Source organism: Simochromis diagramma, unplaced genomic scaffold, assembly GCF_900408965.1.
Source record: "Simochromis diagramma unplaced genomic scaffold, fSimDia1.1 OVJJ01000091.1, whole genome shotgun sequence".
Taxonomy (NCBI): Eukaryota; Metazoa; Chordata; class Actinopteri; order Cichliformes; family Cichlidae; genus Simochromis; species Simochromis diagramma.
In genome coordinates, this window is record NW_024386901.1 from 340,763 (window position 1) to 412,851 (window position 72,089).

A 72,089-nucleotide genomic window follows, 5' to 3' on the forward strand; every position below is an offset into this window, starting at 1 on the left:
GCGGTATTGATGTTTGTGAAGGAGATGCTCTCATGACTCATCGAGTGACGCCACAGATGAACTAATTTGTCCGGATCTGTGGCTGCAGAAAGTGTGACGTGGTGACAGGACCCATATGAAGGAGAATAGGAACTACTTAGCAAAAAGCAAACTGTTTATTTAGGCTGAACATGAAGGTACAAAAACAAATAAAAACAAATAACCTAAACTGGGAAAATACTAAGGGACATGGAACCTGAGAGACACAAAAAGAGAGGAACATGGGAACAGGTAAGAGAGACAAAACACAGAGATATGAGTAAGACATCGAGCGAGAGAAATAAAGAGACACGGAGCGAGAGGGAGAGCAATGGACAGAGAGCGAGAGAAAGAGAGCGAGGAGCACACAGAGAGGGAAGAGAAAGGGAGCACAAGGGACACACAGAGGGAGAGCGAGGGGCACACAGAGTGGTGCAGGGAGGTACATGACAATGGAGACAAGACACTGAGGAAAAGTTAGAAAGGGAAACACTGAAGGAAACTAAATATCCTAAAATAAACCTGAATCAACATCTTCTGTCAACCTATTTAAAGGTGCAGTCGGCCATCCGATGGTGCTGGATCACTGAGTGTTACTCGGTAGTACAGTCATCAAACGAGTTTTGTGTAACGGTTTACTCTTACCTACTCATCTTATTGTGTTTTTGCCTCCATGAATTGGAAGGAGGAATCGGAGGAAGCACTGTGTGGAAGTCGTGTACAGAGCTGTTGTTGTTTGTTCCACTGTAAATAAATTCACTGTCTCATCTCAAAAGTAGATCTGCGCTTGAGTCCGTTCCTTCCATCCACCTCCTCTCTCTGGCTCAGAGAAAAGGCGCCACGCCAACGGCAGTATACACTTTTATGAGTCAAAGAAACTGAATGCTAACATGATTGGTCAAAAGAGTTGAGAGTGGCCTTAGGCCTGATACCAGCTCACGTTTCTTCTTCTGCAGCTCTCTAGGCATCTCTTTATTTGGAGACGCCATTTTGCAGGCAACACTATTGTTACCATGACCACCTCTTGTCCGCTGGTCTTACACTGTGCAAGTTAAGACGAATAAAACACACACACACAAATATGCGATGCCAATTGTGAGGCATTAGCCCTAAAGAAAAGAAACATTTGATATGTTTCTCATGTTCTATTGTGAGTAAAATATGGGTTTATGAGAGGCAGATTATTACATTGGGCTTTTATTTCCATTTTACACAATGTCCCCAGTTTTTGTAATTGGGATTGTACTTTTCAAGATTGTTTTTCAACATACATCTGTTTGATCTATAACTCACAGAGAACAATAATATGTAACAAAAGATGAAGATGCACGGCCTTAAGCAACAGTTATAAAGTGTTAGAAATATCCTGTCTCAGAGTGATGCTGAAAAACTAGTTCATGCTTTTATTACTTCTAGGCTGGACTACTGTAATTCATTATTATCAGGATGTCCAAAAAACTCGCTGAAAAGCCTTCAGCTAATCCAAAATGCTGCAGCAAGAGTGCTGACAGGGACTAGAAAGAGAGAGCATATTTCTCCTGTTTTGGCTTCCCTTCATCCTGTTAAATCCAGAATTGAATTCAAAATCCTGCTCCTCACATACAAGGTCTTAAATAATCAGGCCCCATCTTATCTTAATGACCTTGTAGTACCATATCACCCTATTAGAGCACTTCGCTCTCGCACTGCAGACCTACTTGTTGTTCCTAGAGTATTTAAAAGTAGAATGGGAGGGAGAGCCTTCAGTTTTCAGGCCCCTCTTCTGTGGAACCAGCTTCCAGTTTGGATTCGGGAGACAGACACTATCTCTACTTTTAACTTTCCTTTTTGCTAAAGCATATAGTTAGGGCTGGACCAGGTGACCCTGAATCCTCCCTTAGTTATGCTGCAATAGACGTAGGCTGCCGGGGATTCCCATGATGCATTGAGTTTTTCCTTTCCAGTCACCTTTCTCACTCACTATGAGTTAATAGGCCTCTCTGCGTTGAATCATACCTGTTATTAACCTCTGTCTCTCTTCCACAGCATGTCTTTATCCTGTCTTCCTTCTCTCACCCCAACCGGTCGCAGCAGATGGCCGCCCCTCCCTGAGCCTGGTTCTGCCGGAGATTTCTTCCTGTTAAAAGGGAGTTTTTCCTTCCCACTGTTGCCAAAGTGCTTGCTCATAGGGGGTCATATGATTGTTGGGTTTTTCTCTGTATCTATGAAGCGCCTTGAGGCGACTTTTGTTGTGATTTGGCGCTATATAAATAAAATTGAATTGAATTGAACTACTTATTCCATCTATGTCGCACTTGTAGCATTTTGCAAATAACAATGGCCTGCATTTGTATTTGTATAGCGCTTTTCTAGTCCATAGGACCCCAAAGCGCTTTACACTACATTCAGTCATTCACCCATTCACACACACATTCACACACTGGCGATAGCAAGCTATATTGTAGCCACAGCTGCCCTGGGGCGCACTGACAGAGGCGAGGCTGCCGAACACAGGCGCCACCGGGCCCTCTGACCGAAATCAGTAATAAAGTAAAAATGAAAAAATATAAAAAGTTAAAAAACAATTATCTGAAAATGGATCAGGTTACTTATGGTGGAGCTGATACATTTATGTTAAGATAATTCCATACATTTTGTTTTAAATGCTTCATTAAAACTTTTAGTTTGGAACTTACCAAAACTCTCCAGCTCTGAAACTGTAGGCATTACATCCTATTTACATAAGTATTGTACTCAGCACAATAATATACAACTTAAAAAAAAATGAAAAAGAATTGTGTGGAAAACAGCAGTGAAAAAATGGCTACATCAATGTGATTTATTTAATATAATAATTTAATATGTATTCTTTGGTAAGGCAGATTACCCTGTTATGGCTGTAATTATTAGAACCTACAGAAAAAACAATGAAAGTCAACTTTCATTGTGGAGCAGTATAACTACAACATAAATGTTTCATTTAGAGTTAATACATTAAATGATTCTGGCTTGACAAAATAATCTTTTTAGCTGTTTAGAAATTTCCTTCATTTTGAGCCCATAAATGAATGGATTAAACAATGGATGATAGAGCAATATTTGTAATGTCATTAGTAATTGAGCAATTTTTGGAAAATCTGATTCCACTTGAGCTATGCTTACATCGTAGACACTTAGACATGAAATACTGATTAAAACTAACAGATGGGGTAAACAGGTCTCTGCAGCTTTCTTCCTAATTTCTTTACAACTTTGATATGAGATGATAAAAATGTTTGCATAAGTGAAAACTATGAAGAGCAGAGGAACTATTGTAAGATCTATTAAAGCAACCACTCCAAATACAATAATTAATCTTGACCTTACACACTGAAGAGTATAAACTGCATTATTACAAAATATTCATTGTGCAAGCTTGTACATTACAAATATCCAACTTGTCATAAGTTTTTTTTTTATATATTTATAGTCTAAATGACCTAAAAAGGCTCTTGGTTGTATGTTCAGATTATAGCAAGAACAGAATTTAAATAAGTCCAGAGGCCTGAAATTATACCAGTGTTTTACTTCTTGATGTTCCAAGATAAACAATCTTATTATTCACAATATTGAAAAGTCTTGTTATTTTTATGCCATTTTTCATCTGTCTTATGTTTTAGGAGTGATGCTAGTCAAAGAGTCATAAACACTTACCTTCGGCCAATGTGATGTGGATGACAGTAAAAAGAGAATTACTGTGGAGAGCTTGTGCTTTTAGTGCTTCTAGTGTGATTCCCAGCAGTGGGAAGTAATAAAGTACAAATTAAGTTCTTTACTTGAGCATTTTTTTTTGGACAATTAATCTGTATTTTCTACAGGATTATTACTTTTGATTTGAGACGTGACATGTTGGTATATTAGTCACCAGAGGTTATCGTAAAGAAATGAAAGAGGCAAAGTAATATAATTTATGCATTACTTACAGTGACATGGTCAGGGGTAATGTGGGCTGATGTTTATTGGTACAACACCTGGGGTCCGTTCTTCGTACCTCGCTAAGTAAGTTAGCTGGATTTGATTGTTGACGATTTCGCGTGATCTTGGATCGTTCGGTTCTCCGAAGCTCATCCGGGACTTGCTGTCATAGCAACAGATCCGTAAGCGTAAACCTGCTCGGGAGCAGGCTTACTTTATGTAAACAAGATTAGATCGCGGCCACTCAGGTATGTCCGCTTCATTTATACGAAAGCAACAGCGATATTTTACCACTGTGTTACCATAAATAAATATTATCAGTGTAACTAAAGATAATGCAGCACTTGATCCTTTTATTGATTTCATACAGATACATACAGGTCATTTCCTAAAAAAAGGGAAATGTACTATTAATCATTCTATTTCATGTATTTGATTATGTCAGATGTAATTCATATTTTAGAGTAGTAATTGTAAATTACTTCGTGTAATCAAGATGAGAGACCACGGCTATAAAAGCGAAGGTGGATTTGGGAAGTCTGTCGCAGCCATGTCCTGTCCGTATACGCGAGCCACCCATTGCGGAAGGTGCAAGATTGATAAGGAGAGTTTTCAGAACTCGCAAGCGTATATTGCGGGATAGACAGGATCCTTTAGCTCAGCGCGACAGTGTGCTCATAGAGAGATATCGATTTTCCCGTGAGGGTATTATTTACTTAACCAACTTGTTGACGAGGGGGTGCAGGACCACCACCTGTCTTTTTGTGCTCTGCCCTTTTCTTGGTTGCTGTTATAAACAAACAAACAGATTATTTCAGGGTCTCTTTCCAAGAGACTAAAAGCAATATAAGTGATAAATATTACCATTCTGTAGAGTATTCTTATATTTCAATTTTACTTGTTCCCATGTTCTAGTGGGTCCTGTCGTGGCTCTAATGTGAAAGAGGATATAATGTAATATACTATAATATAATATAACATAATATAATATAATATAATATAGTGTAATATAATAAATTTATCCTACCGCCTACTGGTGTTGGCCAGAGGGGCCGATGGCGCGATATGGCAGCCTGGCTTCTGTCAGTCTGCCCCAGGGCAGCTGTGGCTACAACTGTAGCTTGCCTCCACCAGTGTGTGAATGTGAGAGTGAATGAATAGTGGTATTGTAAAGCGCTTTGGGTGCCTTGAAAAGCGCTATATAAATCCAATCCATTATTATTATTATTATTAGTAAATTACTTACGAGTTTAATTTGTCAGCAACTTTCTGCCAGCCCTCTCTCCTTGCTTTTGCAGCCTTTGCAGTGTTCCCTTGCGTTTTAATTAAACTCTGAAACTCCTGAAATCCCTCAATCACGAGTTCTTGCTCTGCTGCCGAAAAATACCGAGCGCGCTCCTTCGACATTTTCGCCGACCAATCAAAGGGTTGCCGATCAATGTTTCTACTATCGATGCGTAGCCCCTGTTAAGCCACCCAGTGATCTCACATTACTTCATCCAGCTATACTAATCGTCAACAACAGGTGTGTTCGGAGAACCGGAATAGCGAGCTCAAAGTTAGCGCAATGATTTGATCTTGGATGTGTCATTTGATCTTGGATGTAGTAAGCGAGGTACGAAGAACGGACCCCTGAACTAGTGCAGATGTCCGTGAGCTGTGGTTGCAGTGCATCATTCTATCAGTTCAACAAATCTCAGCAAATACACAAACTGTTTGTGTTCAGTTAGTGCCTGGTCTAAGAGACAATTCTTCTCAGGGAATATGAAGATCTGACTCCTGTCAAGCAAGCTGAATGTTCACCTGCTCTTGTGCAGGCAGGAATGGGAGTTTACTTTGATGAACACAGCGGGCAGACCCCTGAAAGACAGCAAGTGTAGTGGTACGGGCCAGGTACAAAGAGTAACACAGAGATGGAGAAATGAGTGACATTTGTGGTCTCCATCATCACTGACACTACTGGTGGCATTTCAAAGATGCTAGAGATGACAAAACTAAGTGCAGTCAATAATAATTCTGCACAGATTACTAAGAAGCTGGAGTAGACCTTCCCCTCGCTCCTCCAGCTGCCATCCACTGACCCTATAAAAGTATCCTGTTGTGAGCCAAGTACTTCTGCTTTAGCACCTACTATCTTGTGAAAAACTCCAAGTATACCACAGACTTCTGCAGCTCAATCCAAAATAAGCACATTTCTTCTAAAACAAATGACCACAGCCAAATAAATAAGTGTTGATGAGGAGCTGGCTAAAACGATAGATAGTGACATTTAAACATTTCGACTGTGAGTACAAAACATTTCAAACTTTTGTCAAAACCTGTGTATATTCTCTCCAGCAGTAGAAAATGCATGAAAACAAGATTTTTATGGAAATACCGAATAAAAAAATGAAGTTAATACTGAATGTATAACCATTTGGAAGCTGTAAGAGCCAGTTCTTAAGGGAGCTTAGCCAAAAGAACCAAATCTTTAACAGAAGCTGTATTTCCTATTATTATTTGCTTCACTTGTGGGGCAAATGCTGCAAGGTAAGTGAGCAGAGCAATTCTGTAGTATAGTAGGAGTATAGAAACGAAAAATCTGCAGCATTGAACATGGGACAGCACCAGACTGTGACACGGTTCACGCCTACTAGCTGAAAAAGCTGACTGCACTCCACAAGCATCTGGCAGCACACATGAACCAGCTTCTAGTTGATTAGAGACACCCAGAATGGCTAACCGAAGGCTGGACAGTCCTGATCCTCAAGGATCTCCAGAAGGGACCGGTCCAATCCAAATACCAACCAATAGCCTGCCTCAGTACCACATGGAAGGTCCTGTCAGGCATCATAAACGCTAAGATGACTAGGCACATGCCTCAATACATGAGTGGGGCACAGAAAGGAATTGCCAAGAATACCAGAGGTGCAAAACACTAGCTACTGGTAGACCAAGCAATCACCCGAGACTGCAAGACTAGGTTGACCAACCTGTGCACTGCGTGGATTGATTACAAGAAGGCCTATGACTCGATGCCCCACACCTGGGTTCTGGAATGCCTGGAACTATTCAAGATCAACAGGTCCCTAATCATGATGATGTGGCGTACAACACTAGAGGCCAACTTCAAGCCAATAGCACAAGTCACTATCAAGTGCAGGATCTACCAAGGAGATGCGCTGTCCACACTGCTTTTCTGCATAGGCCTGAACCCCCTCAGTGAAATCATTAACCCTTTAGAACCGGTAGGAGCGGACATGCTCCATTTTGCGTAACTATTTTTAAATCCCGGTAGCACTGCAACCACGTGAGCTAGCGCAATAATTTTTTTTGCATATGAAACCGGAGGAATTGTACTTACATCTTATGCCATCAGCTTGTCCTCGGTCACAGTTTCCTTCCACATATAGCTTTGCAAAAACTGCATAAAAAGCGCTTGTAGCAACAAAAACATAATATTCCAGAAACACGCTTTGCCGATCCGATCAGCTGTTTGTAACACTTCCTACGTCCATCAACGCGAACTATCACATGACCACATGACCTGCCCGAAACCGGAAGTGACGTCATTTTGCGGAAATGTAGTTTTTTTACCATCGTGGCCTCATGAGCTTATACTTGTGTTTTTAAAAGTTATGTTTGACCTCATGACTTTCTGTGTCGTTTCTGGGATGCTTAGGACTCATATTGCACTGCTGGAAATAGTTTATTTTGATGCATATGCTGTTATTTTGCAAATTTGCACTATAATATATTTTTTTGTTTTTCCTGTACTATATAAAAATTGGTGTATCTCAAAAATAAAACTATGAAAACACTCAAAATAAATTTCCTTTGGTGGGAAACTAGTTTGTGCAACTTTTTTGTATTTACAGTTTTGAGGGATAAGCCTCTTAAATTTCTCTAACTAGAAATATATGTTAAAAAAACAAAAACGATTTTAAATTTTTTTGTAGTTTATTGCACTTTTTTGCAATTTATGTAATTACTATGCACTTAATGCAGACATATTATTAAAATTTGGGCTATAATGGTTGTATTGATGTATAGCAACTTGAAATGCTCCCAAAATGGCTCCACAGCATGTAAAAATATAATATAAGCTCTGGCGGACTTGGTTCTATGGTAGGTCTTAAAGGGTTAACAAAACTGGTTACGAAAACCGACTACAGAATGGAGCAGTTGACAGGTGCCTCCTCTGCATGGATGACATCAAGCTGTATGCCAAGATTGAACGAGACATCAATTCACTGATTCACACCACCAGGATGTACAGCAATGACATTGGAATATAGTTCAGACTGGAGAAGTGTAGCAGTCCCCCGGACCAAGGAAGAAATAGAGAGAGCCTCGACGGGTGCAGTAATTTTTACTTTGAGATTCATTCAGAATCTAACAGTGCGCCAGGTGCGCCAATGCACCGTGAAAACTAAACAGAAACACAAAATACATTTTCTTAGACGCTTATTACAAATATGAACTCAAATAAAGCAGAAAATACAACAAAATATCAATTAAGCAAACAAATACAACTTAAAACATGTACCTCGCTCCGCATTCCAAGGGCTGCAAATTGTTTGTTTCGCTAGAGTCCGGTATCACGCTGCTTCACGCTTCATTGAGAGCTGCCTACTGGGACATGTGCGCCACAAAACCGGTCTGAGCTGGAAGTGCAGCTTACCGCTAACTAAACAACAGAGCCCTCTACTGGACACTACGCGTAGCTGTTCAGGCTTAGATCAATAAACAAAACTGGACCTTTACACTCCCACCAAATCATGTATAACAAACAACGTTCTTTACATGATTTCCAGCTGTAACATATGGACATTACTACAAGAACGAACACAATTTCAAATACATCATCAATAAACTTTCGCAAAAATACGCCTGATGTGACAGTATTGATTGAAACATCAATTAGTTATTTTCTAATAGAACTACAAGCTTTTGAATAGGTCGCTCAACTACGTGAGGTTTGTGTGCTGTTCCCTGCTTCTTTATTAAGCCTCGATCGCCAACTTGAAGCTTGACTCTGCGGACCAAACCGTCATCTTCTTCTGGTGCTTCAACCACTCGAGCCAGTTGCCACTGATTTCTGGGAAGCATGTCTTCTTTGATAATGACTATGTCATTGACTTTAAGATTTCGGCGTGGTACGTGCCATTTCTGTCTCGTAGATATGTTCAGAAGGTACTCTCTTTTCCATCTACTCCAAAACTGCTCAGTGAGATACTGGACTCTGCGCCAATGTCTCGTTCCTTTGGAAGTTCAGACATGCGTTGTTCTTCTGGTGAACGTCTTAGTTTTCGACATTGAACACATTTACTTATTAGTTTTGCAACTTCCTTGCTCCCACCAATCACCCAAAATCCGTTCGATCTGATTTCCATGAGAGTTTGGCTTCTACCTTGATGACAAATCTGTGCATGAAAATGAGCAATGATCAACTTTGTAATGTGATGGTCTTTTGGGAGGATGATGGGGTGTTTAAGTCCCTGACAGAGTGTTGACTTCTTCAGTCTTCCTCCAACACGGATAAGTCCTTGATCTAGTACTGGATCTACTCTAAAGAGGGGACTTGAACTCGGAAGGTTATCTCCCACCTTCAACACTTCCATCTCTTGAGAAAAGGCCTGCTGCTGAAGGAGCTTTATTATTGTGTCAGCAGCTGTTCTCCGTTCATCTACTGTTACAAAGTTTCCATACTGGGCTTTGCTGGATCTCAATCTTTTTATCCTTGCAACCACTTTAAGGAGCATTGACCAGCTTGAAAACCTTGACAAACGGCTGAGGATATTGTCTTGTTCACTTGTTTGAGTTGTGAGAGCTTTGACTGCTTTGACTTCTGGATCCCCTACTAACAACACAGCTGAGGGGCTGGGTGCATATGAAATGTCATGTTCCCACAGAAACTTTGGACCAGACAACCAACATGTTGACATGATTTCTGATGCACTGAGCCCTCTAGAGGCGTAATCTGCAGGATTCTGAGCTGTGTCAATGTAGTGCCACTGTTTGGGATCTGTAGTTTGCCTAATTAACTGAACACGGTTGGCAACGAAGACGTGGAACCGTCGTGCCTCATTGTTAATATAAGCTAAGACTACTTGGGAGTCAGTCCAAAAGAACCCTTCATTAATGCACATCTGAAGCTCTGCTTTTAGCATGCTGCTCATTCTGGCTGATGTGACTGCGGCTGAGAGTTCTAATCGTGGGATACTTGTCACCTTGGTAGGTGCGACTCTTGCCTTAGCCATAACAAGACTACAGTGGACCTTCTCGTTGCTGAGGTACCTAATATAGGAGCATGCACCATATCCTAAATCACTAGCATCACAAAAGTGGTGCAGTTCCACCTTTACAATGTCTGTTAGTTCTGGTGGGTGGTAACATCTAGGCACTGCAACCGATTTTAGTCTTTCCAACCCATCTTTCCAGTCCTCCCACCGTGAACGTAAGTTGTCAGGAAGGGGGTCATCCCATTCAATGCCTCTGCGACACAGTTCCTGTAGGATACCTTTGCCTCTTAAGGTGAAGGGAGCTACGAACCCTAGTGGGTCGTACAGGGATGAGATCACTGACAGTATGCTCCGGCGAGTAGGAGGTTGGTCCTTAGTGTTTATTTTGAAACTGAAAGTGTCATTTTTGATTGACCACTGGATGCCGAGCACATGGCCTTCAGCTGTTGTGTCAGGTTTGAGATCAAGCGGTTCTGTGGTGTCTGCTCTGTCTGAGGGTTCCAGCTGGGAAAGCGCATCATTTTGGTTTGAGTTGAACTTGTGCAGATGTAGACCGCCAAGTCTACAAAGTGCTTGTGTTTCGGTGATGAGTTCTTGTGCCTCTTTAACTGATGGGACACTAGTTAGACCATCGTCTACATAAAAGTTCTGTTCAACAAACTCTGAGGCCTTAGGATAGTCTGCTCTGTACTGTTGTGCCAAATATTTCAGGCCGAAATTAGCACATCCAGGGGATGAACTGGCACCGAATAGATGTACAGCCATTCTGTACTCTCTGGGTTCTTTGTCTAATTGTCCATCCTGCCACCACAGAAATCTCAGATAGTTGCGCATGTCTGGACAAACAGAGAACTGGTGGAACATTCTCTCGATATCACAGATTATGGCTACATTTTCCTTTCTGAAACGACAGAGTACCCCCACCAATGAGTTGATCATATCTGGACCTGTGAGAAGAGTGTCGTTTAATGAGACACCGAGAAATTTTGCTGAACAGTCAAAGACGACTCTTAGCTTGGCTGGTTTTTTCGGGTGATATACCCCATGGCGTGGGATGTACCATGCAGTCTTGCCTTCAGACAAAGGAGGGGCTAATTCTGCATCACCACTGCTGATAATGTCTCTCATAAAGGAACAGTAATGTTCATGATACTGTTTATCAGCCTTTAGCCTTTTCTTCAGGTGTTGCAGTCGGACTGTGGCTAGCTTCTTATTGTTGGGAAGCGCTGGTGGATCATTGCCCTTGAAGGGAAGCGGCATCTCATAGTGCCCATCTGGTCTTTGTTTTATTGTATCACTGAGGATTTGTATGAAGCGAACATCATCCTGTGATACATACTTATCCTCATAGTTTCTCTCATTAAAGTCAGTCTCTAGGACTTTGAGTACTTCTGTAGCTGATGGTATGGGCATTTCTTTGACTGTGATCCTGTGCACATAACTCTGGTTACCTTCTCTGTCTAGGTGAGGATTACCAGAACCAATAATACTCCATCCTAGTAGGGTTCTTTGTGCGAAAGGTTCGTTTATTTTGCCTGTGACGATCTCTAGGGGGGCTAGTGCTGATGGGCAGTCATAACCAATCAATAGACCTACTTCACAGTTCTGCAATGGCTGTAACTTGTTAGCTAAGCCTTCAAGGTGTGGCCACTGAAGTGCAGTTTCCTTGGTAGGGATATGAGACTTGTCAACTGGGATAAAGTCACGAGAGTAGACTTGTTCTATTCGGACACGAGTCTCAGAATCAAACCCACGCACCTGTAAGTTGTTGGCAAGTTTACTTGCAACGACTGTGTCGACGGAAGTCATGGTGCTAAGCTTTAACTGCACTGGTTGGGCGTCTACATTTAGTTCTAAGGCCAAATCCTCTAAAATAAAGGATGAGTCACTCTGGGTGTCAAGCAGGGCATATGTAAGTATTTCTTTCTCAGGCTCAGATGCAACTGACACAAATACTGGTACTATGCTGGATGTGGAAGATGGTTTCCTTGTTAGTACATGAGTCATAACATTATGCACTTCCTTGTTTGCACCTTCATCTGGGGATTTAGAATCCTCAGTTTTCCTTTCTTTAGGTTCATTCACTCTTTCTGTGTGTAGACAGGTGGGGTGACGCCGACCACACTTACTACAGGAGTGACGTCCTCTGCATTCTTTGGTTACATGACCCCTCCTCAAACACCCAAAGCAGAGACGATTTTCTTGAATGAAAACTTTCTTGTCATCACTAGTTTTCGCTGCAAAAGCAGGACACTTAGCTATGCCGTGCGATTCTTCTTTGCAAAACAAACATGGGGGTTTAGGTCTAGAAGTAGATACTGGGATTGGTGGAGACTTTGGTTGGATGGTAGTACTGAGTGCCTTCGCTCTTTTAACGTGCCGCTCTTCTGATGCCCTTTCGTTTATTAGGAATGGTGAGGCAACAGGATTGCAAACTACTTTAGCTTCATTTTGTATGAACTTTGTAAAGCGAGCGAAGTTGGGGTAGTCTTGGCTTTTGTCTAGCTCCTCCACCACAATGCGGCTCCATCTCTGCACTATCCACTCAGGCAGTTTTCTTAGAAGCTTGTGATTTTCCTCACAATCATTAAGGATCTCTAGGCCTTTGACTTGAGGGATAGCCTCTGCACAGCTTTGGAGAAAATCTGCAAACTCCCTCAGTGCTTTAGGATCATTGGCAGCTATTTTAGGCCATTTTGTGAGTTTAGCCCTAAAGGCTCTTTGAATAACAAATGGGCTGCCATACCTTTCCTCTAAAACGCTCCAAATGCCTGCGTATGCCTGCTCACTGTTGCGGAAGAAATATCCCTCTACTGCCTTTCGTGCTTCACCTGCAAGATAGCTCTTTAGATACAACATTTTCTCACACACAGGTAAAGGTTTGTCACCAATTAGTGCCATAAAGGATACCTTCCAATCCATAAACTTTAGGGGGTCGCCACTAAAGATCGTGGGCTCAGGTACAGGAAGCCTGTTTAGGGTAAGAGAGCTGGCAAGGGCTTGAACTAAGCTAAGTTCTTCACGTTCTGGAGTAGTATTGTGAGGTCTAAATGTTGGTGCTTGTGGATTTAAAGAGAGCCGTGGTGCGCTGTTGGGGAGATTTGCGGAATTTTCTAAGTTGTAGCAGGACACTTGATCATGGCTTTCAATGTCATTTTGAGCGCTAAGGGCTCTTACTCGTGCAGCTGCTACTTTCACTTCGCTGTCTGCCTTTAACTGTTGAAGTTTAGTCTTTTCCTCCTCCAACTTTGCCTTTGTTTCCACTTCCTTTATTTTCCACTCATTTTCCATTTGGCTGATCTTGGTTTCCTGTGCCAATATTTCTTGTGTGGCCTTTGCTTGTTCCACTTTGGCTGCAAGTTCAGCTTCTGCTTCCACCTCACGACTGCCAGTAGAATCTGCCTTTGAGCGTGCAACTGAACCCTCTGGGAACGACGTTTCAGTTTTTGTATCACCAAACACAGAACCATAGTCCCTTTTGTTTAACATCACTCGTACTCTTTCCTTTTCAAGGCGATCGTTAAAGAGCTGATCGATATTTTCCTGTCGTTTAGCAACAACTTCACAAATGTCAGTTGTAAGCACTGCACAAGCATCCATTCGCTTAACAATGTCGGGCGTCATGGATTGGCTGCGGCGAATGGGTTCATAATGCTGTTGTACTACAGCGTGCTTGTCTCTTATGTCATGACTGGCATTGTTTAGCTCTTCAGGTGAGCAGAAAGTTTTCAGCTTTGTTCTGATTTCTTTAGCGGCCTTCTTCCAAGTGTCATAAGCTTTGTTAAATGCCTTCTCATTTTTCTTTGCCTCATATTCCTGCATTTCTTTACCCTTTTCAGTTAAATGCCTTTCACGATTGCTGGATCTTACTCCTTGTTGCTCTAAGTCGTCGGCTTCTTCAGCAGCGTTCAACATTTTGTTACTGCAATGTGTATGTTGCTCTATGCGATAACGTCTGGACTTAAACTTACGTGAGTGTTACTTTTGGAAACAATGCTCACATCAGACGTTTACATCACATAAATAAACGGATTAGCACCCACATATTAGACAAAATGTAACTGTAAATACCGCTGATATACGTTACTTTCAAGAAGAATAAACCCATACAATTTAAAGATTGTAATTACTCAGTGCAATGCAGTATACCTTTAGGGCTGTAACCACAAAAATATTTAAGGCAAGTAATTCTGAATTAGTGTGCAGACATTTTAACTTTGTTATCAGCAAAGTCCTTAATGGGCATAATACCTGCACCTTCGTAAAGTGACCATCAGAGTTCAAAGGGGAGGTAGGCGACGAAGCAAAGATGATCTTGACTGGTGTAGAAATCTCTCACAGCTGACACACGGACCCACCTCGTGGCACGGGCTGCACTCATCTGGCATGGGAGCTAGCAAGTAGCCTTCACTCAGCGACCGAGTTTTCACTGTAGCAGTCCCCCGGACCAAGGAAGAAATAGAGAGAGCCTCGACGGGTGCAATAATTTTTACTTTGAGATTCATTCAGAATCTAACAGTGCGCCAGGTGCGCCAATGCACCGTGAAAACTAAACAGAAACACAAAATACATTTTCTTAGACGCTTATTACAAATATGAACTCAAATAAAGCAGAAAATACAACAAAATATCAATTAAGCAAACAAATACAACTTAAAACATGTACCTCGCTCCGCATTCCAAGGGCTGCAAATTGTTTGTTTCGCTAGAGTCCGGTATCACGCTGCTTCACGCTTCATTGAGAGCTGCCTACTGGGACATGTGCGCCACAAAACCGGTCTGAGCTGGAAGTGCAGCTTACCGCTAACTAAACAACAGAGCCCTCTACTGGACACTACGCGTAGCTGTTCAGGCTTAGATCAATAAACAAAACTGGACCTTTACAAGAAGTGTAGTCGGATGATAACAAGAGAGGTAAGGTGAGACAAACCAGCACATAACAGCAGGGTGCAAGATGCTATCAGGTAGGGCATACATGGCATGCTATCACCAAGTGGCTGGCATAGCATAAAGAAATACCTTTGTTAAATATGGCGTGGAGGTGGTGGAGAATGACCGAGCTAAGATCCTGTGGGATTTCCAGATACAGACAGAAAAAATGGTGGTGGCTAACGAACCGGACATAGTGCTGGTAGACAAACAGAAGAAGACAGCTGTAGTGATAGATGTAGCGGTTCGGAATGTTTAAAGCTGTTCTGCAGCAATGGCAGTTGATCAAGCCTTGAAAGCTGGTGCTATGAATTTTTACAGGTGTTCCAACTTTTTTCTGGATTGCTTACACTAATGCTGTCAGCATTAATCTCACTAAAATGACTTTAACGGCATAGCCGCGTTATCTCCGTTAGCAAGTTAGCGCAGATCGCCCCATGTGTGGGGCTAATTTATGGATTCATATATAAAACAGTAGTCCCAACTGCCAAAAAGTAGGGTTTTCTCTGAAATGCTAAAAGTCATGCCATAGTAATGGTATTATAACAAAGTCTAAGTGATTACAAATGACAGCAACTGTCAAGAAAACTGCATAGAGTTTAATAGAATGGGTTTCCATGACCCAGCAGGTGCATCCAAGCATCATCAGGCTCAATGCAAAGAATCAGACGCAGTAGTGTAGTACCTTGTGTGCTTTTTCTGTTGCTGCTGCATAGTACTTGTAACATTACACAAGTTAATGTCATGCTATTCATAAATCACTGACTTTGCCCACTTTCTAAAGCACGGACTTTGCCCACTTTCTTGAGTAGGTCTACCTACAAGATAATGGTGAAAAGTCTTTGCTTAAAATAAGCCTCATTATTGTCTTTTCTGGGTTATTACCTGAAAACTGTGCACAGATAATATTGTATGACATTATATGACCAATGATGATCAATATTGACTTGATTAATTAAACTTTCAGTACATGTTTTAATGAGCCACATAGTACCCATAATAATATCTGTTTACTTTGACTACTTTTCGTTGTTGTTGAAGGGTCCTCTTTAACCTCCTAGGACTTGGCGTCCACATATTTGGACATCACATTTTGGGTTATTTAGACCAAAATACTAAATTTTGCTCTACATGGGCCTGATATCCACTTACGAGGACATTATACTGCTACTGTTCTATCAAAAATTTAAACAAATATCCTCATATGTGGCTCTTATTTTTCTTAAAAACAAAAATAAGGTAAAAAAAAAAAAATCCGGTAATTCTTTGTTTTTGCATTCATCGGGCCCCAATATGCCCAAATATCAAAGAGAAATTAAAAATGCTGGGGAAGAGTTCGGGTCTTAGGAGGTTAAAGGGCATGCCTATTAATACCAAGCTGAAGTTTAATTGCTCTCTAGGGCCAAAGACATACTAACCTGTTGACCACCTTATCATTTTGACAGTTAGATCTCGTAACTTAGCAACTAATTATGGCGGAAAATGAAGGAAACATTCTCTGGTCTTAAGACCCAAAGGTATACTGGATGTTTATTGTGATTAAATATGATCAACCTATCTCTAATAATCGGCTATGTACCACAGGCCTTCAAGCTGGCTGTAGTTAAACCTTTACTCAAAAAGCCATCTCTAGACCCAGCAGTCTTAGCTAATTATAGGCCAATCTCCAACCTTCCTTTCATATCAAAAATCATTGAAAGAGTAGTTGTCAAACAGCTAACAGATCATCTGCAGAGGATTGGTTTATTTGAAGAGTTTCAGTCAGGTTTCAGAGCTCATCACAGCACAGAAACAGCTTTAGTGAAGGTTACAAATGATCTTCTTATGGCCTCTGACAGTGGACTCATCTCTGTGCTTGTCCTGCTAGACCTCAGTGCAGCGTTCGATACTGTCGACCATAATATCCTATTAGAGCGATTAGAACATGCTGTAGGTATTACAGGTACTGCACTACAGTGGTTTGTATCATATCTATCTAATAGACTCCAATTTGTGCATGTAAATGGAGAGTCCTCTTCACACACTGAGGTTAATTATGGAGTTCCACAGGGTTCAGTGCTAGGACCAATTCTGTTTACATTATACATGCTTCCCTTAGGCAGCATCATTAGAAGACATAGCATAAATTTTCACTGCTATGCAGATGACACCCAGCTCTATCTGTCCATGAAGCCAGATAACACACACCAATTAGTTAAACTGCAGGAATGTCTTAAAGACATAAAGACCTGGATGGCGGCTAACTTTCTGCTTCTTAATTCAGATAAAACTGAGGTTATTGTACTCGGCCCTGAAAATCTTAGAAATATGGTATCTAACCAGATTCTTACTCTGGATGGCATTACCTTGGCCTCCAGTAACGCTGTGAGGAACCTTGGAGTCATTTTTGACCAGGATATGTCCTTCAACGCACATATTAAACAAATATGTAAGACTGCTTTCTTCCATTTGCGCAACATCTCTAAAATTAGAAATATCCTGTCTCAGAGTGATGCTGAAAAACTAGTTCATGCATTTATTACTTCCAGGCTGGACTACTGTAATTCATAATTATCAGGATGTCCAAAAAACTCACTGAAAAGCCTCCAGCTAATCCAAAATGCTGCAGCAAGAGTCCTGACAGGGACTAGAAAGAGAGAGCATATTTCTCCTGTTTTGGCTTCCCTTCATTGGCTTCCTGTTAAATCCAGAATTGAATTCAAAATCCTGCTCCTCACATACAAGGTCTTAAATAATCAGGCCCCATCTTATCTTAATGACCTTGTAGTACCATATCACCCTATTAGAGCACTTCGCTCTCGCACTGCAGACCTACTTGTTGTTCCTAGAGTATTTAAAAGTAGAATGGGAGGGAGAGCCTTCAGTTTTCAGGCCCCTCTTCTGTGGAACCAGCTTCCAGTTTGGATTCGGGAGACAGACACTATCTCTACTTTTAAGATTAGGCTTAAAACTTTCCATTTTGCTAAAGCATATAGTTAGGGCTGGACCAAGTGACCCTGAATCCTCCCTTAGTTATCTATGAAGCGCCTTGAGGTGACTTTTGTTGTGATTTGGCGATATATAAATAAAATTGAATTGAATTGAATATATTAGATCAGTTTCACGGGTCATAATAATGGGAGAACCTGCTCATTGAAGCGACTGAGTCATAATTAGCTGTTTAGAGACTGGCTGTAGTCCAGCCACTCCTATGAGGCTTGGCTTGTTGTCTTACACAGTGGAGGTGGCACAGATGAAAACTCACTAATGATACTCATTAAAGAATCCTTATATCACCTGTGGACTCTGTTTACTTTCTGTACCATCATACAGATGCAATTGCAACACACAATTGGAAAATATTTTTTTCTCATTCTTCTAAGGCACACATGGTCTCTCACACACACACATATTACGTTGCCAAATGACCTTCTTGACTTCCTAAATGATACAGCTTTACAGCAGAGGTTAAGAGTGCATAAGTGCATCTTCAATTTTGGCTTTGATATTTTGAAGACAAAACAATTTCTTAATTGCTGAAATTTCTGAATGTCTGCAAGAATGACTTATGGGAAATTCAAAAGAATTTTTCATTCAAAAAAACACACCTTTCTTAAGTACTGTAAACGTGTAGCTCAGGGGTAGGCAACCTTTTTGATGACGAGTACCATCTAAAATTTCCTCAAAGGTCAAAGTGCCATATCAACCGTTGCATTAACAAGAAATTTATTTACAACAATAACAATGACAATAACAATTGCATTAGCAATATGTAACAGCATATCAACAGTTACACACCATAGAATAACTTTATAGAACTATATTTGCTGACAGATGTTGGCAAAGTGCAGATCAGCTATTTTCAAAAAACACTTTTTATACATAACAAAAACACCATAACAGCAAAGGAACTATACAACAGAAAATGCAAATCCTGTTTATGGTCTCCTCACAACAGTGAAAAAAAATAAATAAACTGGGCTAATATGACATTTGTTAATACAGGGATATGCATGTTAATGTGATCCCTGTCCCTGCTTTGTATTTGCCAGTTGTGTTATCTGGGGATCACATGTTGTAACTTTAAGGAGCACACAAGTCTCTGAGTGTCCGGCAGTCAGACGGCAACGGGAGGCGCTAAGGACAATTTGTTCACACAGATAGGTAAAGCCAAATACTGTCAATAGGGCCTGTGCAATGTTCTTAAGACAGTTAAACTTGTCTGGTAGTGATGTCCAGCAAGTGAAGATGCAAGCTCCAGGTACACGCGCAGCTGTGGATTCTAGCTGCGTTCGTAGTTCTCCGAACTTTGTCACCCACACAGTCGAGCTTTTCAGTTCAATCAGCTGCATTTCCATGTCATCTGTGTCCAACCATTTAAAAAGAGACAAATCCAGCTGCTCATTAAAGCTTTCTGGCTTGATAAGAAAAGAAAACATCGGTCCATACACCTGAAAGTCCAGAAAACGCGTTCTGAATTCTTTCTCGAGTCTTTGGACGTACCCGTGTATTTCCGAGGTGCTGATGCTGCGCTGAGCGGACAGCTCCCTGAGGCGTTTGAAGTAGCGGAACGTGGAAGTTTCAACATCGCTGGAAAAAAGTTTTTGAACAAAAGCTTGTTGAGGTGTCCCATTATATCAGTGAGAAAGAAAAGTTTTTCAACCCACTTCTCGTCTTCGAGTTCGGAATGGCTTTGCCCCTTTTCTGCCAGGAATTTTTTTTCCACATCAAAACAATCCACAAATCATTCCAGAACCTTTCTGGAGCTAAGCCATCTGACAGCACAGTGGAGCGGGATGTCTTTGCATGAGCTATCCATCTCCTTGAGCAGAGACTGGAATTGGCGGTGAGTCAAAGGAGATCGCTTAACTATAAAGTTCATGACTTTTGCCACTGTGGGCATGACGTCATGAAGATCTGAATTTGACATGTTGGAACACAGGTTTTCTTGGTGTATTATACAGTGTAGTTTCATGATGGGATAGCCAACTTGTTCCTCAATTAAGGTAACAGCGCCCCTGTGTTTCTCAACCATAGCTGGTGCACCATCAGTTGTCACAGCAAAAATCTTTGTAATGTCAATGCCTTGCTCATCAAAACACTCCTTAAAAACTTTGGCAATATCCTCACCTCGCGTTGTTTCAGGCATCGGGGTTAAACAGAAGAGTTCCTCTTGTACTGCCACATCACAGTATCTTACCATAACAGCCAAATGTGGACTGTCATTGATATCAACGCTTTCGTCCAAAGCTATATTAAACACCTGGGCTTCTTTCAAACCAGCTGTTTGTTGGGCTCTGACATTGTCACCCATTTCCTGGATGCGTCGTTCCACAGTTCTGGCTGATGCAGGTATGTCTTGTATCCTTGCTTTAATTGCATCTTTCTTTGGAAGCCCATTAAATAACACTTCTGAGCTTGAGAGAAAAGCCTCCTTAACAAATTTTCCGTCTGTAAACGGCTTTCCATGTTTAGCAATACAGTGTGCAATACGATAACTTGCTTCAGTTCCATGATGTTTTGCAGCTGTAAAAAAAAAAAAAAAAAAAAAGAGTATGATAGGTTTGTAGCTTGAACCTATTTGCTGGAACGTTGAAGACAATATAATTACACAGCAAAGCAAGACACAAGGCACCAAAGTTCTCTGGTTTATTCATGCATGAGGGAGACCTGCCTAGAGCCAAGTGTCGTCCCACCACTTGACCTCCATCAGACTCTCAGCCAGGCTCCCCATAGCACTCCTTTTATTGTGGTTACATGAATATGCATAGGGTCACTAACATATAGCATCTTACATAGGTATACATGTGAACAAAGAATACTGTGTGTGTGTGTGTGTGTGTGTGTGTGTGTGTGTGTGTGTGTGGTACTGCTGATCAAAGGGTCATATACATGAAAGCACAAAGGCAAACATCCTTGACACGGGAAGAGGGTAGCCCCCCCCCCCCCTCACCCTAGATGGTTCACCCTAGATAACACGGTGAGGAAGTCCTGCAGCTCATCTAAACAAAAAGCACTTAGACTAGAACATAGAAAATATGGCCAATACGTTAATCCTACCATAAAACAATAAGAGAAGGTACGACCTCTCTCGTGCTCCCAGGATGTGGGTGTGCATTCTAGTGTGGAATACACACCAAGCCTTTGCAGCCTGTTAAAGATCACACAACCTATCACTACACAATTAATTATACACCTCTAAGCATACATGGTTAAATATTTCTAAGCATAAATGACAACCAACAATACAAAACCTAACAGAGTACTTGCTTGCTTCTCATATCTTGACACAGACGTGTAATTGATTCAACTTTCTCTGCCTCATCCTTGAAGGTTTTTTGATGTTTCGTCTCAAAATGTCGTTTAACACTGGAAGTCCGGCAAACAACACTCTCGAGGCAAAGGGCACATACAGCACGATCTTTCTGTTGCACAAAACCCCAGTCTTCTGTCCAAATTGACATAAAAGACCGGGGATCATCTTTTTTTGCTCGCTTTGAGGCCATAATTCACAGGACTGGCTAGCTAGCTACATCCCTCTCATCTGTGTAATTTTTAGCCAGTTACAAGTAAAACAAGGAGGTGAGGCTATTAGCTAAGATACTGTCATTAAGACGCGCTGTCATTAGCTGTATTGTCATTAGCTCTGTGTGAGCTAATTTGTGATGTGTATTGGTGGCCCAGCCGTAGATATTAATTTTAAATACACCTTCTCAGATTATTTCACTACATGCTGTGCCATCACTTAACCCTTCGCGTGCCACAGCTGGCACGCATGCCCAGGGTTGCTGGCCCCTGGTGTAGCTGAAGGAAGTCATCTAGCAATTGGTCATGTGGTCAGCTGTAGACTAGTACATGTAAACAAGCCACAATGTGAGTGTGTGTTATTGATCCACTACAAATACTACTACCACATTTCATGCTGAGAGACAGCAAATGGGTGGATAAATGAAAGGCTTTGAAATGCGCTTTACAATTCCACTATTCATTCACTCACACACTGGTGGAGGCAAGCTACAGTTGTAGCCACAGCTGCCCTGGGGCAGACTGACAGAAGCAAGGCTGCCATATCGTGCCATCGGCCCCTCTGGCCAACAGGTGAAGTCTTGCCCAAGGACACAACAACCAAGACAGACAGAGCTGGGGATTGAACCGGCAACCTTCCAGTTACAAAATGAGCTTCCCAACCCCCTGAACCATGGTCGCCCATAACTCACCCAAGTGACAAGAAGTCACTTGGATGAGTGTCAAAACGTTTCTCCCACTGAAAACGCTACCTCCAGATTAATAGAATCAACTTTTAGAGATGTACTTACCTGAATGATTGAGAATGCAACAAGATGCTTTCCATTTGACGTGTATTCAGCTGTAATCTCAGCCAAACCAATTTACTCACGAACAAATAAAACACTGAAACAAGCCAAAGAATAACATTTTTAAGTTATGTAAGTGACGTATATCATGTATAACCTGACCAGTGAAAGACCGCGGGGGGGGGGGTTGAAAACGATGTGCCAGGAGTTCGCTATTCTCGCCCCGACTAACTATCGAGCTGGTGGGTAACAGACGTCTCAGAAAACTTCAGAGCACTTTTCAAGCATGTGATGTCATGATAAACCGAGCAGATATTTGAAGTTTACACACCTACATTCTCGCCTGAAAATATCTTAAAAGTTTATTTTGTGACCCACAAAGAGTAATAAGAGTAATATTAAAGTAGCTGCTGACATTGTTGGAAACTGGAATTGGCTGGGCCACGCTATGAATTCTGAGTTATGGTGGTCCACGAAGGATACACCTGACCCATCCTTCAGATCCCGGGAAAAGGAAACGCATTTATCGGCTGCATTTGGAGAAGTCTACAATTTTGGACAGCCTTTGGTGCGTAATCGGCCTTCAAATGTGGCGTCGGGAGAATGCAGCCTATGAATTTAGACACCCCATTGTAAGGTTTGCAGAAGCCTACAACAATAAAGAGAAACGCGAACAATCAAATGATACCCTTTGAGCAAGCGTTTGGCGATGCTCCCTTTTATCAGGGAGAAACCTCTGGCAGAACCAGGTTCTGCTGTGACTGGTTGTGGGAGAATCTTGGATTGAAAATCAAGCAAAAAGTTGAAATTGTTGAGTATATGTTTTACTTCATAAACTGTATTTAAAACACCATTCAAATAAAAAATCTATTTATTCTCTAGTGGGGGTTTTTTTGTATTTACCTTTCTATAAAAATCCCCACTCGCCCCTGCAGACCCCTCTTCAAGCTCGAGTCCTCTACCAGAGGCCTGGGAGCTTGAAAGTCCTGTGCAGTATCTTAGCTGTCCCTAGGACTGTACTCTTCTGGACAGAGATCTCGGATGTTGTTCCTGGGATCTGCTGGAGCCACACGCCCTACTTAGGGGTCACTGCACCTAGTGCTCCAAATACCATTGGGACCACTGTTACCTTCACCCTCCACATCTTCTCCAGCTTATCTCTGAGCCGTTTGTGCTTCTTGTGTTCCTTCTTCCTGATGTTGCTGTCATTTGGTATCGCTACGTCTATCACAACAGCCATCTTCTTCTACTTGTCTACCACTACTATGTCCAGCTGGTTAGCCACCATCATTTTGTCCATCTGTTTCTGGAAGTCCCACAGGATCTTAGTTTGCTCATTCACTACCACCCTAGGGGGCGTTTCCCATTTTGAACTTGGCACTTCCAGGTCGTAATCGGCACAGATGTAGCTGTATACTATGCTGGCCACTTGGTTATTGTGTTCCATGTATGCCCTGCCTGCCAGCCTCTTACACCCTGCTATTATGTGCTGGATTGTTTCAGGGCATCTTTAAACAGCCTGCACATGGGGTCTTGCCTGGTGTGATAGACCCCAGCCTCTATCAATCTTGTGCACAGAGCTTGTTGCTGTGATGCCATGATTCATGCCTCTTTGCTGTCTCTCATTCTAGCTTTGTCCAGCAACTGGTAGGATTTTTGGATGTTACCCACTTCCTCTATCTGCCGGTGGTACATACTGTAGAGGGGCCTATCCTTCCATGATGGTTCTTCTTCCTCCTCTTTCTTGGGTTTCTGCCACCTGAAGTATTCCCTGAGCAGGTGATTGGTCATGGCCATCTTTCTGATGTATTTGTGGATGTTTGTTGTCTCATCCTGGACTGTAGTACTGAAACTCACTAGTCTCTGCCTCCTTCCTTCCGCTTAGCATACAGCCTCAGGGTGCTAGACTTGGGGTGAAACCCTCCATGCATGGTAAGGACCTTCCTCGTCTTGATGTTAGTGGCTTCTATCGCCTCCTTTGGCCAGCTTCTTATCTCAGCAGGGTACCTGATCATGGTGTAGGTGTTGATAGATCTTGTTCTTAACTGTCAGCTGACTCCTCAGAACTTGCCTGACCCTCTGTAGATACTTGTTGGCTGCAGCTTTCCTAGCGGGCTCTTCATGGTTCGCATTTGCCTGTGGGATTTGGCAGTTACTTTTAGCTCTCCTCAATGTTTGCAATGTTGCCTTCTGATAGTGCGATTCCCTTGCTTCTGGCTACCTTCCCTCCCTTTGTTACCATCCGACTACACTTCTCTAATCTGAACAACATTCCGATGTATATCCTGATGGTGTGGATTAGTGAATCAATGACTCTTGGAATACAAGGGGTGGCTGTGGTTCAGATGGTAGAGCAGATCAGCTACTGATTGGAAGGTTGGTGGTTTGATCCTTGGCTTCCCCAGTCTACATGTCAAATATCCTTGGGCAAGATACTAACCCCAAGTTGCCCTCTGATGCGTTTATCGGGAGTGTGAATGTAGGTTAGTTTGCACTTGTGTTTAAAAGAGCTTGTATGAGTGGGTGTGAATGAGGCATGTTGTATACAGTGCTTTGAGTACTCCGAGGGAGTAGAAAAGTGCTATATAAGAATCAGTCCATTTACAGCTTGATGTCATCTTGTAGAGGAGATGGCTGATTATTGCTTGAAGTTGGCCTCAAGTGTTGTACGCCACATCCCCATTGAGTTTGAGTTCTTGATGAAGGCTCTTAGCATCCAGTTGATCTGCATATGGGCATCGAGTCATGGGCCTTCTTGTATTAATCCAAGCGGTGCACAGATTAACCAATCTGGCCTTGCAGTCTGGGGTGACTACACGGTCTACCAGGAGCTAGTGTTTTGTGCTTCTGGTATTCTTGCCAATTCTTTTCTGTGCCCCGCGCATGTGCCTGTTCATCTTTGCGGATATGATGCTTGTGTAACCCACATCAGATTTGTGGGTTGTGCTGCTTCATAAGGTTGGAGGTGTAATTTTCCCTCCCCGCCGCTAGGAGGCGAGTATGCCTTGAGATGACTTTCTGTTAGTCAACATTTCCTGTTGTGGAAGCCATTACTCATGAGGCAACCGCCAAATTAGCTGAAAGATCCTGGTAAGAAAAGCTGAAATAAAAGTTAAATTCGCAATTTATCTTCACATACTAGCTGTTAACAGATGGCTATTTATTAGGATCTGAGATCTGTGAAATACGGCCGTGGGAAGCTGCGTCAGCCGGACGGACGGACCCGAGTGCGGTGTGGCCAGCCGTGCGATCAATCTTCAGCGAACCTCAGGACTATAACTGCATTCCTTGATACAGATAAGACTAACACTTTAAAAATCTACCCGGGTAGTGTTAGAACCAATGGACAGAAACACACACACACACAAGGAACTCTAATTTCTCTTTCCAAAGAGAAGTGGACTGAGCAATAGGAGCGGAAGCTCTTTAATTGAAACTCTTTGGAGAATTTCCTTAAAGAGGATGTTGGTTTTGATTTGATTTTTGAGCCCTTTAATGTGCGTTTGTGCACTGTAGGAAGCCGGCTTTAGACAGGCAGGGTTTGTAAACTTTACAACTTTCAATACAGTTTCTATTCAAATCACATCTTATCTATCATTGTGTGGTTCCTTCTCTGCTGATCCTTTCAAGACTCCATAGTCTTACCTAGAACTTTCTGATACTGGTCCAAAGTCGAGACAATAATTTAATGCATATCTCATGTTATTTAATTGTAATACCTGTTACACTTGACACAAGCTTCTATGTGATACTGAAGCAGGTTATTTGCCAGTAGGTGGATGGGACCAGTCCCTTCTGGGGGTCTTTGGGGATCAGGGTTGTTTAACCTTTGGTTAGCCATTCTGGGTGTCTCTCGACTAGCAGCAGGTTCATTTGTGCTGACAGAAAGCAATTGGCTTCTTTAGTAGTAGTACTAGGCGTGAATCATGTTGGGGTCTGGTGCTATCCAACTCTTCAGCTGTCCACCGATGCCGTCTCATTCCAGTAGCCCACTTCTCATCAGGGTGTCCTTGGTTCCTGGTTCCTAAAAGCTGATGCAGACTGAGCCGGTATGGCTTAATATTTGTGTCTCTTGCTCATGTCTAAGGTAGGCTTGGCTAGCATATAGTATTACCACTACGCTAAAGTTAGCAGTTGGCACCCCACTTCTTCTTTGTCTTTATCTAGGGACTCCCATTGGACAGCAGTCTGCTGCCTACTGGCAGCCAGCTCTTTGCAGGCTGTTTTTATGTATACTTATTACACAGAAACTACTACAGGTGTATCCAGGTAATAATCGCACACTTTTTAATTTTGCTTTAATGGGTTATTATATGTTAGCAAATAGAAACAGGCAATTTTGCATTTTTCAGCTCTGTTTCCTGTTTATTACACAGAATCTACCACATGTAATTGAGTGGTAATCACGCTTGTTTCTTCCTTGTTACTCTACTATTACCACGTTTTTACGGAGCTGTATTTCCATACTATTACCCCAAGTTTTGGGGCTCTTATTGTCTTATTACATAACTTTCAAAGTAATATTACTCAACTGCAACCACTGTTGCTACCATGATATTACTTGGATATTAAGTGGTTATTACTTTGGTAATTGCATAGAAAGTGCTACCACAATTTGAATTTGAAAAAAAAAGAATTTTTTTTCTCCCTTTCATTGACATTGATATGTCAGTGACAATACTAAAGAGGGCGTTCTGCATCACTGAGAGACTGGTAGAATTTGATTTATTTTAATAAACTGTTTTTGTGCATTTACAACCAACAATAGTAAATAATAATCTCTAACCAAAAAAAAAAAGGAAAATGTGAAATGCAGGCAAATAAGTTGTTTAGACATCAAATTTTACCAGCAACAGTTTAAGAAAATGTTTATCTTTGCTTTATGACCATCACTTATGTCATCGGTAGAATAGCAGGCATTAACATTTATATAAATGCCATGGCATAATTATCCATTATCTAACTTGCATTACAATTACCAATGAAATTTCATACATTTGATAATAGGGCAGCAATACCAGTGTTATTTAACATGACAAAACAATATCTTGAGGTTTTTAAAAATTTCATTCATTTTGAGTCCATATATAATTGGATTTAAAAGAGGATGGAATAAAATTGACTGAAAAGTCAGTATTAAGCGAAGAGTTTTTGATAGATCAGATTCCAGCCGAACTATAATTACATCAAAAACAATAAAACAGGAAAAGTTGATTAACACCAGCAAGTGGGGTAAACATGTCTTTACAGCTTTTTTCCTCACTTCTCTGCAACTTTGGTAAGATACTCTAACAATCCTGATGTATGTAAAAAGTATGAAAAGCAAAGGAAGAAGGGCAATATTTATCAACATGACCACACCATATACAGATATTGCCACTGAGGTCACACACTGAAGCTTATATCCTGAATTATTACAAAAAATTCCTGTCAGAGTAAAGCTACAGAGTTTTACTTCAGAATACAACACAACTGACACTGCTGTCTCAAAAGCAGGTATAAGCCAAGCTAAAACTAGAGAGACATATATAGTTATTCTATTCATTATAACTGGATATTGCAGGGGTTTGCATATAGACACATACCTGTCATATGCCATTGCTGCCAACAGTAAAAACTCTGACCCAGCTGAGGTGTAATATAAAAATCCTTGGAAAAGACAAAGCGTATACGATATAATCTGTTTTTCAGACAAAACATCAGATAAAAGCTTCGGATAGATAATCATGCTGTAAAGAACAGAGTTGATTAACAAAGCTGCAATAAAAATGTACATTGGCTCGTGAAGGTTTTTGCAAGTCCAAATAAGGCACACTATAGTCGAATTAAAGCAGAGTATCAGAATATAAAGTGTGAATATAACCACAAAATAGAGATACCTGTATTTGTGCAATTCTGCAAACCCACCAAGAGTTAACAATGTTACATTTAATTCAACATCCATTGAATGAACAAAAATGTTATTGACCATGGAACTAGATTACATAAACTGTATTCATGAATAACAAATGAAAAGACAAGTGTTGGAGTAATATATTTCTAACATTAAACTAAGAAGGTAAGTGACTATGTGGCTTTGTTTTATCAGAAAACCTTCCATCCTCTGTGGGACTCATTAAGTTCTCCACTAACATGTAAACGACTTCAGGAAATCTAACCAGTTGTCATGATTGGTTGTGTGGCAGGAGTGGTGGACCCAAAATGCAGGACTCAGACACGGAAGTGAAACTTAAAGCGCGGCTTTATTGCTGGGAAAAACCTTGTACTAACTAAACTCACCAAAAGACCAACAAACGTCTGAACAGAGGAACTGAGGACGGAAACACTGGAAAAGAAATACTAAACTGGAGCAGATGACTAAACACTAGAAACACTAGAAACACGGAAGCAGAACACACAGCTAGTTGAGGGTACGACGCGACAGGGAACACAGGAAAACACAGGGCTTATATACACAGGGGAGTAATCAGGGAATGGAAAACAGGAGGGAGACACAGCTGGGAGGGTTCGTGCTAATAATACACGGGGAGCAAAGCTAGACACACTGAGATGAGGCAAAACCTTTCACAATAAAATGGGAAACAAGAAATGTCTGTGAAGGTTCTCAGTCATCCAGGTCATCGTAGTCAAAGGAGCTTGCAAAGAAAAGCGTCTTGACTTCTTTAAGTTACTTGAAGACGTTTCACCTCTCATCCGAGAAGCTTCTTCAGTTCTAAGGTCACCTTCGCATGATAAGGTGGGGCCAGGTTTCACAATGAACTCACCCGAAACTCTGACTGATTGGGACCCACACCCAGTTTCACACCGTGGCTCAGGCGATTAGAGGATCATCAGGGGTCCTTTTGTCCCTCTGTAGGGGGATACTCCCACTAGGTTTATATCTGGGACTCCCCACCATTTGACCTTAGAACTGAAGAAGCTTCTTGGATGAGAGAAACAAAACAAAACACAAGGAGCCCAAGAACAGAGATACAGGAATAACTCAAAACAAATCCCACTGGGTCAACCATGAGTCCACTAATCAAAAAGTTCAAGGAGCTGACCCGGAGGCCGACAGCACAAAAGTCAAACACAGGGTACTCAGGGGGCCGGCCACGTGAAAGGCAGTGGCAGTGGCGACACAGGCGATGGAGGTCCAGAGGCCGGCCGCGCGGAAGGCAGCGGCGGCGACAACAGAGCTGGACCGGAGGCCGCCCACGATGGCGACGACACCCAGCCAGTGGCCTGGAAGGCGGCCGGCGATGTTGAGGGGCTGGACGTACATTGGGCGGTGGCGTAGCAACCGCAGGACCAGGCGAGGCAGGACCAGGCGAGGAGGGACCAGGCGAAGCTGAAGCTGAAGCTGGACCAGGTGAAGGCGAAGCTGAAGCTGGACCAGGCGAAGCTAAAGCTGGACCAGGTCCTGGTCAAAATGACCCAGGACCATGACACCAGTTGACATTTATAGTCCTATGCCCTTCATTGTGTTTGCCCACACATTTTTTTCAATCTATGGGACTAGTAAAGGCTTAGTAGCATAGGCAAAAGGTCGGCATTATGACAAAAAGGCTAAAGAAACACCTTGAATAAGAAGGTCTTTTTTTTTCTTGTTTCGATATGTGAATGAGGATGATCAAAGTCTTATAGCTGCGGGTTGGACCTCTAACTCTATTCAACCTGCGAGTCTCCTCAAGCTGGGGTCTTCTACCAGAGACCTGGGAACTTAAGGGTACCATGCAGTATTTCTAATGTTCCAAGGATTCCGCTCCTCTGGACAGAGATCTCAGATGCTGTTTCGCTATCTGATCATTGCCTTGAGTGCTCTGATTATCACAGAAACAACTGTGGCTTTCAACCGCTACATCTTCTCAAGTTACTTTCTCAGTTTTTTACTCTCAAGCTTATCATGTTTCTTCTTCCTGATATTGTTATCACTTTGTATAGAGAAATCTATCACTACAGCTGTTCATGTATATTATGTCTGCCATCTGGTTATGGCATTCTATGTATGCCCTGCCTGCTAGCATCTTGCACCAAGCTGTTATGTGCTGAATTGTCTCAGGGGCATCTTTGCACAGTCTGCACATGGGGTCTCTCCTGGGTTGGTAGACCCAAGCCTCTATGAATTTTGTGCTCAGAGCTTGTTCCTGTGATGCCATGATTCATGACTCAGTGCTGTCTCTCAGTCCAGCTTTGTCCAGCTACTGGTTGGATTGTTTTGAATGTTAGCCACTTCTATCTGCTACTGGTACATACCATGCAGGGGCCTATCCTTCCATGATGGTTCTTCTCCTTGCTCCTCTTCTTTCTTGGGTTTCTGCTGCCTGAAGTACTCACTAAGGAATTAACAACCCTAGTCTGTAACAAAGTCAGCAAAGAAGGACGTAAAGCTATAAAACTCCACTGTATTATTCACCAACAAGCACTCTGTGCTAAACATTTAAAATATGGCCATGTTATGTAACCGGTGATAAAGGCTATTAATTATATTCGCTCCAAAGCCCTGTGCCACCGCCAGTTTGAACAGCTTCTACTCAACATCCAGAATACGGAGATGTTGTGTAATACAATGATGGCTCAGTTGGAGGTCTGCACTGCAGCGGTTCTACTCTCTTATGGAGGAAATAGGACAATTATTTTTTTGAATTTCACCTGTCGTATCCCCTGATGCAAAATGTTCTGTTCTTATTTAAACAGCTGACTTTGAATTAAATATAATATTAAAAAATAGTTAAATTCAGGAGGAAACATTTTCATAATCTAACAGGTGAAATTCAAAATATACTGACAGCTCTCCAAGTAAGACTTCAGTATTAAATAAAACGGTCTAGTTATGAAGTTGAACTTTAATCTGAGCCAAAACCGATTTACTCAGGAACAAATCAAACACTGAAATAAACCAAACATTGACATTTAGAAGTTATCTAAGTGACTTATATATCATGTTTAACCCGAGTAGCGAAAGACTGCAAAGAGGTTGGGGGGGGGGGGTCGAAAACGATGTGCCTTGAGTCTGCGCCTTGACCACCTGGTCAGCTGGAGTGGGACAAAAAAGTCAGTCTGGGCATTTTGACTAGAGACAAGCCCACCAGGTATTATAGGGAAAACCATAAAGCCTTTGGATGAAAACAAACGCTGTTGTGACAGTGATGTACACTGTCTTGTTGGTATATATGCATAAGTTCTAAACAGTTTACATCAGATGACCACTTAAGGACATTTCCTGGTTTCACCTTCATGTTTCCCTCTCACCAGATATCAAAACCGACATCATGACAAGTAGCTTTTATGGCTGTGGCTCCAGCAAACATCAGCTGATACTAGAAAGTAATATTAAATTAATTCTAACAACAGCTTATCAAGTAGTACGGTCCCTGGTGGTGGAGATGAAGAGTGCTTGAATGGAAAAGTGGGAGTGATAAAAACTAGATTTAGCTGGCAGCACCTGGGAATGCACAGATATGAATATTCACCTATATCTTGTCGTGGAATTTTTAAAAAAATAAAATACAAACACTTGATGAGTGTTTTTGAAGTGAGTTTTATTTACGCTGCAGTCAGGCACACAGACACACAACTCTCATAACTTGTAGCACAACTTCTCATTTCTGTATAAGGTGTTGGTGGTTTATACCTCAGTTCTTCCCTGGAACACACACAGCCTCTACTCCCTGAAAGCAGTAAAGCAGTAACAGTTATAGCTAAAGAGGGATATGTTTTGCAGATTATCATGTCTTATTAGTGCTATATATTTCATCCTGTGCAACAAATAAACCCAAGGATGTTTGTATCTTGCTGAAGAGGAAATTTGACTTGGCCATCAGGTATAGCACAAATGATGAAAATGGCTGGCTGGCACTTATCACTGGCAGTATTTTAAATCACAAACTAGCATTTGTATCTGAATACTTTCCAAATGAGCCAGACAGAGACTTTTTTATCTATATTGCTAAGACACTATGATGAAAGATTTTTAATTTTGTGAGTATGTTTAGTTGTAGCTTCATATAAAGGAAGAAGAGCTTGTGAATTGAAACTACCACAGGAAAAGGGAGTGAAACAGATGTGCAGAGGAATGCTGTGACATACATAGTACCTCCTTTGTTAACAGGCAGGCTAATGGTCTCTCTCTGCTTTTTCTGGGAATGTCTGGATTTCTATACATACTACCTCCTTTGTTAACAGGCAAGCTAACGGTCTCTCTCCCCTTATATGGGAATCTATACATACAAAGTTATCTCCTGTTTCAGTTGACAAGCGAACAGTCTCTCCTTTTATGGAAATGTTTTTGCCACTCCTACTGCTGTGGAAACTTGTTTAAGTATAAATAAAGAGAGTTCTGAAAGCCCTGGGCGGTCTTTCCTCTCTCTCAAATCTGTTCTGCACACGTTGCTGCAGGGTGGATCGGGCGATGAGGGGGGGATCGTCCATGTGTGCACATGTATAAGATATCTTGAGTCTGAGTTCCTTTGCCTTCTACAATTTTCTCTTCACACACTATTAGACATAGCTGGACTGGCCATCGGGCATACCGGGAATTTGCCCCGTGGGCCGATAGTGGTTTTTCTTTTTTTTATGGGTGGAGGCCAATTTCTTTTTTTGGGGGGGGTAACAGTATGAACGATGAAAGGTGGTGGATGTACAAATAACTCAGTTGTTTGATGGTGGCTATGGCAGAGCTTCCATAAAGGCCAGCAGGTGGATGAGGGAAAGGGGAGACAGGAGGAGGAGAGACCAGAGGCGGTCGCTGGTCCGAGTGTTAGGTGAACTTCAGGTAAGAAGTTATGACCTGCAGTCTATCAGGGGCAGGTATAAACCAAGTTTAGGTGTAGTTTATTTTCATTGTGGTAAATTTTTACCGTCAGTTACTATAACTCAAACCTCACAAAATTTCAACAACCACCAAACAGTTAAGACAGTAAATGAGAGCAGAAACACGGATTCTGCACAAAGACGTAAACACACAGCGCGGACCCGCGGATCAGAATCAGTGAGACGTCGCCTTTCTCACCTGACGGCACGGACACGGTTGGGGATGAAAGCCGACAGCTCGCTGATTCTGATCTGTCGGCGGGTCCGCGCTTTGTGTTCACACCCTTTTTGCGCTGATTCTAAAGCTGTTAGTTTCATCTCTCTCCAAACAATATTGACCGAACCAGCAGCAAAAGAAGATCCAAACTATGCTTCAAATTAACATCGTCATGAATTTCCTCTGACTTTTCCTGTTTTGCTTCCACTTCGATAAAAATCACACTTCATACACAGCTCTCCCTCTCTCTCTCTCTGTACTTCAAGAACAGTTTCCCGTCTAAAAATCTGTTTTCTGCATTATTCGCTTGCTTGTTACGCACAAGTCTACCGTTGTTTACAGCCTGTCGGACGCTGTTTGTTTCCTTTCACTTACTTCCGAAAAGAAAGCCTCATTTCTGCTGTTCAATACTGAACAAATTTAAACTTTTTAAAATTATGCAAAATGCAAAACGCTTAGCCGTGTCTCTAATAAAACCTCTGTAACTTCAGAGGTGATGTTCATATGTTGATTAATGGTTTTCTTTCGTTTTTGATGTACTGCAGAATATTTTTATAAAATCCCAGGCCAGGAAAAATCACTTTCATGTTTTTCTGTGTTTTAGCTTCAGCTACTTTGACACAAAGGCATCTCCTGTGATGCTTACACCTTTGATAAAGTCTTGCGTGTGTCAGCTTCCTTTTTATAGACACAAAAATATGTAAATGTACTTATCTGAATTATAATATTTCTGACTGTCAAAATTTCCCAGATTCAAATCGAATCGAATCGAATCGTGGATCGAATCGATTCGGGACCATGTGAATCGGAATTGAATCGATTCTAGAAATCAGTGACGATACCCAGCCCTAGTTTCAGGCAGGCCTGGTGGGTGTGTCCCGTCTAGAGGCTGGCCACACCTGAGGAAATGATCACACCTGCAGCTGATCAAGCCTAGTCAGAGGGGCTACTTAGGAGTATGGTGGAGCTCTCTCCGATGCTGGATCATTGCGTAAGACTTCCCATCATTTCTCCAGCTTGTCAGTTTGTGAGTGTGAGCTTACCAGTGAAATTAATGGTACTAACGGCTGCCTCTGTTTTCCCAGGAGGACTGCAGGAATGAGAGAGCGGCAGGCACGGAGTACACAGGCATGAGGGAGCGGTTTGCCAGCGCGAACTGTGATAGGCATGTCCCACTAGGAGGAGGAGGCCCTGTGGTAGACCCAGGACATGCTGGAGTGATTTTGTCTCTTGGCTGTCCAGGTAACGCCTTGTGGTTTCTCTGGACAAGCTGGAGGACGTGGCCGGGTAGAAGGAGCTCTGGGCTTCTCTGCTTAGGCTGCTTGCCCCATGACCCAGCTAATTGGAAGAAGATGAATGAATGAATGGATGGATTGAAAAGCAAACTGTATCAGCATATAACATAACTTTTTACCTAAGTGTTCCTTTAACATGTAAATATACCAATAAATAACTGGAAATAGTGACGCACATTTTTCAGAAAGCTTCTTTGTTTTAACATCAAGGTTTTAGCATTGTAGTAATGCAGGCTAGAAAATTACTTTACATTTATGTTCAGTGTTGAGAAGGTTACTTTTAAAATGTATTCCACTACGTATTACAGAATACATGCCCCAAAATGTAGTTTGTAACTGTTACGATCCGGCTCAAGGCCGCAACATAAAAAAGGAGACGAATACCAGAGTGTAAATAGGAAGAGGTTTTAATCTTACAATGGCATCACAGGCCGGCTAAAATGGCTGGTGCCACCCAGGCAAAGACAAGTGAGCTCCTTGGAAGCTTGTCTTCAGGTCCTTTTATCCACACCTGACTAGGTGTGGCCAATTAGCACCAGCTGAACACATTGAGATGATTAGGGGCTGCAGAGGGACGTAACACCTCCTCCCTCAAAAGGGTTCCTCTAGGACCCCTAAATTTATTAAAAGCCTCTCTGAAACCTTCAGGTCCTTGACCCACAAACCTGAAAAAAAAGTAAAAGCCAACAGAAGCACAGTGTTCACATTATAGTTGGCATCTTTAAGCATGGATGCCCCTACATGAGGATTTTGAAGTTGCCACACTGAACACACAAAAAGTAACATGTGACCAACACAGAGTACAACAGTACAACTCAAAATGATTACTTGACCTGCTACAACACAAAACCAAAAATAGTAACAAATAACCACAACCAAGTGATCTGTTGTCTCCACCACACAAATGGTCACAAACAAGTGGCCTCATACCACAACAAGTTACTTTAAACTCCAAAGTTCAGTAAAGCAAGCATGCTAGTGACCAACCACAAACGGAGAGCTATGGCCACACAATGATCACAACAAGGGTGGCTCATCACTAGCGATCGGTATCGTTAGGTTTTATCCGATACCCGTGCCAAACCAGTACTTTTGAAACGGTGCCGGTGCTTAAACGGTGCTCAAACCGGTGCTTAAAGAATGGAGAACACAAAATTGGTCCAAAAACCTCTCATGTTCAGCTGGTTTCTTTGTAAAAAGATAACAATGTTAGCCTTTTCTGCAGCTATGGGGCATATATGGTATCACTCTTGGCTGGAAGCAGTGCTTAAACAATGGAAAAAACACAAACTTTGTCCAAAAACCTTTCATGTTAAACTGTTTTCCACTTTTTCTTTGGTCATTTTAGCCTTTTTGGCCAGGGTGAAGGGAGTATCTCCCATCAAACAAGAAGACAGCCGCATGTAACTACGACGGTGTTTGCTAGTTCACCTTACATGCATTAATGTAATAGTGTGGTTAGCCTACTCAACGTAAATTACACATGAACAACATTAAGCTACTCACACAGAGAAGAACGGCTGCTGCTGCCATTATCAGCCGTCATCATTTCTGCTAAACTGGCAGGGCTAGGGGCCAGGACTCTCCTCTTCGGGTTTTTGGGGGATGTTGCTAACTCCGGGTCCGATAACAGGCACCACACCTGCAGTAGATGTGCACGGTGTGAGGTCTTGCAGCATCAAATACGGCGCATTTCTCAGCTTTTAAAAAAACGCTATCCGTCACCAGGTGTTTCATCGGATTTGAGGTGTTACCTCCTTTGCACAGTATCACAGTATAAGCTTAAAGCACTTGTTGCAGGCTGCTGAGTTTGCATCTTTTGCTGTGAAGTACAGCCAGACTTTTGACCGCTTCGCCTTGGGCATTTTTAATCTGTAGCTCTGCTCTAAAAGAACGTATGTACCTGGACCCGCCTACTATCCTCGGAAACGTAAAATGATTGGCTAGAATCTAAAGTGTATCACAGCTCAGGAAAAAAAAGCACAGAAATAAAGCACCAAAATGTGCGTTGCTTTTCGGTCTAGTTACTACCGTTTATGTCAGAACCGGTGCCATGATGGCACCGGATACCGGTACCCATCCCTACTCATCACCTCACAGTGTTATTGCCATCACCTGGCCAACAACACTCACAAGTGATCCAACAAAAGTAGCCATATTCCCCACAACACTAAAGGTCACAGCACAAAACACTCACCAGACAATGATCTCAAGGCAACTTTAAACGCAATCTCAAGGGTAGGCAGACCAGGGATATAATCTACCAAACTCTGAAGCGTACCCCCACCCAGGATAACCACCAAACACAATAAACTAAAACAATAAAGCAAAACAACAACCAAGTGCTTCGATGGAAGGGCAGCACAGCCACCCAGCTGAAACACACTTACTAAAGGGACGTTGCTCAATCACAGTGAACACCTTCACTCACCCACTTAAAAGTAAAACAAACTAATATTCAGTTTCCACTAAAATGTCCAAAGATCCTGGACGATAGTGATGTGACGTTCTGTATCGAGGCTTCGAAGCTTGTGTCGAGTAATTGAGGGGCGTTTCCGCGATGCGCGTATCGAGGCTTGCTTCATTTATGGGAGGAGCTGAAAATGATGACGTCCGAAGCCTCGCTGCCCGGCTGTGCCACGTGACTGGTTCATGAAGTGGTTCGAACTTTGCCGCGAGATATGACAGCGATATAAACCCCTCAGACTTCATTCAAAAATGTGGGTGTTTGATGGAGAGTTGCGGTTAGTGAGAGTTTGGAGACAGTTTGGAGACAGTTTGGAGGTTTATGAGAGTGAGGAGAGAAAGTCAGGAGAGAATGGAGCCAGCTAAGAAGAGGAGGATGTCCTCCCCTGTGTGGGAACATTTTGATTTTATTCCTCCCAACAAGGTATGTAAATTTCTACAGAAGATGTATTTTCATAATACTGATGATGCAATACAATTTATGTTAAGCTGTCTTTACTTTTGTACAAGGCGAAGTGTTTGCTATGTGCCAGGGAGCTGGGATATAACAACAAAACCTCATCCATGCTTAGGCACTACAGAGCTTTGCATGAGAATAGGGGGAACACCAATTGTGGAGCAAGACCAGGTGAGCCATCAAATGCCATGATAATATAGCATGCAGTAATGTTACTAAATGATATAACAATATTATACAGCTGTTATAAGTCACGTGTGTGAAATTTATATTTGTGCTTTTTTTTTGTTGTCTTTCCTCAGGAGAATAATCTCAAATAGATGAAGACCTGGTTAGCATGTTGATTGAGGACTCCCAGCCATTTAGCATTGTGGAGGACAAAGGATTTAAAAGATTTGTTAAATCGTTAAATCCTAGCTATGTTCTCCCCACTAAAAAGGTCATAAAAGCAGTGAAAATTTAATTTTTACAGAATAAAATGTGGGCAGGACTGAGGCTCAAAGCCTCAGTGTGTAGCTGTCCATACCTCAACGTTAGTCATCAGAAAACTTCTGAAGATGGCAGGTCTCTGTGCAGTGGCTGAAGTCTGTGGTGTAGAGGGTGAAAAGGAAGGGGGAGAGGACAGTCCTCTGTGGTGCCCCTGTGTTGCTGATTACTTTGTCAGACACACACTGTCGGAGACGTACATATTGTGGTCTTCTTGTCAGGTAATTAACAATCCAGGACACCAGAGAAGCATCCACCTGCATCGCTGCTAACTTATCACCCAGGAGGGTCGGCCTGATGGTATTGAAAGCACTAGAAAAGTCAAAAAACATGACCCTCACAGTGCTCGCCGGCTGGTCCAGATGGGTGTAGACACGATTGAGCAGGTAGATGATGGCGTCCTCAGTTCCGAGACGAGGCTGATAAGTGAACTGAAGGGGATCCAGATGTGGTCTTACTATGGGTCGCAGCTGGTCCAGGATGAGCCTTTCCAGGGTCTTCATGATGTGGGAGGTCAGTGCCACGGGCCTGTAATCCTGGGGGCCACTGGGACGTGGTGTCTTTGGTACAGGGACGAGGCATGATGTATTCCAAATCACTGGGACCCTCTGCAGACTCAGACTCAGCATAAACAGTTTATGAAAGACTCCACATAGCTGAGGGGCACAGGTCTTGAGGATGAGGGGACTCACTCCGTCTGGTCCAGCAGACTTGCCTGAGTGAAGTCTCCTCATTTGCATCTCAATCTGGTATTGAGTGAAGGTGATGGGTGGGGGAGGGGTGTCAGGAAAAACACAGGAGGCAACAGCGCCATGTGAAGAGAGAGGCTGGCACAGTGGTGTGGCTCTGGATTCCAGGCTGACTACAGGTGAGGTTGTGGGGGTGGGAGCAGACACTGTAGTGTCGAATCTATTGAAAAACAGATTCAACTCGTTAGCTCTATTCTCACCTCCCTCAGCTCCACTGCTGTTGGTTGGCCTGAATCCAGTGATGGTCTTCATGCCCCTCCACACCTCTCTCATGCTGTTCTGCTGGAGTTTCCACTCCAGCTTCCTCCTGTAATTGTCCTTAGCCTCTCTGATCTTGTCCTTTAGTAACACCTGGACCTTCCTCACCTCCTTTTTATTGCCCCCTCTGAAAGCCCTCTTCTTGTTGTTGAGGAGGGCTTTGATGTCCTTAGTCACCCACGGCTTGTTATTTGGGTAACAATGAACAGTCTGAGCTGGAACAATGGAGTCGGTGCAGAAAGTTATGTAGTCTGTGATACACTCAGTAAGCCCATTGATGTCCTCGGCGTGAGGCTCACAGAGTGTTTCCCAGTTGGTCACCTCAAAAAAGCCCTGTAGTTCTGCTAAGGCCTCCTCTGACCACCTCCTAACGCTCCTCGTGGTCACAGGTTCCCTCGTCACAATTGGCACATAGCGGGGGGTGAGGTGAATCAGGTTATGATCTGACCTACCAAGTGGGGGGAGGGAGGAGGAGCTGTATGCATCCTTGACATTAGCATACAGTAGGTCTAGAATTTTTTCTCTCCTGGTCGGACAGTCCACATATTGTCTGAATGTTGGTAGTGTATTGTCCAGTGATACATGGTTGAAGTCACCCGAGATTACAATAAAGGCACTCGGGTGCTGAGTCTTTAACCGGGCTATGACAGAGTGGATAGTGTCACATGCAGCTGTGGGGTTAGCAGAAGGAGGAACATAAACAGCCACCATGATGTCCAACAGCACACAGTTCAATGTCGCAGGAGCGACTGTAACAGGCTGCACGCTGGTTGGCGCATGCGCACTGAAGCTTCATCTGCCCAGCTTCATCTGCCCATCACTACTGGACGAGCCCCCACTTATGTTACGACCAGGCTCAAAAGCCACAACATAAAATAAAAGATGAATACCAGAGTGTTAGTGAGAAGAGGTTTTATCTTAAAATGGAATACCAGGTTGGCTAAAATGGCTGGTGCCACCAAGGCAAAGACAAGTGAGCTCCCCGGGAAGCTCGCCTCAGGTATGCTTTTATCCACACCTGACTAGGTGTGGCCAATTAGCACCAGCTGAAAACATTGAGATGATTAGGGGCTGCAGAGGGACGTAATAGTAACGTATTCCATTAAGTTACACAATGTGTGTGCATTCTGAATACTTTGGATTACTTAATATATTGTCATGCTTTTTACAACTACATACTATTGTTGTGTGATTTATTACTATTACTGAAGACTACTCACCACTGAGCTAACATTGTTAGCTGGTGTTAGCTGAGGTTAGTGCTTACAGAACTGCAAATAATTATTTGCAGCTAGCAGGTTGTTCATGCTCTCCATCAAGTCTAACAGTCTGCAGTCTAGGTAGCTATAACAACTAAAACAAAGTAACTGTAGTAAGCTAACTTTAGTTTTTAAAAATGAACTTACTTCCTGATATTTCTTTAGGTTGGAGGTGGAGTCTTTTGATGCTGAGAGCAGCTTGGTTGCTGGCAAACAGAGTTTGTGTTAAACAATCAGATTTCGCCCATCCCTTTCTTCTTTAAATATCAAGAGGTGTCTGAATTTCTAAGTAAGAAATGAATTCCTGCCCGTGCACTGCTGGCTCTGTTATGTTGGCTATGGGTCCATCGTGTAACTGACGCCATGAACATTAACAGTACACTTACATCTACACCAGAGACTGCACCCCCTGACATCCCTGCAACATCACCATCAAATTTGCAGATTATACCACTCTGATGGGGCTCATCACCAACGATGACGACACCGCCTACAGAGATGAGGTCCACTGTCTGAAAGAATGGTGTAACTACAATACCCTTACCCTAAACACCAAGAAAACCAAGGAAGTGGTCATGGACTTCCACAAGACAAGAACTGATCCCCCTCCTCTTTCCATAAAAATGTGGATAGAGTGCCCTCCTTTAAGTTCCTCAGTACCCATATATCTGAGGACCTATTTTGGTCGACAAAAACATCAGTCCTAGTGAAGAAAGCCCAGCAGTGCCTCCATTTCCTGAGGGTTCTGAGATGGAACATCAACAGACTGACATACTAATGTCCTTCTATCGAGCCACAATTGAGAGTGTGTGGTGCACGCCAACCCTTATTTATTTATTATAATATATAACTGGCCTTGTATGTGGCCCCACAATGTTTCTGGTTCAGTGTTTCTACACATACACAATGCATATAGTTTACACACACACACACACACACACACACACACACACACACACACACACACACACAATGTATGTATATATATATATATATATATATATATATATATATATATATATATATATATATATATATATATACAGTATATACATACATACATACATACATACATACATACATACATACATACATATATTGCTTTTTTCTTATCTACTTTTGCACCTCTGTGGTCCTGCTGCCCAATTTCACTGTGCAAGAAACTACACAGTAACAATGAAAAGTTCTAAGTTCATTAGAGCCTCTTATTTTGTCTTTTGTTTCGGTTTCTGGGAATGCATGGAATTACCAAAATTGGAGAGGGGATAGCCTAAAATGTGAAGCAGGAAAAGACTGCCATGTAATCCATTTATTTCAACAAAGTAACTGTCTCCTAATTATCACCTATTTAAATGGTAACTGTAACGGAATACAGTTACTTATATTTTGTATTTTAAATACGTAACACCGGTACGCGTATTCTATTACCCCCAACACTGTTTATGCTTATGTCATTTTTCATGTTGGCAACAGGATTATTGTAAATTCAACATCACCAAACTGCTGTTGATATTAGCACATAAAACAACAGAGAGCCTGTATCTGCTTACACCAAATGCATATTGGTTTTTCCATTGTTTTAGAAATAGTAATACACCGATTCAACAATTATTTAGGGGAATTTATCTATTTATAATTGTATGTGTGATGATTTCAGTAGCAGCTAATATGACACATAAATGTACTTCTGAAGGGCACCTACTCATCTGAGCTACCTTGGATCTCACTGAAGAACTGGCACATACACAGTTTCCATGTTATATATCCAGTGATTTGTTCAGTTTCAAAATTTTCTTCCAAAGTAAAGTATTATTTATTAGTCCTAAATATACTAATGAAAAACCTCATAAATAATTAGAATAAATAATTTTGGTGTGTATGTTAAGAATTTTTTGATTAATTCAATCAACTCTAACAATAAAAATACAAGATGCTATCAACACATATCAATATTAATATTAATATCCAGAAACTAAATAAATAAATGCCAGTGCCATCTCTTCAAAAACACAACAGTGATATGTTTTAAACTTTACATTTTCTTGCATTTCTTGTTCATACATAAAATATATAAACATGATAGTTTGGATGATTTCATGTTGTCATATGAAAAGTGTTTTAAGTAACTGCAGCCAAAAAATAACAGCAATGTTGTACTAGGCATTTACTTTTAATACAAGGATTGATTGTGGCCTGGAAAAGAACCTTTTCAGGTGTTTTGAAATTTTTTTCATTTTGAGTCCATAGATGAATGGATTAAAAATAGGATGATACAGAACTACTTGTAATGTCATTACTATCCGTACAGTTTTTGGAAAATGTGTTTCCACCCGAGCTATGCTTACATCATACACAAAAAACACAGAGGCACTGATTAAAACTAAAAGATGGGGTAAACAAGTCTCTGCAGCTTTCTTCTGAATTTCTTTACATCTTTGATAAGAGACTATAAATATTTTTGTATAAGTGAAAACTATGAAGAGCATAGGAAGTACTGCAAGATCTAGTAAAGCAACCACACCAAAGATGGTAATTAATCTTGATCTTTCACACAGAAGAGTGTAAACTGCATTGTTACAAAATATTCCCTTTATATTAAAGTCACACAGTTTAATGTTAGCACTCCCTATTGCTTGGACTGCAATATGACAAGCAGGTACAAGCCAAGCTATAATCAGAAAAATACTCACAGTGGTTTTTCTCATGATAATATGATATTGCAGAGGTTTACATATTGCCACATATCTGTCATAGGCCATGGCAGCCAAGAGAAAGAACTCTGAACCACCTAGAGTGTAAAACATAAAAAACTGAAAGAGACAGGCTGAATATGTTGTGACTTGTTTTTCAGATAAAAAGTCAGTCAGGAGTTTTGGGTAAATAGTTGTACTGTAAAGAACAGAGTTCAGTAATAAAGCTGCAATGAAAATGTACATAGGCTCATGAAGGTTTTTATGAATGCAGATTATGTACACAATAGTAGAATTAGTGCAGATTATTAGACTATATAATGCAAACATAATAAAAAAGAAAACATATCTGTACTTGTTAATGTCCACATACCAGTCCAGAGTTACATATGTAAAATTTAACTCTTGATCCATTATTGTCTTCAAAAACTATTTAATAAAAAAATAAACTGAATAACCAGACTACATAAAACAATTTAAAAAACCAAATCAAACTAAACAAAATTACAGTAACATAAACCCTGTGTTGTGTGTCCTGTTCATAAAGATATCTGAACTTGAATTATATCTTTATCATTCATGAACCACATATACATAATGAATCATGTGAGTCTTGAGAAGGTTTTTATCAGGTTGATTCATTCTCCAGAGAGGAGGTCGTCTAAAATGGCATTGCTCAGCCTCTTCTAGTTGACTGTACACGGTGTGTACAATTGATGTGTCCAGCCAATGAGTTCACTGTGGGCATTTAGGATTATCTGCTCTACCTTGTGTTTTATTTCAGTGCTGTACTGACCACACATACCTTGGAAATGCATCAGCTACTTTTATGTTTTTTGTCACAGTGAAGAGTTCCATACTCAGCACTTTTGCTTGTACTGGCTGCATCTGACTCTGGTCCACAAATGTCCAATGTGTGTTGCTTTTACACAGCTAAACCCACATTTTGTTAAGTTAATGGCCAGTCAGTCTACAAAGAGATGTTCAATAAAAGAATGATTGTGCAAGTACATTGTCCACCTAAACAGCATGATGTTCCAGATCACTAACTACAATCTTCAAAATCTTTTACAAAGTTTTGAATTCACTGTGGAGGACTATTCTCTTGCGTGCCTAAGTTACTGATCAATGCAATTAGTCCACTATTAGTCTTGTACATTGCCAAGCATCCCAGTATCCAGTATGTTTGGGAAATTGAGCCATAGGCTTTCTTGTAGCCTGTCTCTGCTTTTCTGGAGTTTCTCTTCACCCTAGCAGAACGAGCTGTGAACCATTATTTGGTGGTTTCAAGAGACTCAGTTATGAACATCTTGTTGTACCTCTTTTTGATCCCGGATCTGTCTCTCATGACCTGCTTTCTGCACCTGAGTTAACTAGTGAACATCCATCTAGGATTCCCTGATTTTAGCTTACAGCCTTCTTCTCCATGGGGGGCTTACTCTACGTGCATGCTTGACCCGAGTGCTTCTAGGATTACTGTGAAAGTGACGAATATGAGCTCATCGGTTTAGTGACACTGGCAGTAGAGATGATACATAGAGCACTGTTCACATCTGCAAAGGTGGGAAAATAGCATCTTGGTTGATTGTTATCTTGAGTCTAGGCACAGTCTTCATCCTCAGCTCAGAAAGTGCACTTGCTATTATAGGTCACTAGGCGTAATCTAGTTCAGATTCACTGCTCTTTTCTGCCAGGGTTGGCTCATTGTTTAAAATGCTGCTTACTACTGTTCCCATTGCACTCTAGCCTGTGGAGCTCCAGCTTTTATAATAGCTGCCTTCACTCTCCCTATCTTTTCCAGCTCTGCCTTTGGTATTTCTCAAGCTTTAGTCTTCCTTTTTCCTGATGTTGCTATCACTTGGTATAGCTACATCTGTCACTACAGGCTTTTTACTTTGCCTTTCCACCCTCCGGTCATGTTCACCTCCTGCCCCTTACTTTAGTGTTCCCGGTCAAAATCGACTGGTCTGTTTTAGCTGCTCTTAAATTAACACAAAAAACATTTTTAACCACCACATTCAGTTCAGTGGGTCGCTAACTGGGTTGTTCAGTGGGTTCTTTAGTAGTCGTTCAGTGGTTGTTCAGTGGGTCTTTCATTTGGTTGTTCGGTGGGTCACTCAGTGGGTCGTTCAGTCAGTGAGTGAGTGAATGCGTGCATTCCCATTCATATTCTATGGTGGTCACGTTTGACTGGGAGCACCACAGGTGTAACAAGGTTGAATAAAACACTCAAAATTCAGTGAAAGAGGTATTCATCACTTTTATATGTTCAAGTGCATAGTGTGGAGGATATTGTAACGGGTATTACAATTAAATAACATGAGATATGCATTAAATTATTGTCTCGACAACTTTGGACCAGTATCAGAAAGTTCTAGGTAAGACTATGGAGCCTTGAAAGGATCAGCAGAGAAGGAACCACACAATGATAGATAAGATGTGATTTGAATAGAAACTGTATTGAAAGTTGTAAAGTTTACAAACCCTGCCTGTCTAAAGCCGGCTTCCTACAGTGCACAAACGCACATTAAAGGGCTCAAAAATCAAATCAAAACAACATCCTCTTTAAGGAAATTCTCCAAAGAGTTTCAATTAAAGAGCTTCCGCTCCTATTGCTCAGTCCACTTCTCTTTGGAAAGAGAAATTAGAGTTCCTTGTATGTGTGTGTATGTTTCTGTCCACTGGTTCTAACACTACCCGGGTAGATTTTTAAAGTGTTAGTCTTATCTGTGTCAAGGAATGCAGTTATAGTCCTGAGGTTCGCTGAAGATGGATCCCACGGCTGGCCACACCGCACTCGGGTCCGTCGACAGTCACTCTCTTGGGATTGGCTCGCCACTGAACCCACAGGGTTCAGATCTCAAATGATCCAGTCCTGGTCAAAAAACCAATCTATGCACACAGTGCAGAGTGCATACATTACTATTTTATCTATTCTTCTTCCATCACTCATCTTTCAGTCAAGTATTGCTCAAGTATAACAAAATATTTTAGTTATACAATGTCTCAACCATCATAAAATAACTTGAGTTACATCACACAAGGTCTTAGTGCAACAGAAAATATACCTTATATTTACCCTTTTGGGAATAAATAAACTTATAAGATTCACTCTCCCATATTTATCCTTTTAACAGCTTGCTTTTAACTGTTCTTCTTTTTTCAGATATTTCAACCTGAATTATTTCTCAGAAAAATATATCAACTTCTTTAAACATTAACACATTCAACAGAGTAATGAGATCCCTCACATTTTATAATCACATTTTATGAACTTTTTGCATCTTTATCAAATGAATTAACTTCTAAGTCAACAAAACTGAAAGGGTGCATTTAAGCACTACATGACAATATTACTGCTTCTCCAACGTTTTGGAAAGCTAACAAACTCAGATGAATCACAGTAATGTTAGAACACAGAGAAATCACTAAGCAGTAGCTTAATACTAGCGGTTAGCTGGGCACATTCTAATGTATACTTTAGCAATTAAAATTAAACATCTGCACATCAGTGATCTTACAGTACTTTAAACATAAATATCACAACTCCGACTGGTTTTGTTTTTTAAAGCAGAAAATATATTAACAGCAGTCAACTACATGTCTTTATGGTGCTAACATTCATGTAGCATCCCTTACTCGTGGTGAGATAGCTCGTCCGGCTGACGCAGCTTCCCACGGCCGTATTTCACAGATCTCAGATCCTAATAAATAGCCATCTGTTAACAGCTAGTATGTGAAGATAAATTGCGAATTTAACTTTTATTTCAGCTTTTCTTACCAGGATCTTTCAGCTAATTTGGCGGTTGCCTCGTGAGTAGCGGTTGCCTCGTGAGTAATGGCTTCCACAACAGGAAATGTTGACTAACAGAAAGTCATCTCAAGGCATACTCGCCTCCTAGCGGCGGGGAGGGAAAATTACACCTCCAACCTTATGCAGCAGCACAACCCACAAATCTGATGTGGGTTACAATATCATAAGGCTTTGAGACAATAAGGCCTTGAGACAATATTTATGAGTGTGTTAAGTCTTAAATCGGTCAGGTTTGACCCGAACACGACGAGAAGATTACTATGTCCGTTGGTTAAAAGCCAATAGTTTGTCTGTTTCTATTTGCAGTTCCTTCAGGATCTTAGCTTGGACATTCTCAATAACCTCTGGGGATGTACAGCGTGGGCCATTTATATGGATACACCGTAATAACATGGGTTATATGGTTGGTGATATTAAAGTTCTGTTTGTGGCACATTAGTATATGTGAGGGGGCAAACTCCTCAAGATGGATGGTGACGATGGTGGCCATTTAGAAGCTGGCCATCTTGAATACAACTTTTGTTTTTTTTTCAATAGGAAGAGGGCCATGTGACACATCAAACTTATTGGTAATGTCACAAGAAAAACAATGGTGTGCTTGGTTTCAACGTAACTTTATTCTTTCATGAGTTATTTACAAGTTTCTGACCACTTATAAAATGTGTTCAATGTGCTGCCTATGGTGTTGGATTGTCAATGCAACCCTCTTCTCCCACTCTTCACATACTTATAGCAACACCGCAGGAGAAATGCCAGCACAGGCATCCAGTATCCGTAGTTTCAGGTGCTGCACATTTCGTATCGTCACACCATAGACAATTGCCTTCAGATGACCCCAAAGACAAAAGTCTAAGGGGGTCAGATCGGGAGACCTTGGGGGCCATTCAACTGGCCTACGACGACCAACCCACTTTCCAGGAAACTGTTCATCTAGGAATGCTCGGACCTGGCACCCATAATGTGGTGGTGCGCCATCTTGCTGGAAAAACTCAGGGAACGTGCCAGCTTCAGTGCATAAAGAGGGAAACACATCATCATGTAGCAATTTCAAATATCCAGTGGCCTTGAGGTTACCACTGATGAAGAATGGACCCACTATTGTTGTATTCCATATACCACACCAAACCATCTCTTTTGTTGTTCCAACAGTCTTGGAGGGATCCATCCAATGTGGGTTAGTGTCAGACCAATAGCGGTGGTTTTGTTTGTTAACTTCACTATTCACATAAAAGTTTGCCTCATCACTGAACAAACTCTTCTGTGTGAACTGAGGTTCCTGTTCCAATTTTTGTTTTGCCCATTCTGCAAATTCTGTGCGCCGATCTGGGTCATCCTCGTTGAGATGCTGCAGTAGCTGGAGTTTGTAAGGGTGCCATTTGTGAGTAGCTAATATCCACCGAAGGGATGTTCGACTAATGCCACTCTCCAGTGACATGCGGCGAGTGCTACGCTGTGGGCTCTTGCTGAATGAAGCTAGGACAGCCACTGATGAAATGGCCACCATGGTCACCACCCACCTTGCCGAGTTTGCCCCCTCACATATACTAATGTGCCACAAACAGGACTTTAATATCACCAACCATTCCCATGTTATTATGGTGTATCCATATAAATGGCCCACCCTGTACAATGCCAATTCCAATGAAGTTGGGATGTTGTGTAAAACTTAAATAAAAACAGAATATAATGATTTGCAAATCCTTTTCAACCTCGAGTATATTCAGATGAATACACTACAAAGACTAGTTATCTGATGTTCAACCTGATAAACTTTATTGTTGTTTTGAAAATCTTCACTCATTTTGAATTTGATGCCTTCAACACATTCCAAAAAAGCTGCGACAGGGGCATGTTTACCACTGTATTATGTTACCTTTCCTTTTAACAACACCAATAAGTGTTTGGGAACAGAGGACACTAATTGTTGAAGCTGCATAGGTGGAATTTTTTCCCAATCTTGCTTGATGTACAATTTCAGTTGCTCAACAGTCCGGGGTCTCAGTTATCGTATTGTAACACATGCAGAATGTCCTTCTGAAGTAAGCAAGGACATCCCTGAAATAGACCTTGCTTGGATGGGAGCATATGTTGCCCCAACACCTGTATGTACCTTTCAGCATTAATGGTGCCTTCACAAATGTGCAAGTTACCTATGCCATGGGCAAAAACACACCCCATACCATCACAGATGCTGGCTTTTGAACTTTGCGCCGATAACAATCCGGGTGGTTATTTTCCTCCTTGCCCCGGAGGACACAACATCCATGATTTCAAAAAACAATTTGAAATGTTTTTTCTGAAAGTATTCCTGAGCCCACGCGGATTTTTAATGCGGTGCTGCCTTAGAGATCGAAGGTTGTTTTATACCCAGTCATGAAAAACACCTGTTTCCAATTGACCTGTTCACCTGTGGAATGTTCAAAACAGGTATTTCTTGAACATTCCTCAACTTTCCCAGTCTAATGTTGCCCCTGTTCCAGCTTTTTGGGAACGTGTTGCTGGCATCAAGTTCGAAATGAGTGATGATGTCACGATCCTGGGTTGTTTGACTCAGCGCTCTGAATTTGGATATTTTTTATGGTTTATGTTTAAGTTCAGCTCATTCCTATTTTCCCTAGGTTGCTGTTTTAGTTCTGCTTCTTATATCCCTTTGTGTCATCACCCCCTGTGTTTTAGTCTTCCTCGTCATGTTAAGTCTGATTGTCTTAATCTGTCATTGCAGTGAGGCGTGGTTGGTGGTGCCATCCGGATACACCTGCACAGCATCTGTCATCATGCCGGCCATGTTAAAACTTGGGGAATTAGGGGTTGGGCAGAGTGGCAACCAGTTGTGTATTGTGGTGTGATGTATATGCAAATGCCAGCCGAGAGCTGCAGCCGCGGAATGAATAAGGATGGCTCTGAATAACAACCTGTGGACCTGTCGTGTCTCAATCACACCACAGTGGTGCCAAAATCCCGGGACACGGTATGATGGGGCACAAACCAGAGCCAGGAAAGGGGGGAGCTGGCCCAAATGGTGGCCGAAATGGCAGCCACCCAGCTGGAGCAGGTGACGGAGGCACGGCGCCAGTGGGAATAGTAGCGGGACCAGGCTGACCGCCATCTGGGGCGAATCGCAGAGCTGCAATGCTGCTCCAGGCGTGGTCCACACCGCTGCTGCCAACCCCACCGGTGGAACCTGGTAATGGGGAAGCAGTGGAGGAGCCGTGTGGGGCACTTCGGCAGCCAGAGGTGGTGGATGAGGCGCATGGGAGTCCACGCTAGCCAGAAGAGGGGGAAAAGCCGGCTGAAGGGCTACTTCTGTCGGGAGCAGTGGAGTGGTGGAGGAGAAGCTCCAACCAGAAGTGAACGAGGGGCAAGAGGGCCCGTGCCTGTTGGAGGGGGATGAGCCGCCGTATGAAAGGCTGCTCCAGCCGGGAGCAGTGGAGGAACCGTGTGGGGAGACGGAGGTCCCTGTGCCAGGGGAGCCTGCTTCATTCATTCCTTATCTGTTTTTCTGGTTTGTATCCATGTCTTGCCATATTTCCAGGTTTATAAATTCATGGCAGGTTTTCGTGTTTCAAGTTTCTCATGTCAGGTTTCTACAGTATGTTCACGTTCACATTGCAGGGGTTTTTTATGTTTAGACTTAGCTCTCCCAGTTTAGGTTATGGTTTAGTTTGGCATTTGCCTTTTTTAAACTGTTTTATCAGCCTAGAATAATGTTTACTCTTTCTGTGTCAGCACTTGGGTCCTCCTTCTCACTTCTACACAGTCATCTTCTCCACTAACTGTGAAAGAAGATTTGCAAAACTACAATGGAGTTTATCAGTTTTAACATTAGATATCATGTCTTTGTAGTGTATTCAATCAAATCAGTGCACCTTAGTATTCAGTATTAGGTCATGAAATCATTTTGGCCTTACTACTGGAGGCCTTGGCCTTACTAAGGGAGATTACTCTTTAATTTCTGCATTCCCCTTATTCTACTAGTGTACTTCTAGTGCATTGTTAACACTGTCAAAGCATCAAGATTTTGGTTTCAAACCTACATAAGGCCTGTGTGGCCTGTAAGTCCAAAATACAGTACAAGTTAGGCTAAGTTAAAGGTTAATTCTTAATTGGCTGAAGATGAAGAGGTGGGAGTGAAATGCCAAACTTAGTTTGGCTTATTCACATGGGCCTCTATGGCTAATGCTCTTAACTCTTAAGGAATCTTAAATCAAAATTAACCTGCAACAAAATGTTTGTGCTCTACGGATGCTGAAACTATTGATTACTAAATAGCAGGTAAAAACACTGAAAGTATCATGAAGAAATAACTTTTGTTATTTGTAAATAAAACATAAATAAACATAAAACAGTTCTTATTTAGTGGTAGTATATTTCCTCCACAAAAACATCTTGAAACTCCACACAATGCTTATTTAGTTTGAGTTACAGTAAGAATATTGCTGTATACAGTTAACTGATAAAGAAAATTCTCTTGGAGGTTTAGCATAATACCTGTCACTTTAATTTATACTACTGGAGTTAGTAGATTTTTTACTCTTGAGTTCTTGTAATTCAAAATATAAAGCATAACATATTTATGTTACAATAAACATGTACCAGAGAAATCGTGATCAAAAAACAGGTAAAAACAGGTTTAAATTCTGCCGATTAAATTTATAACAATGATGCAAGAAACGGAGAATAAATCAATTTCAAGACTTTAATATTTAACAAAACTATTTAAAATAATTAAAATAGCTTAAGAATCTTAACAATTCAGAATTAATGCATCAAATGTTTTCTTTTTTTTGGCGGGGGGTGGAGAAAACAACCTTTTCAGGTGTTTAAAAATTTCCTTCATTTTAAGCCCATACACAAATGGATTGAACAAAGGATGATACAAAGCTATATAGGACAGCTATATATAGCTATATATAAAGCAGGCACAAGCAAAGCTATGAACAGGAAAGTACTCACAGTCTTTTCTCATGATGGTTGGATATTGAAGAGATTTGCATATAGCCACATATCTGTCATAGGCCATGGCTGCCAAGAGAAAAAACTCTGAGCAAGCTAGACTGTAAAACAGAAAATACTGAAAAAGACATGCCGAATAGGATATGACCTGTTTTTCAGATAAAAAGTCAATGAGATATTTAGGGTAAACAGCTGTAGAGTAAAGAGCACCTTTTTTTTGCACCATTTGCGTCTGTTACGCAACCATTAAAATCTCTGGAAAAACAAGCCTAAATTCCATCAGTTTATGACTTTCCCCATCAGGGGAAATAAAACATTGGATGACTGCTACAGCAACATCAGAAATCCCTTTTCAGCTGAACCAAAATCCCACTTTGGAAAGTCTGATCACAGTAATCCGGGTCAAACCGGTTTACAACAAAAGGCTAAAGACAAAGCCCTACCTGAACTGAAAGGGCGAAAGCTAGCCTGCAGGGACGCTTAGAGGCCACAGACTGGAACACTTTCAAAGAGGCCCCACAGGCAAAAACTATGAATACACAGAGACTGTGAGTGACTACAATAGCTGGTGCATGTCCATAGATGCCCCTCCCAGGACAGTGCGTATGTTCCGCAACTGAAAACCCAGGTTTAATTGTGACATAAAACAGAAAAATCGGGAAGCGAGAAGACAGAATGAAACCCCAACTTTGAGGCAGCAAGCCAAAGGGAAACAAGGATACCGACCCCAGCCTGCCGCCTTTCACCCATGGCAACTGCAGCCTGTGACAGAGTCCAGGTCCTCTTCAGGGGACTGGTTCCAGAGCACAAGCCATGCGTTGAGGTGACCCACACTATATCTAGCCAGTACCTCTCAAACTCATGCACTAAGTCAGGCTCTTTCCCCACCAGAGAGGTGTCAGTCCATGTCCCAATTGCTAGTCTAGGTAGCCGGGAATCGGTCCGCAAGGGCCTCTGCTCCTGGCTGCCATCAGGCAGACATTGCACACAATCCCTACAGTGCCTCCTTCCAGTGGTGGGCCTACAGAAGGATGGGCCCATGTCCCTTTTTTGGGCTGTGCCCGGCCGGTCCCCATGGACTAAGGCCCAGCCACGAGATGCTTGCCCTCAGGCATGGGCCAGACATGGCTCCAGAGCAGGGCCCTGGTAACCCTGTCCCGGGCAGGGTGAACTGTTGCCTTAATTTTCTACTCATAGGGGTCCTTTGAATTGCTAGTTGTCTGGTCCCTCATCCAGGACCGATTTTGCCATGGGAGACCCTACCAGGGGCCAAAAGCCCCCCAACAACATAGCCCCTGGGATCCCTGGGACACATAAACCCCTCCACCAAGATAACGTCTGTAGCCAATTCACGGAAGGGTCGCCCCAGTGTTCAACAGCTAAATTCAGCTGGCTCCAAGTCTTAAAAAAAACCTGTTAAAATATTTAACTGCACTGTCTGAATGTAGTTTTTAGGAACACCATAAATAGGGCTAAAACAAACCAATTTATGTGCAGTGCATAGAGATGTGCTTAAAAATCTCACTTTGGTCATTTTACTGACAAGTTATAAAACATGATATAACTACAATGTTGAATATTGAGGAGACAAACAGGACAAAAAAAGAACAAGACAACAGAGAAGATTAATTTATTTAGTGAAACATGATTTCCTGTGACAACCCCACAGCTGCAATGTATCCATTGTCACCCTGAAGTTATTGAGGTTAAAGCAGTACTTATGATACAGTTACAATGTCTCCAGTGTAACTCAGCTGTTAACCCATGAGGTCTATTTTAAAGCTTCTTATGCATGATATTATTCTAATATTAAATGTAAAGAGTGTGTCTTTCACAAATCCAAACTGGAAGCTGGATCCATACAAGATGGGCCATAGAACTGAAGACTTGGCCTCCTATTCTACTTTTAAAGACTCCAGGAACCACATGTAAGCCTGCAGTCTGAAAGGGAAGTGCTCAGAGTTTGTATGTGAAGGAAATTATTTTAAATTAAATTCTGGATTTGACTGGGAGCCAGTTAAGAAGAACTAATAGCAGAGAAATATGGTCTGCGAACTGGACAGTACGCACTACCAGACTGGATGGTCCCGGATTGATATGTTCACACTATTAACAAAAGCTTTTATCTCTGCTAAATTCTACACACACAGGTTATTGAATTTACAGCATTTACCCACAAGGAATTTAATTACTCCTGTAAAATTAAATTATTTGCTTGGATTAAGTTTTTTCTAGTGTGTGACTTATAATAGAAAAATAATTCCATAATCCTGTTCCTTCTAGTACAATGGAGCAGATACCAGTCCTGCTGGAGATATTGAACTACATGTGCAACTAGTTTCCAGGTATTGTCTAATGCTACCAGTAGTGATACTGACTGTAGGCAAAATCAAAACTAGTAAAAAAATCACCACCTTGTCGTGGTGGAGGTGTTTGTGTGTCCCAGAGATCCCAGGGGCTATGTTGTCTGGAGGCTTTTGTCCCCTGGTACGGTCTCCCATGGCAAATTGGTCCTGGGTGAGGGACCAGACATAGAGCAATTTAGAAAACCCCTATAACAAGACCATCAAGGGAACAGTTCACCCTGCCCAGGAAAGGGTTACCGGGGCCCCACCCTGGAGCCAGGCCTGGTGAGGGTGCCCGAGGGCGAGCATCTGGTGGCTGGGCCTTAGTCCACGATGCCCGGCCGGGCACAGCCCAAAAAAGGGACACGGGCCCATCTTCCTGCAGGCCGACCATCCGCAGGAGGCACCGTAGGGGTCGGGTTCAATATGAGTCGGGCGGTGGCCAGTAGCGGAGGACCTGGTGGACCGATCCCCGGCTACCAAGACTGGCAATTGGGACATGGAATGTCACCTCTCTGGTGAGGAAGGAGCCTGAGTTAGTGGGTGAGGTTGAGAGGTACCAGTTAGATATAGTCGGGCTCACGTCAAAGCATGGCTTGGGCTCTGGAACCAGCCTCCTGGAGAGGGGCTGGACTCTGTCTCAGTCTGGAGTTGCCCCCGGTGAGAGGCGGCAGACTGGGGTGGGTATCTTGGTATCCCCTCAGCTTGATGCTGGTATGTTGGGGTTTCTCCCAGTGGACGAGAGGGTTTGTTCCCTTCGCCTTCGGGTCAGAGAACGGGTTCTGACCGTTGTCTGCGCTTATGTGCCGAGCGGCAATTCAGAGTACCCAGCCTTCTTGGAGTCCCTGGGTGGGGTACTGGAGGGTGCTCATCCTGGGGACTCTGTTGTCCTACTGGGAGACTTCAGTGCTCACGTGGGCAATGACAGCAAGACCTGGAGGGGCGTGAATGGGAGGAACGGCCTCCCGGATCTGAACCCCAGTGGTGTTTTGTTATTGGACTTCTGTGCAAACCACAGTTTGGCCATAACAAACACCATGTTCAAACACAAGAGTGTCCATAAGTGCACGTGGCACCAGGACACTCTAGGCCACGGGTCGATGATCGATTTTGTAAACCCTGAAGCCATTTGTTTTAGACACTCGGGTAAAGATAGGGACTGAGCTGTCAACTGATCACCACCTGGTGGTGAGTTGGATCAGGTGGCGTGGGAGGCGCCTAAACGTACAGTGAGGGTGTGCTAGGAATGCCTAGCAGAGGCCCCGGTCCGGAATATCTTCAAATCTGTCAGGGGTTGACATTTGTTCAAACACAGATAGGAGAAATGAGACAACTGCAGACCGACTCAGAGAGTAATTAGAAAACGTGCGCACGGGTGGATGCCTCTGAGAAGACACACACCAAGAGCGCAGGCTTGCTTGCTTTATTTATAGTGAAAGTAAGTTACATAGTACTTCCTCTTCTAACTGAAAGGGGAGAGGTCAGGCATTATCTCAGCTTATCTGACCTGCACACATACACTGAAAATAACAATGCAGAAGTATATCATGCTTATCTGACATCACACACTGAGGTAAAGAATGCATTATGCTCTCTTTAACACTAAGCTTGATCATGTGAAAATATATGAACACACAAAATATGAGGCACACTTGATTATATTGTATTATAAAGATTTGGCTATAATGTATAATGTAGAAAATCTTTTAACATTTCCCTCCTGTTGTTAATATATTTCACAGATTTACATCAATGCATAGTCACTTGTTAAATCACATTTTCAACTTGCATGTCATTCAGTGAAGTATTTAAACAACATTCAGTGAAATACTTAGACAACAGCTTCATTAAAAGTAGAGTAGAGATTCTCCACTCTGTCCTCCATGTTTAGCATATCATATTGGCGAAAGGGATCCTCAACATTTCTCTGGATCAGGACATAATTTCCTAAAGTACGGTTAAACATACTCATCACCATGCTTCTCAGACAAGGGATAATGCAAGCAGCGAAAATGCAAAATAGTATCATCATACTGAAGAGGGCCATCAGGCCTTTAATCAACAAAGATTTCCAGGAGCCGTTCAGCAACCAGTCCCACCAGCCTTGCCCATCGGCTACGTAGTCCTGTTGCTGAGCGTCTCTCAGTTGTTTCAGAACATCCAAAGCATTTGTCATGTTTAGTGAGTGTATGTTGTCAGGTATGTAGGTACAACATGTCATGTTAAACAATATGCAGAGACCTCCTTTCTCTGCAAGAATAATGTCCAAAGCTACTCGATGTTGCATGACAGTGATGCGGATTGCATCAATTTCTTCATTCTGTGATTTGTCAATGCGGGTGGAAGCATTCAAAAACAGTCCAAAACGATAGTCTAAAGTCTCTATTTGTAGTGCGTGCTTTCCTACTCCGGTCCAGGGAAACAAAGCGTGGGCCACCTTCTCGCCGGTGGTCCAGAGCTTGAAGTTTTCCGGAACATCGGATCCGTAAATTGGATCTCGAGGCTTTAGCTCTGTATTGCGCTTAACTCTGGTCTTGTTGTGCACTGTTATCTTAAAAGTGTGATCTGAAATGAAGATGGGTGCACAGCATCCTGACCAGTTGGGTGGCAGCATAAAGTATGCACGCTGTCCGCACAGCCATGCCATACCTTGTACCCAATAAGTACCATTTACCTGTCGATGTAATTTGACTGTCCCATATGGTACTGTTCCATAGGTTTTGTTGCAGTTGCTGGTGTGGCCCAGGGGGTGGCGTCCTAGCTCTGTTGCTTGGTAGAAGCACAGAGGATGCTGCTTTCCTGTAGGGGCCAAAAAGACAGGGAAAGGGACAGAAGCATTTCTGTTTTTTACTGTCATATCTACCCAGAATTTGTCGTCACAGGTTCCATTCTTCAGGCCTTTTTCCCCTGGGATGGCTCCAATTCTGATTGCAAAATGTTGTTTTCCAATGCTGGCGAAACTTGCTGCACATTCACTTTGCCAGCGACTGTTCATCACACGACCATATATGGTGGGGTAGACTGAAGTACTTGGCATATGAGAACAGACATAACAGTCTTTTTCTTCTATGGTGTTGTATAGGTATCGGTACCAGGCATTATTCATCCATGGGTGAATGTGGTCTTGAGTCATTTCAGTCAGATGGGAATTGTCATGGGTCCACCTCTTGAGACGGAAAATAGTTGTTTGTGTCCTGAGGGCTCTTCCAGGTGTCAGCCAGAAGAACGTCATCACTAAGATGATAGCCGTCAAACAGATCAGGCGACATATGAATCGTTTCCGTTGAAAGTTACAAGCACTTAAGCACACCAGCTTTGGGGCTGGGGCTGGTTGCTCTTCTTCCACTAGCTCCATCTTGTTAGTTGTCAGGCGTCCCTGGTGTTGTTATTGGTTCTTCTCTTTGGTGGGATGGGTCACTCTTTATTATGTGTTTGTTCTTCAGGGCGACCAGGCACACCCGGGCTCTAGGTGAGTAGACCACTGGCGAGAAGATAAAAGGCGGGGTATACCCAATCAGCCCTTTCTCTCCACCAGGGGACACCAAAGAGTCGGGGGAACCGACTGTTTGTGGTGCAAACACTTTCTTCACGTGACTTTGATGAATCCACGAAGGTCTTTCAGCTATTTTACAAGCTGTCGGTGTGGTCAGCAATACTTGGAATGGACCTTCCCACCGCGGAGCACTCCAGTTTTTCCGCTGGAGGACTTTAATCAGAATCCAATCACCGGGGTTCAACCTGCAAGAGACTGGAGATGGATCACACGGCAGCTGATTGCTCAAAATCACTTCTTTATTCTCAAACAGTTTTGTCATCCATTCTGCCATTGTTGTTTCGGCAATAGATTTATTAATTGGCTCACTAGTTATTGGGAGAGGGAATGGTCTGCCATGTATAATTTCAAATGGTGTCAGACCACCTGCTCCTTGAGTTATTCTCATCCACAGTTTAACTAAACCTAGGCACTCAGGCCATGGTTTTTTAGTTTCCTCCATACATTTCCTTCACAGACGAAAATGTCTTCAGTTTGGCTCTGACTGTCAGAGAGTAGGAGTCTGGCTTGCATGCCACCTACTTCAGGAATAACTCCTATTTTTAATTTTGTTAAAGCATCTCTTCCTAACAGATTCAGTGGACAAGATGGGTCATAAATGCACTGATTTTTGCAGCCACGGCCGCTTTCTCTATGTGACATAAAAAGGGGAACGGTTAAATGCTGTTTTGTCACATGTCCCGAGGCTGATTTCACAATTAGAGTGTCTTTTGAAAAAGTTACATTTGGGACTTCTACTGTTAGAACAGATTTACACGCTCCTGTGTCACAAAGGAATTTTATTGGGACACCATTCACGTGTACTATAACTGTTGGCTTTGCTTCTGATCCTAGCAGCAGTTGTTCGATATTGTAAACTTCCTCTTCACCTGTTTCTTTTCCTTCCTCTCGTGCTAGTCATTCATCACGGCGTCTGCGCCTGTCATCATCACTTTCCTGTTCTTGGCTCACACTTCTACAGTCTCGAGCAAAGTGCCCGTTTTTACCACAGTTATAACACTTCATATCTCTTTTGTCTCTTCTTTGTCCTACTTTTTGCTTTCCCTTACGCGGCTTATAGCCTGTTGTGTGTTTTTGCTGTCCTGAGAAAGCTATAAAGCCTGTCTCTGGGTCAATCATGAAAACACCTTCTGTTTTTTCTTTCTTTCTTTGTATTTTTACTGCATGTTCCGCGTGCTGCAGAGCGTCAGGCAAAGTGCCTGTGTTTTGGGTTACCCATTGTTTGTCTACTTGTGCTCTTATTTTGGGCAGCAGGCCATTCAGAAAAGCATTTTTTAATTGTTGTTGAAAAGCAGACTGTGGATCGGGATCATGATTCAGCCCTGAGTTTTGTCTGAAAACTGGGCGTAAGCGATCCAAGTAGTCTGATGCTGTTTCTCCGTCTTTTTGTTTGCACTCTCCTATTTTTCCATAATCTGGCCTTGGGGCTAAATTAACTTCTACTCTGCCGTACAAGGCAGTTAGTTCTTGTCCTAACTGATGAGTGTCTGGTCCTAGCACGTCGCCATTCTGGTCATTTCCTGTGAAAGCGCCTCTGGCTCTAGGAAAACGTAAACCTAATAAATCTTGAAGAACCTGTAGCATCTCATGACCGTTCAACCCCCAGCCACGTCGAATCAACTCTACTGCGTCTCGCCATGGCTGGAAACCTTCATTAAGGGGTGGCACATCTTTTAGCACATTCTCTCTGTCCTTATGGGACCAGGGTCGGAATGCATATATCAGAGGGTCATCATCTATTGGTATGTCTCCTTGGTCATCTGCGGGACCACTGGCTTGCCCAAATCTAGGATTTGATAAGGCAACCATTGGAAACTGTCCCACGGTTCCCCCTTTTTTGTAGTGGTTGCGTTTAGTCATAAGATTGAGGTGATGTTTTGCCTCTGCATAGGGATCTTGATGAAAAGGGTTGTGAGGAGAGATTACAGGAAGTGGTGACGTAGGAATTGGTGCAGCTGTTGCTGCTGTGGTTTGTGTGGGCTGAGATAAAGGTGCATAGGGGGGTGGATTTTTTTTCCTCTCCTGCAGCTTTCTGTTTATCTTTATTTTCTTGTTTTTGGGCGCGTTTAGCACTGCGCTTATCATTTTCTGCCTCCCATGCTTTGAAAAGCTGCCATTCTGCTACACGTTTTGTTTTTCTCTTTTGACTTTTTTCCTCATATAGTTCTTTTTGCAAAGCAGATTTTAAAGCAGTTATTGGCTGTGGGTTGCATTTGCCTTGCCAGGCTGGACAATATATTTTATGTGGATTTCTCCACCTTTTTGCACTGACTCTTCCTGCATTTTGACAGTTTTTTTCTAGCCATTCTTCATCTGCTGTTAATTTTACTTTAGTTTTAGAATTACCCATTTTGAACTATTTTGAACTAATTACGTCAGAACTGTGACACCGTCTTTGGCATGAAAAAGTGGGGGGGTAATCAATAACAGCCTTCTACTCTCCCACTATTTGAGAGAGCGGTTATTGATTTTACGTGATGAAGCACAACCGAATTCCCACTTTAACCAATACGTGAGTGTACACAGGAAAACAATATATAGGAGCGGTTCGACCGCGTACTGGGCCGTAAATGACAACTCACTCCTCTTTTTAACACAAACAAAGCGCGTTTTTATAATTTTTATTGAGATTTTCTGTATTTTTATGTTAAACCTTCAACCTGTTCCGTTGCAGCCACTCCTAGAGCGACCGGAACTTGTTCCGTTACAGCTGCTTCCCAGAGCAACCGGAACTTTTAACAGCGATTTCTAGAATTTCGCTCTTGCCTGTTTGTCTCTAAGTCCCTTCTGGACTGAGATCTGTCGGCGCTAACCAGGTTTACACACTATTTTAAAGGAAAATCTCAATATCAACGTATTTTAGCGCTTGATGGAATGCAGCAGTGTTTCATATTCACCTTACTGTGGCGCTGCGTTTTTGAATCCGGCGCTCATCGGGTCCTGGAGCCGTGAAGGCCTGTATAAGACGCTGACCGGAGATCGAATTTCACGCTCCCGGCTTTTCCTTGTTTACTGTGCACAGCTTTTTTCCAGCGCAGGCGTCACGACGTCAGGATCCGATGAAGGCCGTCTGTGGAAAACTAGACGTTAAAAATAACAGTCAGTTATCCGGCTACGAAGGACCAATTAAATGTCAGGGGTTGACATTTGTTCAAACACAGATAGGAGAAATGAGACAACTGCAGACCGACTCAGAGAGTAATTAGAAAACGTGCGCACGGGTGGATGCCTCTGAGAAGACACACACCAAGAGCGCAGGCTTGCTTGCTTTATTTATAGTGAAAGTAAGTTACATAGTACTTCCTCTTCTAACTGAAAGGGGAGAGGTCAGGCATTATCTCAGCTTATCTGACCTGCACACATACACTGAAAATAACAATGCAGAAGTATATCATGCTTATCTGACATCACACACTGAGGTAAAGAATGCATTATGCTCTCTTTAACACTAAGCTTGATCATGTGAAAATATATGAACACACAAAATATAAGGCACACTTGATTATATTGTATTATAAAGATTTGGCTATAATGTATAATGTAGAAAATCTTTTAACAAAATCACACCTCCGGCAGAGCTTCAACAGCATTCCGAGGGAGACTGGGAACATTGAGTCCGAATGGACCATGTTCAGCACCTCCATTGCCGAAGCCGCTGCAGTGAGCTGCGGCCGCAAGCTAGTTGGTGCCTTTTGTGGTGGTAATCCCTGAACCAAATGGTGGACACCAGAGGTGAGGGGAGCCAACAAGCTGAAGAAGGAGTCCTACTGGGCTTGTTTAGCCTGTGGGACTCCGGAGGCAGCTGATAGGTACCGACAGGCCAATGCGGAATGTGGCGCGGGTGGTGGCTGAAGCAAAAACTTGGGTGTGTGAGGAGTTCGGAGAGGCCATGGAAAAAATCTTTTGAACTGCCTCGAAGAGATTCTGGCAAACCGTCAGGCGGCTCAGGAGGGGAAAGCTGTGTTCTACCTGCACTGTGTATAGTGCGGGGGAAGTGCTGCTGACTTCGACTGAGAAAATTGTCGGGCGGTGGAAAGAATACTTCGAGGACCTCCTCAATCCCACTGGCACGTCTTCTGTGGCGGAGGCAGAGTCTAGGGACGAAGGGGATGACCCGCCAATCTCTGGGGGCGAGGTCACTGAGGCAGTTCAGCAACTCCTTGGTGATAGAGCCCCTGGGGTGGACGAGGTCCGCCCCGAGTTCCTGAAGGCTCTGGATGTTGTAGGGCTGTCTTGGTTGACATGTCTCTACAATGATGCGTGGAGATCAGGGCCAGTACCCCTGGACTGGCAGACCGGGGTGGTGGTCCCCATCTTTAAGAAAGAGGAATGGAGGGTGTGTTCCAACTACAGGGGAATCACACTCCTCAGCCTCCCTGGGAAAGTCTATGCCAGGGTACTGGAGAGGAGAGGCCATCCATTAGTTGAACCTCGGATACAGGAGGAACAATGCGGTTTTCGTCTGGTTGTGGAACACTGGATCAGCTCTTTATCCTCTCAAGGATACTTGTGGGGTGTATGGGTGTTTGCTCAATCAGGCTACAGTACATGTGTCTTGTGGTCTTGGAGAAAGCATTCAACCGTGTCCCTCAAGGGTCCAGTGGGGTGGGGGGTGCTCCGGGAGCATGGGGTATCTGGCCCATTGCTACGGGCGGCCATTCAGTCCATTAAACAACCGTTGCAAGAGCTTGGGCCGCATAGCCAGCAATAAGTCGGACTCGATCCTGGTGGGGGATGGGCTCCGCCAGTGCTGCCCTTTGTCACCGATTCTGTTCATAATTTTTATCGACAGAATTTCTAGGCATAGCCAAGTGGCGGAAGGCTTTCACTTGGGTGGTCCCAGGATCGCATTTATGCTTTTTGCTGATGATGTGGTTCTGTTGGCTTCATCGGGTGATGGCCTCCAGCTCCCCTTGGAACGGTTTGTAGCCGAGTGTGAAGCCGTGGGAATGAGAATCAGCACCTCCAAATCAGAGGCCATGGTCCTCAGCCGGGAAAGGGTGGAGTGCCCACTCCGGGTCAGGGACGAGTTCCTGCCCCAAGTGGAGGAGTGTAAGTGTCCTGGGGTCTTGTTCACGAGTGACGGGAGAAGGGAACAGGAGATTGACAGACAGACTGGTGCAGCTGCCGCAGCGATGCGGCCCCTGTGGTGAAGCGAGAGCTAAGTGTAAAAGCAAAGCTCTCAATTTACCGGTCGATCTACGTCTCTACCTCACTTATGGTCACGGGCTGTGGGTAGTGACCAAAAGAATGAGATCGCAGACACAAGCGGCGGAAATGGGATTCCTCCAAAGGGTGGCTTGCCTCTCCCTTAGAGATAGGGTGAGAAGTTGGGCTATTCAGGAGGGGCTCAGAGTAGACAAGGTGCTTCTCCACATCTAAAGGGGACAGTTGAGGTGGTTCGGGCATCTGACAAGGATGCCTCCTGGGTAAGGATTTCCGGGCATGTCTCACCGAGAGGAGGCTGTGGGGCAGACCCAGGACACACTGGAGAGATTATATCTCTTTCTGGCGTGGGAACACCTTGGTGTTCCCCCGGACAAGCTGAAGGAGGTGGCTGGGGAGAGGGATCTCTGCTTGGGTTGCTACCCCCGTGACCCGCCCCCGGACAAGCGGAAGATGGATGAATGGATGGATGTTTTATGTTTTTCATTTATAAGAAGTAGTGCTTATTTTTATTATTTGGTGGGGTTTTGCTCTGCCTTGTTGTCAGCTTGTTAGTCATCTATGAAGTGCTTTGCAGTGCTAACCTGCAAGTCTTTATAGGTAAAAGGACTGGCTGACTGGTCCAAGCCAAAACGCAATACGGTGCATAATCCCCTGTAAAACAGCAAAATGTCTTTTCTCCCTTTTGATTTTTTCACAGGTTAAACACATGAGGTTTGAGGACAGAGCAAAGGCTTCCTGTATCTAGCGTTTATGCTAAGCTAAGCTAATCAGGTGCAATTTCAAGATATGTATATACCATACAGACATGAGATGGGTATTTATTGTCTTATCTGCAGTTCCTTAAGAAAATAAATAAGCGCATTGCATCCTTAATGCCGGACTGTGTTTCTCAGTCATTTGTGGCGTTAGAATACAGTAACAGTAAAAGCAATTAGCAATTCATCCCCAGTGGCCACTAGAGCATGTGCGCCATGTGTGGAAACACTCAGTAAACCTACCTTGGCATCTTTGGCGTAGTAGAGAGTTCGTCCTCTCAGTTTGAAGTTGCGCTTTTTCCACCTCTGGAATGAGCTAGTCTGTTTCAACAGCAATCCTTCTGTAATGTATGTTTGCACTGATTGCCGATCACACTTCAATTGAGTCGTCCTCGGTCAGAAGGAATGGTACTCCACAGTGATGTAGTTCAAATAACTTTAATAAGGAGGTGGCGGATGACATCAACAGGATGTACAGCGTTGGTAGGGAGGCATTACAGTATTCACATGCAGGTAAAGGGGGTGTGAGTGTGTATATGGGTGTGTGTGGTCATCTGTAAACAGAAAGAACAAACATTTGTATTAACCACTATGGATAGCAGTGTACCCCTTATACAGTACTGTGGGTTTCCAGCGTAATGTTATACAATCTGCATACATTACAAACTCCCCTTTTCAGAACAAAGGGGAGTTTTCTTTTTCTCCACCTTTAGACTTTCTCACAGTTCAGACCATATTGCTTCATAAAACAATAATTCCAATGTAATCTCTCTAGTTTGTAAGATATTCAGATAAGAATTCATACAATAAGGTCTGATCTAACAGACCTCAAGAACAGTTACATATTCATCGATTTAGTCTTCATCACCTCTCGTACACATATTTGAGAAAAAAAGGAATATTTTTATGAAATGCAATCAGGTCGCCCTCTTCTTTTACACTCCCCTGCATTACTAGTGTACTACTGGTGTAATGTTATCACTGTCACAGCATCAAGGTTCTAGTTTCAAACAGGCCTCAGGCAGGCTTGTTTGATTTGTTTGATTTCTTCACAAAGCTATGTATGTTTAACAATAAAACGGTTTATTTTGTTATTTGTAAATTGTGTCATAGACCACACAACATTTGTCCCTACTCAGTATACAATTTCTAAAAATAAAAGCTCAGAGAGGGAAGATTAAATATTTGTTTTCACAGAAGTACAGCTGTTAACGTTATACATTTTGCAAATTTATTTTGAAAGAAAAGTAAAAATTAACTCTGTATAAAATTAACGGATGAAGAAAACTCTCTGAACATAGTACATGTCAGCATTAGTTTAATTCATGTTGCTGGAATTTGTAAATGTTTTACTCTTGAGTTCTTGTGCTGTGCAGCAGTCTAAAAACCAGTATTTTAACTGTAACTATAACATTTAAACTATAACATTTATGTTACAATAATCTTACAATATTGATGTTACAATAGACATGCACCCTGAGCGATCATAAACAGTAAAAACATTTTAAATTCACTGATTAATTTATTCAAAAAAAGGTGTAAAATATGTGAACCAAATCAATTTCATGAGTTTATAATATTTAATAAGTACATTTTCTGAAATGAGGAATTTATTGATGCATCAAATAATTTTTGTTGGACAAAACAACCTTTTTAGATGTTTAGAAATTTCCTTCATTTTAAGCCCGTATATTAATGGATTAAATAAAGGTTGATACAAAGCTAGCTGTAATGACACTATAAAGCGTGCAGTTTTAGGGAAATCTGATTCCACTCGAGATATGGTTACATCATAGACACCTAAACAGGAAAAGCTCACTAAAACCAGTATGTGGGGTAAACAGGTCTCTGCAGCTTTTTTCTTGATTTCTTTACGACTGTTTTAAGATATTATAAATATTTTTGTGTATGTGAAAACTATAAAAAGAAGAGGAAGTATCACAAAATCAAAATAACAAATTATACCAAATACAGTAACTAACCTTGATCTTACACACTGAAGAGTGTAAATTGCATTGTTACAAAATATTGATTTTAAATGAAAGGAACACAGTTTACTTTTAACCATTCCTATTGCTTGGACTGCAATACAGGTACAAGCCAAGCTATGACCAGGAAAATACTCACAGTGCTTTTTCTCATGATGGTTGGATATTGTAGAGGTTTGCATATAGCCATATATCTGTCATAGGCGATGGCTGCCAAGAGAACAAACTCTGAAGAACCCAGAGAATAAATTATGGAAAACTGAAAGAGACATGCTGAATATGATATGATTTGTTTTTCAGATAAAAAGTCAATCAGGAGTTTTGGGTAAATAGTTGTAGTGTAAAGAACGCAGTTCAGTAGCAAAGCTGCAGTGAAAATGTACATAGGTTCGTGGAGATTTTTATGAATACAAATGAGGTATAAAATTATACAGTTACTGCAAATTATTACAATATATACTTTGAACATAATAAAAAAATAAACATATCCGTATTTGTTAACTTCCACATGTCCATCAAAAGTTATATAGGTAACATTTAACTCATTATCCATCGATGTCTTGAAAAAGCAGACATTGTATGACTAATCACATAACCAGAATAAATAAAAAATACTCCAAATACAATATAATGTAACTGAGAGTCTGTTTAATGTGTAACACACTCTATGAATAGGCACTGGACACTCACTGCTTAATAGCCAGCTCTGACATGACTTGTGTAAATTAAAAATAGCAGAGCACTCTGTCATAAGTTTACCTAATTCTTAAGTAGCCAGGCAGATGGTGATCACAGGCAAAGCCTGAAGACAGTACTCTTTTGGCACCACCACCTGAGTGTCCACATCACACTCCATTCCAGATTCAGGGAAATCTTTTCTTTGTATTTCAGTAAAATACCATCACTGAGTATGTATGACACGGCTGGGTCATATGCATTTTTTTCTGGGCAGCAGACAAACAGGTAATCATAGTTGCGTTGGAGAGCTTTAATGAGCTGCACTATATAGCCAAACACAAATGATTGGTATGAGTGGCACTATTTTATTCCCCACACCAACAAATCTGAGCCATAGGAAATCTGGTCAGAAAAGGCACTGCACCACATTGTGTCATAGGTATCTCTTAAAATAGTGATGGGAACTTGGTCCACCACACAGATAATACCTTCAGAAAATGAAAGGCTTGAATACCTAAAAAAACACTCTTAAGAGTCAGGACAGCAGCTTTTGCTAGAGACTCATCCTCAAGCCATAACACACTCAAGTTGTTTTTGCAGGTCTTTCTTTAAAAGTCATCACATGCCACTGCTATACACTATCATGGCCACTTGGTAGTGTATCTCAGTCAGTGGTGACACATTTTCTCAAGAAAATCAAGAAAGAAATCAAGCTAAAAAGTAGGTAAGGAAATCAGACCCTACTGCTTGATAAATGGTTATTCAGATGTACTGTCTCTGGCCTGCAGATATAATTTTTGAAGCATTTAGATGAGAATGTATAAACCTCTAATCTATTTAGTCTCCATTCACAACACACATGCAAAACAAATGTATAAACTGCAAGTTAATGTCCTTTCTGGGCGATCGTGGCTCAAGAGTTGGCCGTTCATCTTGTAATCGGAAGGTTGCCGGTTCGAGCCCCGACAGTCTCGGTCGTTGTGGCCTTGGGCAAGACACTTCACCCGTTGCCTACTGGTGGTTGTCAGAGGGCCCGGTGGCGCCAGTGTCCGGCAGCCTCGCCTCTGTCAGTGCGCCCCAGGGTGGCTGTGGCTACACTGTAGCTTGCCATCACCAGTGTGTGAATGTGTGTGTGAATGGGTGGTCCTTAGGACCAAGTAAAGCGCTATACAAATACAGACCATTTACCATTTACATTCCCCTGTTCTACTAGTGTAGTACTGGTGTACCGTAAACACTGTCATAGCATCAAGGTTCTGATTTCAAACATGCTTGTGGCCTCTGTTGACTGTCAGTCAAAAATAATACAAGTTTATCTAAATTATCTGTTGATCCTAACTGTCTGAAGTATTGGGTGTGAGTTTTAAATGCCAAATTTTTAACTTGTACAATTTGTAGTCACATGAAAAATGCTTTTCCTCATTTTGCCTACTTAGGGTTATAAGTCTAAAATGAATCTGGAAAGCCTTTTTTTCACGAGAACGGAGAGCTGAAAACTCCAAACATTTTACTCATTTACTTTGAATTATATATAACAATTAACACTATATATGATTAACTGATGAAGAAAATTTTCTTGAAGATTTTACATAGTACCTGCCAGCATGAATATAATTTTTAGTGAAGTTTCCACTCTAGCGTTTATGTAAGTATATAAAAAAATAATTGTAAAAAAATAAGTACTATGATCGTAAAACAGATTTAAACTATGGCATATTTACAACGAACATGCACCCAGAAAAATGTTATCAGCTATTAACAGGTTAAAATTTTACAAATTAAATTTATGACATTGTAGAGGATATTGTAGAGGCTTACAAATAGCCACATACCTGTCATAGGCCATGGCTGCCAAGAGAAAGAACTCAGAACAACCTAGAGAATAAATTATGAAAAACTGAAAGAGACATGCTGAATATGATATGATTTGTTTTTCAGATAAAAAGTCGATCAGGAGTTTTGGGTAAATAGTTGTGGCGTAAATAACAACGTTCAGTAGCAATGCTGCAATAAAAGTGTGTGAATGTGTGTGTGAATGGGTGGATGACTGGATATGTAAAGCGCTTTGGGGTCCTTAGGGACTAGTAAAGCCCTATATAAATACAGGCCATTTACCATTTAAAAGTGTACATAGGTTCATGGAGATTTTTGTGGATCAAAATGAGGTATATAATAATAGAGTTACTGCAAGTTATTAGAATATATAATGTGAACATAATAAAAAAATAAAAATATCTGTATTAATTTCCACATGTCCATCAAAAGTTATATAGGTAACATTTAATTCTTCATCCATTGATGTTTTAAAAAAACTACTAAATGTTTCATTAAACAAATTGCGCAAGGTGAATAAATGGAAAATATTGAAAAATGCACCATCATGCAAACAGTGAGCAGTTACAGTCTGTGGAAGGTTTTTATCAGACAAATTAAGCCTCAAGGAGCTGAACACTGGAGGTTCATCTCACCCTTTTCATTCTCTTTTGCTTAGCACTGCACGACTTCAACACAAAATCTTTTTAGCTGAGATATGAAATCTTACACAATGGACTAGATTGAACTGGTTTAACTTGAGAAATGTGGAATTTAGGATGGATGCAAAGAGTGGCAGGTAACTTAAGTGCTGAAGCGCTAATCACAGAGTTGATTTCATAAGATCTGATGTAGGAGCAAGCTTGCAAGACAAGGACTTTACAGGAATTTCTTTAACTGACCGGGGTGTATTCTGTTCAGTGCCCTTGAGCAAGGCCTCATCGCCAATCAAAATTGATGGGTGATATTACAGAAGCCTCGAACAGAGATAAACCTGAGCTTATCTCAGGCTTATCTCTGCTCTGGCTTCTCCAGTCTGCATGCCAAATATCCTTGGGCAAGATACTAACTATGGGCAGAACTTTGTGCCATCAGAAACTGAATTTAAATAAATTAAATTCAAATTGTAGTTTAGTGTCAGGTGCTCCTTAAGCTTGGTAAAGGCTACTGGTGCTTCTGCGGACCAGACAAAGGGGACTCTACTGGAAGTGAGTGGTGTAAAGGGTGCAGTTACCTGGCTATAGTTGTAAATGAACCTATAGTAGAAACTAAGGAAGCCAAGGATGTACTGCAGCAGTTGTCGACTAGGCTGGGAGTAGGCCACTGGGTCATAGCCCGCACATTCACTGGATCAGTCTTCACTTGCCGTCTTTGCCAGTCCGAGAAAGTGACAGAGGAAGAATGTAATTCACATTTTTCAGCCTTTAAACCCAACCTGTTCTCCAGAAGCTCTTGCAGGATACTGCAGACATGGATGACATGCTATTCAGGGAACTTGAAAAAAATGTGTCATGCAGGTAAGCAAAATATTGATAAAAAAATATAAAATTTTAATTCTCTTAATACATCGTTAATTAGAGCCTACAAGACATTCGGAGCATTGGGGTGTCACTAATACCTGAAGTGACCTAGGGGTAGTGTTGGGCAAGTTACTTTGAAAAAATAACTAGTTATAGTAACTAGTTACTTCTTGAATAAAGTAATTGAGTTAGTAACTGCATGTCTTGGGACTGTGGGAGGAAACCGGAGTACCTGGAGGGAACCCACGCAAACACGGGGAGAACATGCAAACTCCACACAGAAAGACCCCGGCCTGATGGTGGAATTGAACTCAGAACCTTCTTGCTGTGAGGCCACAGTGCTAACCACAGCAGTTTGTGGGGTTAGGGTAATTGATTAATCCAAATTGCCCATAGGTGTGAATGCGGGAGTGAATGTGAGTGAGAATGGTTGTCTGTCTCTGTGTGTTAGCCGTGCGACAGACTGGCGACCTCTCCAGGGTGTACCCCGCCTCTCGCCCTATGACAGCTGGGATAGGCTCCAGCGCGCCCCGCGACCCTGAAAAGGATAAGCATAAGCGAATGGATGGATGGAGTTAGTAACTGAGGTATAATTGGCCGTTATTGACTACTTTTGGTTTTACCTCTACATTTCGCCTTGAAAAAACTATTTACCTTGCCTTGTTTGGTATCATTCTTTACAACCTCACATGTTTGAATTGACTTTATTTTTTATTTTAACATACTATATTAAGACAAAATCAAAAATCAGACAAAAAACATAAATCCAGAGTAGAAAAAAGAAAAAAGTTATATTTTTCACTGTAACAAACACAAACATTAACAAATCATTTTCATAACCTGAAATGCAAATATAAATGGTAAATTTTTAAAACCTATGCACAAGTCTTGCAAACCACAAAGTTATTTGTAGCTATGTACCTAAAAATGCAGCCAAGGCATTTTTTAAATAACCATTTCAAACTATTTACAGAACAGTCAGACATTCTGCATCAAATAAGATGCCACACAAATTATTTGTTTCACTCCAAAAAATTATTTCTGTTCACTATAAGATAAAGGAGATAAAGGAGCCATCACTAGCCTAATACCTGTAGATGGTGTATCACTGCAGTCTGTCTTTGGTGGCTTTTTGGCAGCAAGTGCGACATTCAGCAGCTGCCTCATTGTTCTAACATACAAAAAAACAAAACAAAACTATTGGTTACACTACACACTAACTATAGAACACACTAGCTACACACTCCAAACAAGCTAAAAGTCACAAATCTCTCACATCTCCATCTCTCATTACTCCAAAAACTTCCCCCTCTTCAATGAAATGCCACATGTTGCCATACCATTTTTTGATTGTTTGGCATGGTAAATCTTTCCACCAATAGGAACGGGTGGGTTTTTTTGTGTGTTTTTCTTGCAAGCAGAGAGTGGTTTAAAGTGCTTTCCTTAGAAAATGCTGTTTTCACAGTTTCGTCCTGCAGTAGACATAGCGATAGTATTCAGGAAAAAACATTGTGTATAATTTTTTAATCATAACTCTGGTTTTACGTGGCCTATCAACGTAATTTAAAAACAGGTATATACAGGGAGTGCAGAATTATTAGGCAAATGAGTATTTTGTCCACATCATCCTCTTCATGCATGTTGTCTTACTCCAAGCTGTATAGGCTCGAAAGCCTACTACCAATTAAGCATATTAGGTGATGTGCATCTCTGTAATGAGAAGGGGTGTGGTCTAATGACATCAACACCCTATATCAGGTGTGCATAATTATTAGGCAACGTCCTTTCCTTTGGCAAAATGGGTCAAAAGAAGGACTTGACAGGCTCAGAAAAGTCAAAAATAGTGAGATATCTTGCAGAGGGATGCAGCAGTCTCAAAATTGCAAAGCTTCTGAAGCATGATCATCGAACAATCAAGCGTTTCATTCAAAATAGTCAACAGGGTCGCAAGAAGCGTGTGGAAAAACCAAGGCGCAAAATAACTGCCCATGAACTGAGAAAAGTCAAGCGTGCAGCTGCCAAGATGCCACTTGCCACCAGTTTGGCCATATTTCAGAGCTGCAACATCACTGGAGTGCCCAAAAGCACAAGGTGTGCAATACTCAGAGACATGGCCAAGGTAAGAAAGGCTGAAAGACGACCACCACTGAACAAGACACACAAGCTGAAACGTCAAGACTGGGCCAAGAAATATCTCAAGACTGATTTTTCTAAGGTTTTATGGACTGATGAAATGAGAGTGAGTCTTGATGGGCCAGATGGATGGGCCCGTGGCTGGATTGGTAAAGGGCAGAGAGCTCCAGTCCGACTCAGACGCCAGCAAGGTGGAGGTGGAGTACTGGTTTGGGCTGGTATCATCAAAGATGAGCTTGTGGGGCCTTTTCGGGTTGAGGATGGAGTCAAGCTCAACTCCCAGTCCTACTGCCAGTTTCTGGAAG

The 72,089-nt window shown here is 42.0% G+C and overlaps 2 protein-coding genes and 1 pseudogene across 2 annotated transcripts; all 3 read right to left on the bottom strand.

Moving 5' to 3' along the window:
* Positions 1 to 2,991: 2,991 nt before the first annotated feature.
* LOC120735365 (olfactory receptor 11A1-like) lies at positions 2,992 to 28,340 on the bottom strand. The gene is made up of 2 exons (XM_040034707.1): positions 27,693 to 28,340; positions 2,992 to 3,270 (listed from the first exon to the last, which is right to left on the bottom strand). Exons 1-2 carry the CDS (start codon positions 28,338 to 28,340, stop codon positions 2,992 to 2,994), a joined length of 927 nt encoding a protein of 308 aa, XP_039890641.1.
* A 14,131-nt stretch (positions 28,341 to 42,471) lies between these two features.
* On the bottom strand, positions 42,472 to 43,930 carry LOC120735356 (olfactory receptor-like protein OLF4). Its single transcript, XM_040034699.1, has one exon. It carries the CDS (start codon positions 43,476 to 43,478, stop codon positions 42,531 to 42,533), a length of 948 nt encoding a protein of 315 aa, XP_039890633.1. The 5' UTR covers positions 43,479 to 43,930; the 3' UTR covers positions 42,472 to 42,530.
* A 21,344-nt stretch (positions 43,931 to 65,274) lies between these two features.
* LOC120735366 lies at positions 65,275 to 67,203 on the bottom strand (annotated as a pseudogene).
* Positions 67,204 to 72,089: the final 4,886 nt, after the last annotated feature.

Coding starts and splice junctions, on each gene's coding strand:
- LOC120735356 (XM_040034699.1), bottom strand. CDS start 43,478: ATGGATCAAGAGTTAAATTTTACATATGTAACTCTGGACTGGTATGTG.
- LOC120735365 (XM_040034707.1), bottom strand. CDS start 28,340: ATGGATGTTGAATTAAATGTAACATTGTTAACTCTTGGTGGGTTTGCA. Junction 3,271..27,692: donor TACTTTTTACATACATCAGG/ATTGTTAGAGTA, acceptor ACTTATGCAAAC/ATTTTTATCATCTCATATCA.